This window comes from Arachis ipaensis, chromosome B2 (genome assembly GCF_059453495.1).
Source record: "Arachis ipaensis isolate K30076 ecotype BB chromosome B2, ASM5945349v1, whole genome shotgun sequence".
In the NCBI taxonomy this organism is placed as follows: Eukaryota; Viridiplantae; Streptophyta; class Magnoliopsida; order Fabales; family Fabaceae; genus Arachis; species Arachis ipaensis.
Window position 1 is genome coordinate 23325148 of NC_142437.1, and position 72089 is coordinate 23397236.

General features: G+C 35.4%; 1 protein-coding gene and 1 pseudogene across 1 annotated transcript; one reads left to right on the forward strand and one right to left on the reverse strand.

The window, feature by feature from the left end:
• Positions 1 to 1453: 1453 nt before the first annotated feature.
• Positions 1454 to 2311, reverse strand: LOC148573304 (uncharacterized). Its single transcript, XM_088505724.1, has 4 exons — positions 2243 to 2311; positions 1766 to 2069; positions 1583 to 1693; positions 1454 to 1503 (listed from the first exon to the last, which is right to left on the reverse strand). Exons 1-4 carry the CDS (start codon positions 2309 to 2311, stop codon positions 1454 to 1456), a joined length of 534 nt encoding a protein of 177 aa, XP_088361850.1.
• Positions 2312 to 30880: 28569 nt separating this feature from the next.
• LOC148573305 (protein FAR1-RELATED SEQUENCE 5-like) lies at positions 30881 to 33014 on the forward strand (annotated as a pseudogene).
• The last annotated feature ends 39075 nt before the right edge of the window (positions 33015 to 72089 follow it).

A 72089-nucleotide genomic window follows, 5' to 3' on the forward strand; every position in this document is an offset into this window, starting at 1 on the left:
CTTTTCAGCCTTGGCTTTAGAAATCTCGTTTCTCAAATCATCTCAGGCTCATAAGCCAAATTTACTCAAAGTGAGTTCCCTTTTTAAAACAAAGCCACTCTCGACATTCTCTTTCCAAAACTTCCAAAACCATGGCAAGTTAAGGATTTATTTCAAAGTATTCAAAATCACCCATACAACAATGGGATATCATAACAAAAGTTTCTCGGCAGAGTCCCAAGTCTTTAGGGGAGAATAACATAACTCATTTCGCCAAATTCATTTAAAGTCATTAAAACATTGGCTTTCTGATTTGAGTAAGCAAATAGGATCTAAGCCAAACCGAGTCATGTAATCATTTACTTCTTTCAAAGCCGTTTCCTTTACTTAGGCAAAACCAACTTCAACCCCCATGATAAATTCTAGAACGTTTCAACTGTTCAAAATTGTTTTAGTCTTGCAAGAATTCAGAATTCAAAGAGTACTTAAAACCTTTCTCAAAACATTTCAAAATAAAACTTGTCAATAGACATTCAGGTTCTTTCAAAGTCATTGAAACTTCTTTAATTGAAACCCCCAAGTCAAATTCAAAGGCATAAACCCTTTTCACATCCAAACAGCTTTAAAACACAAGTTTTATCTAAATAACCTTCTCCTGAAAGAGATATAATGCCTTTATTAAGAAGCAAGACTAAATCACAATTTCCTCTTTATTAATTCATTTCGAAAGCATGAATCATCCTTTTCTCGATAATTCAAATAAAATAGTAGAAGTCTTTAACTCATCATTTTCTAGACAACGTTTCAATAAAGACTCGGATTTTATAAAAATTTTGGCAGCACCTCCCCTAAAACTTGGACTTTTGCCACCCGGTTCGGGTCCCAACTAAACCGTTTCTCATTCCTTTTCAACAGCTCAAAACCAGAAATCAATTCAAAAGCAAGCTAAATCCAACAGTCACCTCAATGGCATACCTCAAGGAAACCATTTCAAAAATCAACTCAATATCAACCGATTTAACTCATTTATAAAGCTTTAAAGAATCGGTTCAGTAATAAATCATTTATCAAACCAGAGCAATTAAAGCAACCCAGGCTGGATTTCAAGAGCATTCTATCTTTCACATCATCAAAATAATTGACTCAATTCAAACCAATCCTCAACGGATTAGACTTATTTCAAATATTTAAAGAATCAACTTCAAACATTACATTTCACAAGCCACACAACAATTCAGCCAAGCCAACATCCATAATCATTCGAGTCAATCAAATAATACATAAGGCAGATACAATCACTAATTACATCATATCTCACATCAGTATCCATATGTAATAATTCCAATAATAAACTGTAGTTTTAGGAAAGCGCCCCTACCTCACAACATTGGAACCACAACCCAACTCGTTAACCAACTCCTTTTATCTCGACCCGAAATCACCGGCAATCAAAATCTCGGCTCTGCCCGCTCTCTCAAAAGCAGAAACAGCCCCAAACGGCACAAGCAAACCGGATTCTAGCTCCTAAAACCATTAACATTACGGTTACTTTATTACACAGAACAGAACACTAACGCAGAGCTCTCGAAACCGGAATACTTACTGAAACTAAGAAAGAACGGCTGAACCGAACAGCAACGGCCTCTGAACCGGTTGGGCGGTAGCCCCAACAGCCACCTCAAGCGGCAGCGGCAACGAATTCCGATCACGACAACTGAAACCAACATGCAGTGACCATAATATTCTCGGAATTCAAAAGGACGGAGGCTAATGACAAGACCCTTACCGGCAGTGGCTTTTTCGGTGATGGCAGCGAGGTTTTCCGATGGCATGAGCTTACCGGCACACCCCATGAACGGCGACAAGGCTCCCGACAGCTGCTGGGCGCAGCGGCAGGGACAGCTCCGCGGTAGTTCTTCTCCGGCGTGGCTCTCCTCCTCTGACTCTCTTCCTTTCTCCAGCAATGGTGGGTCTTCAGTGACGACACCAGCCACAACAGGGACGGCGACGGTGAGACCCCAACAGCGAGGAGATTCACGGCGGCAGAGCAACCCAGACTGGCGACGGCGCGACTGGAGGCCACGGCGACGCTGGCAACGCGAAAAGGGTTCCGACGCAGTGGGTCGCGCTCCTCGCGTCACTGGCCGCGTCCTCCTCCCTCAAGTCACGCGGTGTCTCTCTCCCCTCTGGGCTTCTTCCTTCGTGACGTTAATGGCGGCGACGCTCCTCCTCGCACGGTTCTGACAGTAGCTCATGGATGGACCAAACGACGGCGGCACATGGACGGTGGCGCGGCGGCGACGCGTGGGTCGATGGCAGGGCGCGGGTCCATGTCTCCCTGTTTCGCGACCTCTCCTTTTGTCGTTCAGATCTCCTTTCCTTCTCCCTCAAATTCGTTTGTTCCTTTCTTTCTTTTCCCTTTGCTTCTACGTATGGGTGTCTAGGGTAGAGGGGCAGCAGCTATTGCTGCTGAGTGTGGTTGAAGGGGACCGGGTCATTGGGTTAGGGTTTCAGGGTTAGGGTTTTTGAATAAAATTAGGGTTAGGGGCATTTTGGTAATTTCAAATAAAATTGGGAAAAATATAATAATTGAAACCCAATTTAAATCCAACATTACTTGTATATAGAAAAATACTATTTGCTCATCAATTATACAAATTATTTTCAATAAAATGCCCAAATCCAATAACTAGAAATAATATAATTAATTTCTCTATTTTTCAAAATAGCAGTAGTAATATTTAAAATATTACTTATCTAATCCAAATCATACAAAATCCTTATTATTTCATAACTATCAACTTTATAATTCAAATATAGAAAATAATCCAATAATTATAAAATTGGATAATAATCATAACTCGTCTCAAATTCAATAAATCAAAACTTGCCTTAATTATCTTTAATAAAATAATTTCTTAAATCAAGGCTATAAATAACTATATGATTTGAGACTTGCTCATGATAAAACTTTTCAAAAGTTCTAGGTCTTACAAAATGTTAATTGTAATATAATTATAATAAATATATTTTTCTAAAATAAATTTAGAAAAAAAAATAGTGATTTTATTTTAGAGAAAAAATGAATTCACGAGGAATTAACACCTCACTTTTATTAGTTGGAGAAAAAATCCGGTTTTAGTATATTTTGTCATTATTATACATTTTTCTCTAATCATATATCCACTGTTTTCTTTTCTTTGTTTCAGCATTTTGAACTTGGGTTTAACTTCTCGTGGTTCTCACTTCTCAGTCATTCTATTAGATGTAGTTGATAACTATTGAAATTCTTCGATTAATATAGGAGAAAAATATATCTTCGATTAATATAGGAGAAAAATATATTATTATATGATAGAATTAACATGAGTATATTTTATTATTAAATAAACAAAGTTAATATAAAATAAATGTATACATAAAAAAAGCAAATAAAATAAAATTAAAATAGTAAAAGTGATAAAAAATATTTTTTTTATAATTTTGTTTTGTCATTTTTATGTATAGAAGATTAGAAAATATTAAAATTTTAACTAAATTAATTTATAGTTGTTATATTCAATTTAAATAAGTAATAAATTATCTTATTTTAATTTATTCCTTAAATTTATATATCATAAAAATTAAATCAAATAATTAATATACATAATTTTAAATTGTGTGATACTTAAATATCTATTCAAATCAATTAGTTGATATAATTAATTTATCATAATAAATTATTTTTAATGAATTAAACAAAATAAAGCAGAAGCATGCTACGTTGATTCTATCATTAAAGGTAAAAATTCAATTTTTATATAATAAAATAGATAAAATAGATAATATAATAGACGGCGAGAAAGAGAAAGATAAACATTTTAGATCCTAAGTTGTTTCATTTGTAATACCCGGTCTAATCGAAATTTAGTAAATAATAAGTTAAATAGGAGCGAATATGGTTGGAAGATTTGGCAATCGGAATTTGATAATTTAAATATGATATTTGGATTCAGTGAATTTTTCCGAGTCGGAAAATATAGTTTTCTGCGTAAAAGTGCACAGTGGAATTTTGACCGGCAGTACCGGCTGAGATCTGTCTGGTACTACAATTGAGGAAATTGATTATGGGTAAATAAGATTAAGAAATGAGGAATTATAATTAGGGAAGGTAGAAATATTTAAAGTGCGATTTAGAGCGCTAATCTTAAAGGTTTTGGCCCAAAATTGGGCCAATGGGCAAAAATAAGTGAACCGGGCCTAAGTGGTCCCAAGACCCAACATATATAAACATTAGTTGTGAGCATTTCAGCTCATTTTACCCTAAAAAGAAGGGTTGGGGCGCTGATTTGAGAAGAGAGAAGAGAAGAGAGAAAACCTAACTCTCTTTGATCTTCAAACCACCATAACTTGAGCTACGGAGCTCCGATTGACGAGCCGTTTGCGGCCACGCATTGCTCTTCTCATCCTCTACAATTCTATCTAAGTTTGGTGGTGAGTATTTCATTCATCTCTGCCCAGTTTTTCGAAATTCCCCACTGTTACACATTTTTGAGTAGTTAGTGTTGAAATCTTGTGATTTTGGGTGTTTAGGGATACTCCAACATGGATTCTAAGTGGGTTCTATCCCTACTTCATATGGGCTGAGGTAAGAAGTGCTCAAACCCTTGTGATTTGTCATTTTTATGAGCCCTAGGTTGATGTATGTATGTGATATTGGTTATGTTAGTGTATTTGGTGATGTTGATGCACAATTGGGAGATTGGTATTGCTTGAGGAGCTTTGGTAAGGCTTGGAGCTAAGGTTGGTGAAGAACTCCAAAGAAGAGGCTCAATTGGTTTGGCTACAAGAGGTACGGTTTAAGTTTCATTTAAGTACCGTGTGTTGTGATGAGAATTCCTAGGCTAGATGCCCCTAGGATTAAGTTTGGATTGTGTAAATAGTTGGTGCTAATATGCATAGTTGATATGTAATGTGAATTAATGATTGGGTTGAGAATTGTGTGACCTTGTATGCTTGGTGTATTGAGAATTTGATGTACTGGGTAATTATTGATTTGTGGTTTATGCATTTAAATTGTGAAAATTGGGCCGGAGGCCGTGAATTTTGGGCCGGAGGCCCGAAAGAGGTAAGAAAGGTAAGTCGATGTGTGCATTGTATGATGGCACAAGTGATTGGATGAATTTCAGATAATGAATATATGAATGATTAGGTTGGTTATTGAATAATAAGGTTTGAGAAGTTGAAGTGTGGAATTTGGTAATTTTGGGTGAATTTATGTAGATGAGGTATGTTTGGTTCGGTTGAGATATATTATGTGATCATATATGTGATTATGATTATTGATGCCTTGATGGTATAATGATGCATTAGAGATATGTATGTTGTGATATATGCTTGGGGAATGATTAAGGTTGATTTGTGGGTGAAATCACGTGATAGTGAGTATGATATTGATTACGTATAATGATGGTTGATTGGAAATGGTATTATTGGAAATTGGGATGAGGAAGGATGTATGACATGATATTGTGTTTGTCCTTTAGCCATTTGATTGAGAAGTGTTAAAATGGTTAGATGTGGTTTTGGGAATTTTTGGTAAAGTGTCAATGTGTGAGTTGAGGATGGCTTGATGTGGATTTTGGTACATTTTGATTGATTTCAAAAAGGGTTGAAATTGGCATGTTTTGGTTGATTTTGAAAAGAGTTGAAAATGGCTTGTTTTGAAAATAGCACCTAGTGGTTTTGTATGAAAATATGGTTTTTGGGCATACTTTGACGGGACATAACTCGGACTACGGATCTCTGTTTTGTGCCAAATCTATTTAGAAATGAAATTGGATCCGGGATGTCCATGCCGTTTGAAGAACGGGTGAAAAATGACTTAAAATGAGAAAGTTATGTCCGTCGGAAGATTGGGGGTTGAATCTGTAAATTCTGCAGCTTTTAACTTAGAAAATTTTTAGCTGAATGACCCTCCACGCGTAGGCGCACTTGGCGCGTACGCGTCGTTCTTCAAGAAGGCACTATCCACGCGTGCGCGTGGTGTGCACGGTCGCGTCGATGCGCTGCACCAAATGCCCAGCTATTTTCCCGAGAGTTGTGCCAGTTTTGTGCCTGGGGCGCAAGAGCACCCACGCGTACGCGTGGCTGACGCTTGCGCGTCGTTTGGCTATTTTTCAACCCGCGCGTCCGCGCGTATGACGCTTGCGCGTTGATGAGTTTTGTGGCCATCCACGCGTGCGCGTGGAGTGCGCGTACGCGTGGCCCTGTTTTCATGCCAAAGTTGATTTTTGAGTTTTAAAAGCCAAATCTCATACTTCTAAGCCTCCGATCTCACCTCTTATGTATTAAATCATTCTGATATGCCTAGCAATGAGCTAGGGGATGTGGTAACTTGCGAGTGAGGCAAGGAGAAAAGTTATGATCAATGATGATCAAAGATGATTATATGAGATATGGAGGATGACGGTGGAAGTACCGTGTATGCCATGAGCCGGAGGGCTATATTTATTGATAAATGGCCCGTTCTTGATTGGACCATGATCCGGATGGCTGAGTTATTGTCGGGTTACGGCAAAGCCATTATTGTTTATGGTTGAGTATAAATGCATATATGATTAATGAATGAATATGTTAAATGGATAATAATGAAAAAATATTGAAATGTGATGTGCGACCCCGGGTAGTAGGCAGTGGCGTTGTCCACTTGCTCCGGGTGTGAGACGGGAAAGGAGGATTATGATAAACGAGTTTAATCGTGGGGTTTTGAATAAATGTGTATTTGTGATACCTGGGTAGTAGCAAGGGTCGTGGTTCGTCCCGCTTGCTCCGGGTCATTGTCTGAGGATTGATAATAATGAAGGGTGATTATGAATAAATGTTTATTTGTGATACTTGGGTAGTAGCAAGGGTTGTGGTTCGTCCCACTTGCTCCAAGTTAATGTTTGAGATTTGGTAACAATGAATGTTGATAATATGAATTGAGATTGAATGAATATATGTTTGAGATGCCTGGGCAGTAGCAAGGGTTGTGGTTCGTCCCACTTGCTCCGGGCCAATGCTTGAGATACCTGGGTAGTAGCAAGGGTTGTGGTTCGTCCCACTTGCTCCAGATCAGAGATTGCGACACCTGGGTAGTAGCCGCAGTAGTGATTATTTCACTGGCTCTGGGTTGAGCGGGCAGTAGCAAGGGGGTTGTAGCTCAAACCTACTTGCTCCGCAAGGGGTGTTTCTGTCCAATGGTTAGCTACCAGGACATGTCGGGTTGGCTATATAACCGACAGATGATATCATCAGCCATAGGGCATGCATTCATCATTTGCATATGTTTGAATTGTTTGGGTTTGCCATTTGTCTTGGATTTCTACATCATATATGCCATGTTACCTGACTATATGCTACTTGTTCTACTTGTATCATGTTTGTGTATTACCTGCCTGTATTGCTTGTGTTTGTACAATTGAGAGGCCCCTCATGCTGGTGTCGGTGGGTGTGAGGGCTGTTCTTGATGGGATGAATTGATGATGCGATTGCATGATGATGTATTGATATAGAACTGCTGAGGCAGAACAACTGGTGATGGTTTTGCTTATGATTCTGAGTCTGATTCGTGGAAGAGTCAGCGAGTTGGGAAACATGTGAAACATGAATTGAATTTAGCACTCCCTTATGACAGTTGCCTATTCATGGATTAGCGAGAACCTAGGATGAATAATTGGTGAAGAAGTTTAGGATGCTTAGTGAGTTTTTGTTGCAGTACATTGAATTTATTTGGCACTTTTACCGTACTGGGAACCCATGGGCCCGAGGTTCTCATTCCGTATATATCTCTTATTTTTCAGATACAGGTCCAGATGCTCAGAAGTGAGTTGTGGGTCGTCTGAGAGACGGCGAAGATCTTTATTTCCTCTACTTTGTGTTTTGATTAGAATCTCTCCACCTTTGTTTTGGAAAGTTTATATTATGTATTGAACTCTTTGAATTTGCCTATAGAGGCTCTCATGTTTCCTTCGGGAGAGATTAGGATATACTGTTGTCAACTAATTTCATAATGTACTCTAGCCGACCTAAACTTCGCGGGTCGCGACTAGTAGCTATTTACTTATGTTATATATATCTATCTGTTATCTATCTCTTAATCTCCTCTACGCCTTGTCCGTATATCGTTTTCGGCTTCACGGTTTATCTTTTGTTGTCGAAACGTGAGAGATACGTCTTCGCGATTTTATTTCTATTCTTTTCAGGCTTCTCGATTAATACTCCTTTCGAAATTACCTATATTTATTTATTAAAAATCCACCTGAGAGTCGTACCACCGTAATATCATTGACTTATGACTCGAGCATAAGGATTTGAATATTAGGGTGTTACATCATTTGGATGTTACAATGTGGGTATCACATTATTTTACTTATTCTACCCTATGGACCATTTTGTAACTTTATTTCAGTATCAATGGAATTTCACTACCTTTGAGTATTAAATTAAAATTCAAAATGAAACTGAAAAAAAAAGTAAAGAGTATAAAATTATTGATTGAAAAATACTCTAAATAATAAAAAGCCAAATTAACTTTAATATTAAATTCATTAATACGATTTTAATTTTATATAATAGTTAGATAATAGATTAGTAAAAGCAAATGGAAGAATGGCTTTAATTAATATTTGATAAAATATTTATTTAGAATAATTAAAAAATATAAAATTATGATATTATTAAAAATAATACATTTTTATATTAAAAAAAGTATATTTAAATAAAATGTTTATGAAATATAAAATTTAGAGTAACATAGCTTCATGAACATTAATCATTAATCAATTATGAACTAACATAAAATTATAATATAATTTATTTATGAAAAAATAATCAATAATTAATATTAATAAATATAAAAATCATCCAAACACTTTGATTAAAAGTATGAGTGGTTAATTATTATTCATTATTAATAATATTTTGTTCATAACAAAAACTGAAAATATAATTATTCAGATTTAGATTTTACAAAAATAAATGCATAAGTAACAAATGATATATTTTATCATGTATATTATAAATTAATGAATTAAACTAACTGATATAATGAATTATAATTAATTAATTGGTATAAATTATAATAAATTATATGATATTTAAAAAGAAAATAAAATAAATAAAAAAATAAAAAGAAACAGAAGAATTGAAGACTACAATAAAATAAATTGAATGTGAGTTTTTTTTTTACAAATTTTATATGACATCTGCTTCAATAATAATAAATAAAAATACATCAACTTAATATCTAAGAGAAAATGATGAGATAAAATCATAACACAATTCTAAAATAAAAGCTTAAATTAAACCATAATATCATTGCACAATACAAATTGAAAGTAATTTCACACTACAATATACCACACAAATAGGTAAATGACTTAAGCTTAATTACGGATTTTTTTTATTTATGCATACATGATAACACCATGGTCTATAAATGCTTAATGGATAACATATCATATATTTCTCTGAATGATGAGCACGGGAGTTGAAGAGTGTGTGCTGATTTGTGTCCATGATAGTTGCCTTCTTGTGACAACGCCTCATAGGAAGAAAAAGAATTGTTGTAAAAGCTACTCAATGAAAGAGTAATTGGTAAATGAATAATATTTTCTTCTAGCATATATAATCTTTTATAGTGGTAAAATAAAAATGGAAGGAATAAAATTTTGTATTTTTATATTAGAAATAGAATTTGATATTTATCCTAATAAAATTAAATAACTAATTAGTTATATTTAAATAAATAAAATAAATTAAATAAAAATATTTTTAAGAATTAATCAAATCAATTAGTCAATAAAAATAATTAGTATAATTAATTTTATTTGATTTATTGAATTCAAAAAATAAATTAAAAAATAATTGATTGAATTAATTAGTTGATATAATTAATTTATTATAATTGATTGGATTTAATGAATTAAAAAAAATAAATAGAAAAACATAGGAGACAATAAATTTTTTAACTAAATTAATATGTATTTATTGTATTTAATCAGTATAAGTAACAATACCTTATAAATTAATGAATTAAAATAATTGATATAATAAATTACAATTATTTTATTGATATAAATTATAATAAATCATGTGATATTTAAATACCTAATCAAATCAATTAGTTGATATAATTAATTTACTGTAATAAATTGTATTCAATGAGTTATAAAAAATAAATTAAGAAACACGCTAAGAAATATGCCACGCGAAATTCAATTTTTATATAATAAAAATATACATTCTTATATATGTTATAAAAATATGATTTGATTCCATTAACTTGCTTATTTTTTTTACTTGCCACCTATATTCAGCATGGAATTTTAATTTTTCTAAAATAAATTTAGAAGAGAGAATAGTACTTTCATTTTGGAGAGAAAATAAATTCATGAAAAATTGACACCTCCCTTTCATTAGTTTTTTTTTTTTTTTATCAAAGATAGGAGACTCGAACCCGCAACCTCTTAATTGAGTATGGAGAAACTATGCCATTTGAGCTATTACTCATTGGCTCCCTTTCATTAGTTGATAATGCATTAAATATTAATTTATATAATTATAATAAATATATTTTCTTAAATTAGTATAATCATACATTATTCATTAAATGTTAATTGTAATATAAATATAATAAAGATATTTTTCTAAAATAAATTTAGAAGAGAGAATAGTGCTTTTATTTTAGAAGAAAAATGAATTTATGAAAAATTGACACCTCACTTCAATTAGTTAGGGAAAAATACAATTTTAGTATATTAAGTAGAAGTATATATTATTATTATTATTATTATTATTATTATTATTATTATTATTATTATTATTATTATTATTATTATTATTAAAAATATTTTCGATTGATAATTGATAAGTAGTTTAATAATGTATTAAATATGAATTTTATATAATTATAATAAAGATATTTTTCTAAATTAGTATAATTATGCATTATTCATTAAATACATTCATTTTGGAGGGAAAATAAATTCATGAGAAATTCACACCTCACTCTCATTAGTTGAGAAAAAACCAAATTTTAATATATTAAGTAAATTATATAAATAGAAATACTTGCTAAGTATATATAAAAGAGGAGATATTTAATTATATATATAATATAATTACTATATATGTAACAGATATAAATTGTTATAATTATAGAGACTTATTATAATTGTATTAAATTTAATTATGAATGTAAATAAATAAAAGTGATAATAATTAATATTATTTTTTTTACATTTAATATTTACCGTAAATATAAAAAATATTGAGAAAAAAAGTAGATATTGACTTTATTTTATTTTATTTTACGTCATGGATTTCTTTACTAAAATTAATGGAGGAAAAAAATCTTTATGATCAATCTCAATCACAATAAATAAGATGAATTGGTTGAGCAACAAACAAATTTAACGGGTAAATGTTATTTTCCATTTATGGAAAAAAATGAGGTAACATGCATGTGTATATTAATATAGGAAGAATATATACTCACAGCTTTAAAATCTTTAAGAATATTTGATTGTATTATCCTTCAAGCCAAAAAATTCATCCTTTATTTTTATTAGATATTTATATTAATTTAATTAAATGACTGTTTTAATAAAAGAAAAAATCATTATTATTATTATTATTATTATTATTATTGAATAATAACGATAATTATCGTTATTAATATTAAATTGGTTATTAATATATATATTGAATTATTATTAATATTAAATTAGTTATATATATATATATATTTATTGTTACTTCTACAATCGTGCAATAATATTTTCTTTTATTTGTTAACTAATTTGTTAACTAATTAAACTTGGTTATTTATATTAAATATATTTAATGATTACTAAAAATTAATCATATAATTATCATTATTAATAACCAATTATTAATAACCAATTTATATTTCTCTAAAATATAATTTTCTATCTTTTTATTATTATTATTATTAATATATAGGTCACCATTAAGATAATAACTTGTCACTAATAAAATTTTAGGATAATGAATAAAAAATAGAATTATATTAATATAATTAAATTAATATAATTAAAATAGTTAAAAATATTTTTGATTGATAATTAGATTAATAATGTATTAATTATTGATTTTATATAATTATAATAGAGATGTTTTTTTAAATTAGTATAATTATGAATTATTCATTAAATGCTAAGTATAATATTGTTATATAAATATAATTAAAATAATTTTTTGAAATAAATTTAAAAGAGATTAGTATAATTATAATAAAGAGATTATCTTAAATTAGTATAATTATGTATCATTCATGAAATATTAATTATAATATAATTATATCAATTAAAGATAATTTTTAAAAATAAATTTAAAAGAGAGAAATAGTGTAATCATTTTGGAGGAAAAATGGATTCATGAGAAAATGACACCTCACCATCATAAGTTAGGGAAAAACCCAGTTTAGTATATTAAGTATATTTGTATAAATTATAATAAATTATATAACATTTAAAAAGAAAATAAAATGAATAATAAGAAAATAAAAATAAATAGAATAGATAGAAGACTATAATAAAATAAATTGAAGGTGAGAGTTTTTTTTTTGGTACATTTCATATCACATCTGTTTCAATAATAATAAAAAAATAAAAATACGTCAACTTGATATCTAAGAAAAAATGATGAGATAAAATCATAATACAGTTATAAAGTAAAAGCTTAAATTAGAACACAATATCATTACACAACATATATTGAAAGTAATTTCACACTACAATATACCACAAACAGCTAAATAACTTAAATTTAAATACGAAACATTTTTTATTTATGCATACATGATAACACTATGGTCTATAAATACTTCATAGATAACATATCTTATATAACTCCGAATGATGAGCACGAAAGTTGGAGAGTGTGGTAGTTTGTGTCCACGATAGTTGCCTTCTTGCAACGACGCCTCATAGGAAGAAAAAGAATTGTTGTAAAAGTTATCAAATGAAAGAGTAATTGGTAAACAAACGATATTTTCTTCGAGCATACATGGTCTTTATAGTGGTAAAATAAAAATGAAAGGAATTAAATTTTATATTTTTATATTAGGAATAGAATTTGATATTTATCCTAATAAAATTATTATTATTATCAATATAAATGGGTTAACAATTTGCCACTAATAAAATCATTGGATAATGAATAAGAATTAGAAGGATATCAATATAATTAAAATGTTTAAAAATATTTTCGATTGATAATTAGTTTAATAATGTATTAAATATTGATTTTATATCATTATAATAAAGATATTTTCTTAAATTAGTATAATTATGTTTATTCATTAAAATAATTAAAAATATTTTTGATTAATAATTGATAAGTAGTTTAATAATGCATTAAATATTAATTTTATATAATTATAATAAAGATATTTTTCTAAATTAGTATAATTATGCATTATTCATTAAATACATTCATTTTGGAGGGAAAATAAGTTCACGAAAAAGTGACACCTCTCTTTCATTAGTTGAAAAAAACCCAATTTTAGTATATTAAGTAGATAAATAGATAAAAATAAAATTGAATATAAATTTATTATCACTTATAAATAAGGGTGTTCAAATTCAAACAAATACAAACAAAGTGACTATCCATTACAAAATTGAAAATCGATCAAAATCGCATTAATTTAGATTAAATAAGATTTTATTTTTGATAAATTACATATATTTGATCAGATTTCATATTCACTTTTCAAAACTGAATTAATTCAATTCAAATGGCAAAATGTAATTTAATATTACGATTTTATTATTAAATTTAAATTTTATATTAATATGTTAATTTATTATATGTTTTTATATTATTATTATTATGTAAGCATTTTTTAATATAAAATGATATTAATTTATTTGTTTGTTTTACTAAAGTAACGTTGCTTCTATTTTTTAGTAACAAAATGTTAATTTTTTTTTAAATTGAATAAATTAAACTAATCCAATCGCAATAGTTTGGGTCGGATTAGAACGAATTTAAAATATAAAATCAAGTAGATCCAATCTGAATTGCAACAAATTATATACTTCGAATCATATTAATTTTTTTTTAAAAATCAATCCAAATCGTACCGTAAACACCACAATTTATAAACACATAGGTCAACTTTTTAATTAAAAAATATATTTTTTACCACACAGACTTGATTGAAAATGACGTAAGTCAAATTTTAAGTATGAAAATATGATCACTTAGCTATTATTTGGCTTAAAAAAATAAACTTGTAATATTTTTCCTTTTCAATAATATCATATACATAAGAAGATTCTTTGCAATGTAAATTAACTTTTACAAAGATAAAAGTGATATATGAAAAAAATAAAAATTTTTTGTCTTTAATTTATTTAATCAATTTTATTTAAGTTGATTGGACATAATTATCATTTATTTATTGACAATATTTATTATTTTATAATTTAAAAAGTAAAAAATTCTTCACGTTATTATATAAGTTAAAATGTCTATATATAATTTTTTATTTTATAAAAAAATTAAAAAGAAATATAATTAAGTATTTATATATTTATTATTTAGAATCATTTCAATAATAATAATAATAATAATAATAATAATTTGTTTGGAATTTTGAATAAATTGTAATAAATTATTTATTTATGTCTTTGAATTTAGTAAGATTAATGCATGTTTATTAAGAAAAATGAGTGAATGAATAAAATTAATTTGATTAGATAATTTACTGGTATAATAATTAGGTAGTTAGTATAAAATAATTAGTTTCATAAATTATCATAAAATAATTAAGAGAAAAGGACAAATAGGTCCATGATCTTTTGTCCCGCGGACATTTTCGTCCCTGATCATTGAAAAATACTTTTAAGTCCCTGACCTTCACAAAATTTGGACGGATCAGTCTCTGACGGAGGCATTTGGATGGATCAGTCCTTGATGGAAGTATTTGGACAGAGGGACTGATGCGTCCAAATTTTATGAAGGTCAGGGACTTAAAAGTATTTTTCAATAGTCAAGAATAAAAATGTCCGCGGAACAAAAGGTTAGGAACCTATTTATCCTTTTCTTATAAAGGGGTCAAAAACAAAATTTATTGGAGTACGTTGCATGTTCAATATATAATTATTGAATAGACATCTTACGTACTAAGTTAATTATAAAAATATAACTAGAAATGCAATTATCATTCCATAATATAAATTACAAAAATAATTATATCTCACAATTTTATTAACCCAAATATCTCTTTACATTCAAATAATAGAAATGATAACTATCAATTATACAACAATGATATTAAGATTAACTTAGCTTAGAAATAGTCAATAATATAATAACATAAACACATACTTCAAATAAAAGAATAAATTAATAAATATAAAGTGTCATAAGTGGTAGGAAGAAAAAATTAATATTTTTTATTACGTTTTTTGCTTGAATATAAAAGCAAAACAATATAATAATATTGGAGCTTATGTTTCGTTTTTTTGTCGTAGTTTCAATCTTCCACATTTAGGTTAAAGTTAAATAAAAAAATTTTTCTAGTGAAGAGTAGAACTAGGTGAAAAGTGAAGTTGTTTACTAAATTTTGATTCCATACCTATGCTATACCACATGTGTACGTCACAGATGTGATTGGTGGTAGGAAAAAAAAAAAAGAAAATCAAGAGGTTAAAAAAAAACCATTAAAAAGAATCATGAAGTTATCTAAATATTATCTAAATATATTAATTTAATTTTTTATTAAAATAAAATACGTTCCTAGCTATATAGGTAGAAAATTAAAATTTCTCAATGCAAGATTTTATGAAAGAAAACAAATCTGATAATTATTGCTTTAGCTAATTGGCATTCTATTTTCGATATTATTCTCAATATAATAATAAATAAATGACTCAATTGAACAATATAAATTATGTTACAAGTTATTATATTAATACTAAAATATTAATTTAAATTATTTGATATTTATCCTAATCAAATCAAATAATTAATATATTAGACAAATTATAATTAATTTGGTTTAATGAACTTATCTGGATATGCTTGCACACTTTTAAAAATTATTGTGATTTTTAAAGTTAATTTATATTTATCAAAATTAAAAAATCTAACATACATAATCTCATATATTAATAAAATTCAAATTTATTCTTATATTTATGTTTATTATAATTTTTAATTTAAAAAATTATTTTACCAAACAAAATTTTGATTTTTTTTGTGTTTGTTGAAAATTATTTATTTTTAGTTTAATGAGTAAATTATCGTTTTGTCTCCAACATTTGGGATATGTCTCAACGTTATCCTTAACATTTTAAAATTGTCTTAATATTATTCTACCATTAGTGATTTGTTAGCAAAATTGACGGTATAATAACATTGAGATGATTTTAAAACATTACGGATTTAAATAGAACAAAACATTAGATACAAACAAAGATATATTACTTTTAGAAGAATTATCAAATTAAGTAACATGAAAGAACATTTTAATGAAATGAATTGCATATAAATTCAAGATTTTTACTCATACTTCTAGAATGACTAATAGATAAACTTCCGAAAAAAAAGGTAACATGGTGCATATAAATAAAGTATGAATTATATCTTTTTATCTCTAATATACTGAACTTCTTTAATATTTAATTTAATTAAATTTTATTTTTAATTTTATAAAAAACTTTAATTTTATTATTCAATAATATTAATTTTTTACGTTAGATAATTATTCAATTTATTTTTTTAATTCTACTCGTAATAAAAAATAAATTTATTTAAAATGAAAGTAATGCGATTAAGAATAAAATTAAAAAAATAATTTTGTTTAGAATAAAAGCAATATGATTAAGAGTAAATTGTTTAAATGTGATTAAAAAATAATTGAATAATTATCTACCTTTAAAACTGATAGTATTAAAGGATAAAATTAAAATTACTTAAAAGTTAGAAATAAAATTTAATTAAAAATAAAATTTAATTAAAATAAAAATTAAAGAAGTTTGGTATATTAGAGATAAAATGGTATAATATATATTTTATTGTATATGTATCATAATTTTTTCTTCCTTTCCTAAAAGTTTATCTATTAATCATTCCACAAGCGTTTTATGATGAGTACAAATATTTAAGAGTAAAGTTGAAAAAATACTTAGAATTAACGTAATATGATTATGAGTATTTTACTTAGATATAATTAAAAAATAATTAAATAATAATCATAAAAAATATGATATTATTGAATGATAAAATTAAAATTTATTTTAAAATTAAAAATAAATTTATTTAAAATAAACATTAAAAGAGTTCGATACATTAGAGACAAAAATGTATAATTTATACTTTATTGTATATGTATCATGTTCTTTTTTTTTTAGAAATTTATCTACTAGTTATTCTACAAGCATTCAATGATAATAAATAAAAATCTTAAATTTGTAATACAATTTATTCTGTTAAAATATGCTTTCATTTTACTTGATTGAGTAATTCTTTTAAAAATAATGTATCGTTTTTGTTCCTAATATTTTCGTTTTATTTAAGTCCTTAACATTTTAAAATCGTCTCAATATTATCATATCGTCAACTTTGTTAATAGATTACTAACAACATGATAATATTGAGATAATTTTAAAATATGACGAACTTAAATAGGAAAATTTAAATGTTAAAGACAATTTTAAAACTTTACCAAATATAAATACTACAACTTTAAAAAGATATTTTTTGTAATACCCTAACTACCAAAGCTCGCACTTCCGGCTGCGCGACTATGATAGTTCGGACATTACGACGACACTTATATTAATTAATACTAAAATATGAGCCTGTTTAAAACTTTAAACCGCAATACCGCTCCCAAAGATACTTTCGCTCGATAACGTACATCCATAAATACCATTCAACTTACAACAACTCGAAAAGAGTACATCCATATATATACATAAATATATATAAATAATATTACAAACATTAACCAATACAATTCCTATCCCTCTTACAGAATATATATCAAGATAAAGGCGAGGGTACAATAAACCATAACTAAAACAATACAGAGCATCACAACAACAATTAAATAAGCTCTTCATAACTTCTGCGCCCATATCCTGAAAGGGGAAAAATGTAGGGGGGTGAGAACATCATCCTCGAAAGGGTTCTCAGTAAAGGGTTTTTGGGAATTACTGTAATAGGATACATGAAGATAAACCGTACCAATGATTAATAACCATCTTATGCCTCTTTTCAAAAACAACCGTTTACAATAAAAGAGAAATCTGAAATCCTTTTTCTGAAAGAAGAAACTGTTCATTTAAAACAATATTCAAAAGCATTTCAGAAGGTTTATCTATGCTGAACCAAATTAGCCTTTCACGCATTTCCAAATCATAACCACAATACCGAAACCAACCATCGGTCCATCTCAATTCAACCACGGCCCTAGGCCCAAACAATCCAACCAACAATCAATCACCACAATCCAACAGAGTCCCAGATGCAAACACAGGAAGGAAGTTCAAGCACAAACAAACAGTTATTACAAGTAGAACAGTTAGCAATTAATCACATAGGCAAACCAAGTATAATATGCACACCCAACCAATGTCACACAAATGCATATGATGCATGCCTGTCCCTAGTGGCTGATGATATCATCTGTCGGTTATAGAGCCAACCCGACAAGTCCTGGTAGCTAACCATTGGACTGTCCCTCTGTCGCGCATCCCCAACTCGAGTTATACTCATCATAAACTTGATCATAGTCATGATCCATATCCATCACCCTCACTGGTGAATATTTATCCATCACCATCACTGGTGAATATTTATGGGGGCGAGCTCATCCGGGACTTTCACAGTGCCCGGCCACACTTACGACATAGGGTCAACAGAGTATCAAGTCTCAACCTGGAGCACGTGGTGGCTAGCCACTGCTACTACCCAGGGAAACCCTCATCTCCAATAGTGGAAGTGCAAAAATCACAATTATCAATAATTCAGCATATACATGCATTCATTCTCATCCATGGATCAACACCCATCTCAGCCATCCGGCTTACGGTTCAGTCCAGAACCAGCCAATATTGATAATCACACAAAGCCATTCCGGCTCACGGTTCAATCCAGAACCAGCCAATATTCATATCATACACAGCCATTCCGGCTCACGGTTCAATCCAGAACCAACCAATATTTATAATCATACATAGCCATTCTGGCTCACAACAAAACAGCACTTCCACATTCAACATCATAAATTCATAAAATCGGCATTTAAGCCATAAATCACTTTTTCCCAAATCATTTCACTTGAAATAGAGTTTCAACTCTTTTTAGCCTTGACTTTGAAGATCTCATTTTCAAATCATCTCAGGCTCATAAGCCAAATTTACTCAAAGTGAGTTTCCTTTTTAAAGCAAAGCCACTCTCGGCATTCTCTTTCCAAAACTTCCAAAACCATGGAAAGTTAAAGATTCTTTTTGGGAACATTCAAAATCACCCATCCAACAATGGGATTTTATAACAAAAGTTTCTTGCCAGAGTCCCAAGTCTTTAGGGAAGGTCAACTTATATAAATTCCTTAAAATTCATTGAAACTTTTAAAATCATAGATTCCCGGTTCAAGTAAATAAAACTGAATTTATTATGAAACCGTTCATACAAAATCACAAGTTCCAACTCGGTCCAAAAATCAACTCATTTGAAACGGAACCGGTTCATTTGAATCAAACCACTTTCAGGTTTCTTTTTGGAACCCATTTTTCTAACTCTTCCAAAATGCCTCAAACTTGATTACTCAATCAAAAGTCTAAATTCCTTTGAAATCACTAAAAGCTCCTTTTTATATTGAAATCAATATTAGAGCATCATTCTTTCCTTCAGTGATTCAAACTGTACAAATAGTTCGTTTCTAAATAAGCTGAACTCAACGCATAAAGTTCATTAAATAGATTAAGCTTGAAAACATAAATATTCTCTTAATAAATCAATTAATACAACTTCTCAAATCCAACCCTTTTTAAATAACTTTACAAACAAGAGTAGGATTTTGTAGAAATTTCGGCAGCACCTCCCCTAAAACTTGGACTTTTGCCACCCGGTTCGGGTCCCAACTAAACCGTTTCTCATTCCTTTTCAACAGCTCAAAACCAGAAATCAATTCAAAACAAGCTAAATCCAACAGTCGCCTCAGTGGCATATCTCAAGAAAACCATTTCAAGATCAACTCAATATCAACCGATTTAACTCATTTCCAAAGCTTTAAAGAAACAGTTCAGTAACAAATCATTTGTCCAAGATCAAGTCAATTAAAGTAAACCAGGCTGAATTCAACAGTGCATTCGACTTTTCACATCATCAAATAATTGACTCAAATCAAATCAATCCTCAACGGATTAAACTCAGATTTCAAATCTTTAAAGAATCACTTCAAAACATTACATTTCACAAAGCCGCACAACCATTCAACCAAACCAACATCCATAATCACTCGAGTCAATCAAATAACACATAAGGCAGATACAATCACTAATTACACCATATCTCACATCAGTATCCATATGTAATAATTCCAATAATAAACTGTAGTTTTCGGAAAGCGCCCTACCTCAAAACGCAAATTCCATAACTCAAACGCGTCACCGAGTCCTTTCCGCCTCGACCCAAAATCAACAATCAAAATCCCGGCTACCAAAACCTCAGCTCCAAACCATTTTCTCAGCAACCACAACGACTCTAATCACAATATATAATAACCGAGATTAACTCTCATAACAACAAATGCTACAACTCCTCAACGTATAATAGAACAGTAAGTAGAGGACTTTCAAATCGAAAACGCTTATCGAAACTAAGAAAGAATGGCCAAATCAAGCAAGGGTAGTCCCGGCGGTGGTTCTGGCAACAATCGCGCTACACCCGATGACCAGAATGGCAGCAATCAGAACTCGGACCTATGTTACCAAACCTCAGAGTCTTTAACCAGGCATGACAGGATACTGACTAAAAGGGCTTTCCGAAATGAACATGCTTACCGCAACAAGGGAAGAACAACTACACCGAGTGGCGACAGCTCCGATGGTATTTCCAGCTACACCCGCGCCACAACCGGCGGTCGGAAACGCAGGGACGTAGCTTCTCCGACAGCGACAACGTAACTTATGACAGCCACTTCATTAAACACAACAGTTTCAGTGACAGCTTCAAGTAAAATTGAATTGGCAGCACTAGGAGGAACCAGAAACAGGGCAAGCTCACCAGAACGGCAGTGACCAGAAATTCTAGCGGCGGCAGAGGAATTCTGGCGGCATGAACCCCTTTTCTGACGCGGCAGCTCAATGGCGGACCGGCTTCCCCTCCACCACGTTCTGTTCTTTCCGCACTGCTCTCTCCTCACCAGCGACAGTGACGGAGGCAATGGCTTCACAGACGAGACCAGGCACGGCGGTTTCAGACTCTCAGCCCCTTCTCACTCGCGTACCCTCTCTCTCCGTGTTTCAGCCTCGACGGCGACTCCCGGTGGACCAGTAGCGACGACGATAGCGCAGACAGCCGCGGCGGCGCGAAGAGACTGGCTCCATGGTACTGCATTTCGGGGATGGTGACTCGCGAGGGTGACATCGACGACTCCTTGTGGTGGTTGTGACCCTCCTCCCCTCGGCGGCATCAAGCAGCGACGGCAAACGCCAGTGCCACCGGCGCAGATCCTTGCCTCAGTCTCGAATCTCACTCCTCTCGTCCCTGCGCAACGTGACGGCGTGGCGGCAGTGACACCCGCCGGCGCCATCCTCCCCCTCTCCTCTCCTCCCTGCTTCTCTCCTCTCACCTTCCGTTTCTCCTTTCTTTCTTTCACGGGAAAGAAACGCTGCTGCTGAGTTAGGGAAAAGGGGATGAAAGGGGTAATGGTCAGCTGCTACGGCTGTGTGTGTGTGTGTGGGTGAAGGGAACCGGGTCGGGTACGGGTCACTGGATTAGGGTTACCTCATTTTGAAAATTAGGGTTAGGGATAATTTGGTAATAATATAATAATTGAAACTCATAATTAAATCCAACACTAATTATATATAGAAAATATTATTTGCTCATCAATTTCACAAATTATTTTCCATAAAATGCCCAAATCAAAATAATTAGAAATAATATAATTAAACCCCTTTATTTTTCCAAAGTAGCAGTATTAATATTTAAAATATTACTTATCTAATCCAAATCATATAAAATCCTTATTATTTCACAACTACCAACTTTATAATTTGAATATAGAAAATATTCCAATAATTATAAAATTGAATAATAATCATAACTTATCTCAAGTTCAATAAATCAAAACTTGCCTTAATTATCCTTAATAAAATAATCTCTGAAATTAAGGCTATAAATAACTATATGATTTGAGACTTGATCATAATAAGACTTTTCAAAAGTTCTGGGTCTTACATCCTACCCACCTTATAAAAATTTTCGCCCTCGAAAATTGATACAAAACGAAAGAAATTCCATAACAGTTCACCCTTGAACACATTTAAGGAAGAAGTAAAAATATCTCAACGTATAAACATATATACGGTTTTCAAATACTTGGATTATCTTATGCATAGGGATACAAAGGTAGGAGTATGGTTGCAAAGCAAACATTACAAGACAGGCTCAATACAAAAGATGGCATGGGTCAAACATGTGATGGTAAAGCAAGGCATTGAAGGTTATAAAACAGGATGAGGTTACAATGACATGCTCAACATCCGCACACTAATCTCATATCAACCTCCAAACTTCAACTTTCCAACTCCATCAAGCACTTTACAACCTCATAGCCAATCATAAGCCTAACAACCGCAAACCCGTTCGCAAGGAACAAAACACTCGCAACTCATAACGTTGTACACCTACCGCTTCGACTTCCGTATACACATATCACGTATTAAAGAACTAACGCATCGTGCTACTACGTCTACAAGTCGCACGTGATATCAAAACAATTCTCGAGTCTACTCAGAAGGATACCAGATTTAGAACGGAGAGACAATTGTCAAGGACAATACTCATAGATTTGAAAGAATATATCCAATTCCAAGTAAACAAGGATGTTGAAGCAATGAAGTTTGCTAGAAATAAATCAATTGACAACTTCAAAGATAACCCTTGGATCCAAGAAATTCAATAGGACCAATAAGAAGAGAACCAGCGCCTTAGTTCGAAACAAATTCAAATTGAGTCGAGGAAGTACGAAGTTTATAGAGAAGAATCTCTCAAACCCAAGACAAAGCTCACAGAACTTCAAGAGCACGATTAAAAACACTTCCGAATACATTGGTCATAAAAGAATCGAAAACTTGCAAGAAAATCACCTCGCGGTCTAAAAGAAAAGTTAAGCAACAATTATCCTTCAAGAGAGTAACAAAAGCATAAACGTGGATTTACTTCAATACAAGTTCATGTTGAAGTAGATTTTGTAGAGTTTTAAAAACAAGGTGCACACAAGTTTGGCTAAAAGCTAAAATATTTCCTCAAATATTTTAGAAAGATAATTAGGTGCACAGCTTAACCAAAGGCAATCATAAAACTCAGAAAAGAAATCAAATGCTTGTTCAAAAATTCCCAAAGCTCATATTCAAACAAGCATGTATAATATTTATGGCAAGTACGAAAGAGGAAGTTAAACTCTTTTTAGAAAAGAAACTCCGAGATAAAAATTTGCTTACAATTTGGTAAAGGAAATAAGTGGTGCGTTACAAACGAACCGATTTTCACTAAACAAGGAAGCTTTCCAAAACCCTATTTAAAATAGCGCATGCCAACTTTAAATTAACTTCGTCAAGATTGAACAATGGTTTCAATCTCAATCAAGCAACAGAAAATAAATTCCGTTTAAAACTTCTTAAAAGAGAATTCAAAACTTCTTTAAAAGGTTCAAAACAAGACTCCAAGAGTGTTCTTGAAATCACTATCTCAGAAGAACATTCAAGAAGTTTAAGATGTACTAAAAAGGAGTCAAGCCTTGCAAGAAAGGATCTTAAATCAAAGTAGTTCAAACAAGAGTCACTAGACATAAAACATCAAACAAGTTTTAAATTGATCCAAAAGAATACAAAAGTCATAGAAAAAGACAACTCAATCATTTGTAATTTCTCAATGATAAATTTTTGACTAAACTCTTGTAGAGATAATGAGAGAATAAACAATGCACAAATTTTTGAAACGAATCAAACTGACTCACATAAGGATGAGATTCACAAGAGAGGACGAACCAAGATCAGTGGTAATGTTCACAAGACGTAAAAGATTAGTTAATAATAGAATCACGTATGACATTCATAGAGGTGAAAAGCTTATGAAGGAAAGAGTCCGTTCATAAGAAGAAAGTTATGAGTCCAACATTTCCAAAAGAACCACAATGGCATAAACCATGTAGTATGCTAGATCAGGCTCAAATCAAAATAAATTAAGTAAAGTTTATCAAATGAAACTCAACCGAGACAAAAGTGATAAATCCTTTCTTTTCAAAATTTTGAAAAATATCCAAATACATAATCAAATAAAGATGTGCATTGGAACCGTAGTAAAATTACTAGAAAGTCAATTTGTATTTAAAGTAAATGCCGTTCCGCAAACCAGTAAAAATACAGGCGAGATATTAAAAATAGATAGTTGCTAAGCGGTATGAGAAATCTTCAAAATTTCATGTATAGATAAGTATATATCTATTCAACAGCAATCTTCATAAAATCTCAAAATTAGCTGTGCTCACTGTCAAATAAGAGAAAAACTGAATCAACAATTTCTCAAAGAATGGACTCAAAATCAGGAGATAAAATGCACAGTGCATTAGGACCAATTCAAAGCCATGTCAAAGAATACAGGGATCAGGAAGAACTCAAACAGATGAAGACAGATGCAACAAGGATCTTAAACCAGCATATGCACTTAAGGTCAAACAAGAATGCATATGGATAGAGGAATAGAATTGAAGAATCAAACTACTTTTCAAAAGGATTAGCAAACAAGAACTTCAAATTAGGATATGAAAGAACAGGTCAACTCGAACAGAATTCAAGACACACAACTGAATAGCCTCGAGAAATAGTTTCTAACGTTCCCAAAACCCGCGATTCGCTTTACTCAAAACTCGTATTTCATCTATGATAACCCATCAGTGCTTTCATATACATAATTCACTAGTATTAAGCCGGCCAAACTTAATACCAGGAATTATGCAATGCAAGACTAATAGTGTTAATCAATAGACCGTCATGTGCATAAAGCTCTAATCCTCGTCATTCGACAAGACCTAATACATGACAAACACAGAGTATGCAATTGAAGCATAGTCAGTCCATTCCTCAGGCTCTACAGGAAGAACTGCTCTGATACCATAATGTAATACCCTAACTACCAAAGCTCGCACTTCCGGATGCGCAACTATGATAGTTCGGACATTATGACGACACTTATATTAATTAATACTAAAATATGAGCCTGTTTAAAACTTTAAACCGCAATACCGCTCCCAAAGATACTTTCGCTCGATAACGTACATCCATAAATACCATTCAACTTACAACAACTCGAAAAGAGTACATCCATATATATACATAAATATATATAAATAATATTACAAACATTAACCAATACAATTCCTATCCCTCTTACAGAATATATATCAAGATAAAGGCGAGGGTACAATAAACCATAACTAAAACAATACAGAGCATCACAACAACAATTAAATAAGCTCTTCATAACTTCTGTGCCCATATCCTGAAAGGGGAAAAATGTAGGGGGGGTGAGAACATCATCCTCGAAAGGGTTCTCAGTAGAGGGTTTTTGGGAATTACTGTAATAGGATACATGAAGATAAACCGTACCAATGATTAATAACCATCTTATGCCTCTTTTCAAAAACAACCGTTTACAATAAAAGAGAAATCTGAAATCCTTTTTCTGAAAGAAGAAACTGTTCATTTAAAACAATATTCAAAAGCATTTCAGAAGGTTTATCTATGCTGAACCAAATTAGCCTTTCACGCATTTCCAAATCATAACCACAATACCGAAACCAACCATCGGTCCATCTCAATTCAACCACGGCCCTAGGCCCAAACAATCCAACCAACAATCAATCACCACAATCCAACAGAGTCCCAGATGCAAACACAGGAAGGAAGTTCAAGCACAAACAAACAGTTATTACAAGTAGAACAGTTAGCAATTAATCACATAGGCAAACCAAGTATAATATGCACACCCAACCAATGTCACACAAATGCATATGATGCATGCCTGTCCCTAGTGGCTGATGATATCATCTGTCGGTTATAGAGCCAACCCGACAAGTCCTGGTAGCTAACCATTGGACTGTCCCTCTGTCGCGCATCCCCAACTCGAGTTATACTCATCATAAACTTGATCATAGTCATGATCCATATCCATCACCCTCACTGGTGAATATTTATCCATCACCATCACTGGTGAATATTTATGGGGGCGAGCTCATCCGGGACTTTCACAGTGCCCGGCCACACTTACGACATAGGGTCAACAGAGTATCAAGTCTCAACCTGGAGCACGTGGTGGCTAGCCACTGCTACTACCCAGGGAAACCCTCATCTCCAATAGTGGAAGTGCAAAAATCACAATTATCAATAATTCAGCATATACATGCATTCATTCTCATCCATGGATCAACACCCATCTCAGCCATCCGGCTTACGGTTCAGTCCAGAACCAGCCAATATTGATAATCACACAAAGCCATTCCGGCTCACGGTTCAATCCAGAACCAGCAAATATTCATATCATACACAGCCATTCTGGCTCACGGTTCAATCCAGAACCAACCAATATTTATAATCATACATAGCCATTCTGGCTCACAACAAAACAGCACTTCCACATTCAACATCATAAATTCATAAAATCGGCATTTAGGCCATAAATCACTTTTTCCCAAATCATTTCACTTGAAATAGAGTTTCAACTCTTTTTAGCCTTGACTTTGAAGATCTCATTTTCAAATCATCTCAGGCTCATAAGCCAAATTTACTCAAAGTGAGTTTCCTTTTTAAAGCAAAGCCACTCTCGGCATTCTCTTTCCAAAACTTCCAAAACCATGGAAAGTTAAAGATTCTTTTTGGGAACATTCAAAATCACCCATCCAACAATGGGATTTTATAACAAAAGTTTCTTGCCAGAGTCCCAAGTCTTTAGGGAAGGTCAACTTATATAAATTCCTTAAAATTCATTGAAACTTTTAAAATCATAGATTCCCGGTTCAAGTAAATAAAACTGAATTTATTATGAAACCGTTCATACAAAATCACAAGTTCCAACTCGGTCCAAAAATCAACTCATTTGAAACGGAACCGGTTCATTTGAATCAAACCACTTTCAGGTTTCTTTTTGGAACCCATTTTTCTAACTCTTCCAAAATGCCTCAAACTTGATTACTCAATCAAAAGTCTAAATTCCTTTGAAATCACTAAAAGCTCCTTTTTATATTGAAATCAATATTAGAGCATCATTCTTTCCTTCAGTGATTCAAACTGTACAAATAGTTCGTTTCTAAATAAGCTGAACTCAACGCATAAAGTTCATTAAATAGATTAAGCTTGAAAACATAAATATTCTCTTAATAAATCAATTAATACAACTTCTCAAATCCAACCCTTTTTAAATAACTTTACAAACAAGAGTAGGATTTTGTAGAAATTTCGGCAGCACCTCCCCTAAAACTTGGACTTTTGCCACCCGGTTCGGGTCCCAACTAAACCGTTTCTCATTCCTTTTCAACAGCTCAAAACCAGAAATCAATTCAAAACAAGCTAAATCCAACAGTCGCCTCAGTGGCATATCTCAAGAAAACCATTTCAAGATCAACTCAATATCAACCGATTTAACTCATTTCCAAAGCTTTAAAGAAACAGTTCAGTAACAAATCATTTGTCCAAGATCAAGTCAATTAAAGTAAACCAGGCTGAATTCAACAGTGCATTCGACTTTTCACATCATCAAATAATTGACTCAAATCAAATCAATCCTCAACGGATTAAACTCAGATTTCAAATCTTTAAAGAATCACTTCAAAACATTACATTTCACAAAGCCGCACAACCATTCAACCAAACCAACATCCATAATCACTCGAGTCAATCAAATAACACATAAGGCAGATACAATCACTAATTACACCATATCTCACATCAGTATCCATATGTAATAATTCCAATAATAAACTGTAGTTTTCGGAAAGCGCCCCTACCTCAAAACTCAAATTCCATAACTCAAACGCGTCACCGAGTCCTTTCCGCCTCGACCCAAAATCAACAATCAAAATCCCGGCTACCAAAACCTCAGCTCCAAACCATTTTCTCAGCAACCACAACGACTCTAATCACAATATATAATAACCGAGATTAACTCTCATAACAACAAATGCTACAACTCCTCAACGTATAATAGAACAGTAACTAGAGGACTTTCAAATCGAAAACGCTTACCGAAACTAAGAAAGAACGGCCAAATCAAGCAAGGGTAGTCCCGGCGGTGGTTCTGGCAACAATCGCGCTACACCCGATGACCAGAATGGCAGCAATTAGAACTCGGACCTATGTTACCAAACCTCAGAGTCTTTAACCAGGCATAACAGGATACTGACTAAAAGGGCTTTCCGAAATGAACATGCTTACCGCAACAAGGGAAGAACAACTACACCGAGTGGCGACAGCTCCGATGGTATTTCCAGCTACACCCGCGCCACAACCGGCGGTCGGAAACGCAGGGACGTAGCTTCTCCGACAGCGACAACGTAACTTATGACAGCCACTTCATTAAACACAACAGTTTCAGTGACAGCTTCAAGTAAAATTGAATTGGCAGCACTAGGAGGAACCAGAAACAGGGCAAGCTCACAAGAACGGCAGTGACCAGAAATTCTAGCGGCGGCAGAGGAATTCCGGCGGCATGAACCCCTTTTCTGACGCGGCAGCTCAATGGCGGACCGGCTTCCCCTCCACCACGTTCTGTTCTTTCCGCACTGCTCTCTCCTCACCAGCGACAGTGACGGAGGCAATGGCTTCACAGACGAGACCAGGCACGGCGGTTTCAGACTCTCAGCCCCTTCTCACTCGCGTACCCTCTCTCTCCGTGTTTCAGCCTCGACGGCGACTCCCGGTGGACCAGCAGCGACGACGATAGCGCAGACAGCCGCGGCGGCGCGAAGAGACTGGCTCCATGGTACTGCATTTCGGGGATGGTGACTCGCGAGGGTGACATCGACGGCTCCTTGTGGTGGTTGTGACCCTCCTCCCCTCGGCGGCATCAAGCAGCGACGGCAAACGCCAGTGCCACCGGCGCAGATCCTTGCCTCAGTCTCGGATCTCACTCCTCTCGTCCCTGCGCAACGTGACGGCGTGGCGGTAGTGACACCCGCCGGCGCCGTCCTCCCCCTCTCCTCTCCTCCCTGCTTCTCTCCTCTCACCTTCCGTTTCTCCTTTCTTTCTTTCACGGGAAAGAAACGCTGCTGCTGAGTTAGGGAAAAGGGGATGAAAGGGGTAATGGTTAGCTGCTGCGGCTGTGTGTGTGTGTGTGTGTGGGTGAAGGGAACCGGGTCGGGTACGGGTCACTGGGTTAGGGTTTCCTCATTTTGAAAATTAGGGTTAGGGATAATTTGGTAATTTCAAATAAAATTGGGAATAATATAATAATTGAAACTCATAATTAAATCCAACACTAATTATATATAGAAAATACTATTTACTCATCAATTTCACAAATTATTTTCCATAAAATGCCCAAATCAAAATAATTAGAAATAATATAATTAAACCCCTTTATTTTTCCAAAGTAGCAGTATTAATATTTAAAATATTACTTATCTAATCCAAATCATATAAAATCCTTATTATTTCACAACTACCAACTTTATAATTTGAATATAGAAAATATTCCAATAATTATAAAATTGAATAATAATCATAACTTATCTCAAGTTCAATAAATCAAAACTTGCCTTAATTATCCTTAATAAAATAATCTCTGAAATTAAGGCTATAAATAACTATATGATTTGAGACTTGATCATAATAAGACTTTTCAAAAGTTCTGGGTCTTACATTTTTCAAAAGTCAAATTTGATAAGTCAGTTTTGATAATTAAAAGTTTTTACAAAAATATTATTAAATTTGAAAAAATAACATAATTATTAAATTAATATATTTTATAATAGATAATTTCAATATAAAACAAAGATGGTAAAAATTAATTAATATTAGAGTCATTATTAAATATTTTAAGAGTAAAATAAAATGATCTCCTCTCTCTAATTAATTTATGCCACATACTCTAAAATAATTTTGTTATACATTCACTAATAAATTGTTATTCAATTAATATATTAATGTAAGAGTTATAATTTATACTAATATCATCTAAATATTTTTTAATACTATATCACAGCATTTTATATGAGTATAACAACAATCATATTTTATCAATTGAGTAAAAAATAAAAAATACTACATTATTAAAAGATCATATAACCCATTTTATTATCCTTTTTAATTAATTAAATAAAAAAACAAGTCTCATTTTTTTTACAAAATAGAATAAAATTAGAAAAAAATGAATCAAAATGGTACAAACATGGAGATTATAAAATTTTATTAATAATCTTCTTGTACAAAATCATTATTTATAAGATTATATTAACAATTTAAATAAATTTAATAACATAAAATTTATTTCAGTGTGTATTTTAATATATTTGTTTATAATTATTAACAACTCAAATAAAGTAATATCTAAAACTTACTTCATTATCTATTTTAAAATAATTACGAACATTTAATTTTTTTAAAACTTACTTCATTATTTTGGGGACAATTTCTATGACAACTGGGAAGAGAGAGCCGTCAACAGTATTGCAAAGCTTGGATGTATTAATTTCAAAGAAATAACCGCTGAAATTATGATGTGTCATTTTTCGGATCGATCAGTTGCATTTTTATTTTATAGTTTGTATGCGAAAATGAATGATTTTGCTGTGAGGAAGAATAAGATTCAACGGAATGTGAAGAATGAGGTTACACAACAAGAATTTGTATGTTTTCGGCAAGGCTCAAGAGATATAAGATTTGTTAACGACGGATTGCGACAGAACCGTGAGCCGAAGGCGGAGACTAGATGCGGTTGTGAGGCAGAGATGCGAGTTCACGTGCATTCAGAAAGTGGTAGATGGATAATATTGTACTTTCAGGAAGTTTACAACCACAAATTTTTAGAGGATAGACTAACCTGTATGCTATCGGGGCATAGGAAAATGGATGTAGTCATTGTGAAACAAATGAACATGATGCTGAAAGTTGGGATTATTCGTCTTTTGTGCACACTGGTGAGGGATTCCAAAATGTTCCCTTTCTAAAGAGGGATATGTATAACCAGATAGGCAAGCAACGGAGGCTCATAGGTGGGGATGCGATGTCTTGCCTTAAGTTCTTGGAATCCACAGCGCAAGAGAATCCAGGAATGTATGTGCGTATTTGGCCGACAAGGATGGTCGTCTGGTATACCTGTTTTGGTCAAATAATTGTAGTCAGCTGGATTATCGTTTGTTTGGGGATGTCGTACCATTTGATGTGACATATCGGAAGAATAAGTACGTGTGTCCACTGGTTGTGTTCTTTGGAGTCAATCACCATAACAAAACCAATGTGTTTGCTGCTATGCTAGTTGCAAATGAGAATGAGCATACTTACACCTAGTTGCTTCAACAGTTCCTGGACACAATGAAGGGTAAAGCACTTGGATGTGACATAATAAATGGACATGGAGTGATGAGAAAGGCAATCGAAATGGTGTTTCCTGGCACTTATCATTGTTTGTGTGCGTGGCACCTGCTAAGGAATGCTACTTCTAACCTAAACAACCCCACCTTTACTTCTGAATTTAAAAAATGCATGTTGTTCAATTATGAGGTTTCCGAGTTTGAAGATCATTGACATTATATGGTTAATGCGCTCGGTCTATTGAATAATGAATGGGTTTCTGACCTTTATTCCAGAAGAAATATGTGGGTAACTGCACATATACGTGGCCATTTCTTTGGGGGTTTTCGTACAACCTCTAGATGCGAAGGGTTGCACTCAATGCTTGGTAAATTTATCCACGCTCGGCATAATTTGAGAAACTTTTTTGAACAGTTTATGCGCTGCATATCCAAAGGAGGTCTGGGAAAGCACACTCTGATCTGCTATCTGTGGTTGGGGATGTAGTGCTATAGAGTCCGTTGCATGATCTGGAGATGTCAGCTTCCAACAAGCTCACAAAAGAGATTTTCTTCTTATTCAGTCCGATGCTTTTCCGGACATGTACACTGAAGGTACAGACACATGCTTTGAGCCAAACTTGTGATATATACACTTTGTCAAGGTCAATTAACACTCGTAAGGAGTGGCAAGTGGGTCGCTATTGTGACAATAATATTTTCAAGTGTTCGTGCTTGCGGATGGAGTCTCTTGGTATACCGTGTGATCATATTATAGCAGTGCTCATACATGTGCAATTGAGTGATACACCAGATAGTCTTGTTCTCGATCGTTGGTCGAAGAATGCTCGCTCCAAAGTAAGGGCATTTGTGGAGAAAGCTCCGTTTTGTTGGGATTCAACGATCACGTTGGATGCTGAATGATCTTTGCAGGGAAATGTCTGTTCTGCCATGTGGAGATGAAGCTTAATTTGTTGACATGATGGATAAAGTTCGTTGTGAGATATCACGGCTGAAAGAAAAAAAAGGTTGTGGTGATCTAGGAGATCGGAATGAAGTTCGGAAAGCATCAACATTAGAGGGGTGCGTGAGGGATCCACAAATGGCTCGGCGTCCAAAGTGGCAAAGAAAGGACGCAAACCACACATTGGTGAAGGGTGTCAAGAGGTGCAGTCTTTGTCACCATATAGGCCATAATCGAATATCTTGCCAGTTAAACACTAATAGCCGAAGTAATACATAAGAAGGTGCATCATATTTTGGTACTGAGGGTGAGGACGAGACTGGAACGATCAGTGACTCATCCGAGGAGGTAACAATATTAACAAATTCTTTTACTCGTTAGTTTCGTTGAATGTTTAGTTCATTTATGATTGTTAGTGCATGGCTAATGGAATGTATTATTTTAGATGGCGTGGAACGGTGCGACAGAGTTTGGATTGGCCGAGGACTATGACTCAGAGGGAGAAATATCATATCCATACTTCAACTGAATCCGCTTACATTTCATTTGAGTGGAAGGATAATATGGTGGGTCGTATAAAGAGTTGTCATAGTATTTATCAAACCTTATGCAGTAGGTGTTCGAGAAATTTAGTTTAAGATCATGCATTATGCTCTATATTTGAAATAAAAAATGTATGTGTAAGAGACTCTGTTATGGAGCATTAACTTTGGAAATTCATCATCATCATGCAGCATTATGACTTTCATAATTTATTCCTTATATTGAATTTGGAAATTTACCATGACCATGCATGCTGCTGTATGAGACTCTAGTATGCAATATTGAATTTGGAAACTCAAAATCATCAAGACGCAATATGAGGTAATAAAGAAAGTACTTTAAAAACATCAAAATCATGCATTATACTCTATATTTGAAATAAAATATATATGTGTAGGAGACTCTGTTATGGAGTGTTGACCATGGAAATTCATCATCATGCAGTATTATGACTTTCATAATTTATGCCTTATATTGAATTTGGAAATTCATCATGATCATGCATGCTGCTGTATGAGACTCTAGTATGCAATATGAGATAATAAATAAAGTACTTCAAAAACACCAAACAATGTCATACAGTGTGCCATTTACAAGTAACTAACTGCCATGTGCAAGTTATAAAATATTGTTCCAATGTGACAAAAAAAGATTGCGAAACAACACCATGTAATCCAAAAAACATCATCAACATCTGTATCATTCTAAGGTTAGTTACTCATAATCAACAAACTGAACCAAGAGCACCACCTTCGGGTTAGTCCTCGATATCTCAAAAACAGCCAATTGATCATCGTTGATGTTGCACAGCTTCACGAATTCCCCCCTTGCCTCTTCGCTTGCCCCCGTATCGGCTGTAGGCCGCTTGAACAGAGACATCCCCTGCATGTAGAGTGACCATGACATTGTCACCAACGTCGTGGCCAAAGTGTGGTACATTTGGCTGGCAAAATATGACAACGAGAAGTAGTTAGATAATGTGGACCAATACGGCAACGGTCATGAGTTCAATTATAATAAATTGGCCATTAGTCATATCATTATCATCAATTGTCATGCAATCCAGTTATTATCTACTAAACCATGCAATTCAACAACAAAATAAAGGCATTACAGAGATCAAATATTGCACGTTAATCATCAACATAAAACACAGACATGCACAATGCCTACTCGACATAACCTAACAATTACAACATAACCACCAACATAGAAACAACACAGATAATGTGGACTAACATTGCCAATATAACAGGTGTATATAGTCAAAAGGGAAGGAGATACAAACATTACTAGCACTAGACTTACCAGGAAGTAGACACGTAATAGCCTTCTTGTGATGTGCATTACAAAGAATGGGTGATCAGAGCGAAATGTCTGTGCCACCTCAGATGCAGCCGCGCTCCTAGGAATATTGATGCAACCCGTTCGAGGCTGATGCAGTGGAGAAGTGTTTGGAACCTGGGGGGTTCCTCTGTTGCTGGATTCACCTCTAGGCGGAACATAAGACCTCTCCACTCCGGGTAATTCAAAGATACGCACATCAAAATCATCGAGGCCCTTGTGCTTTAACAGCAGAATGTTATTGGGACGAAGCTTGTAGTCACGATAAAACCTTTCCCACCCCCCTTCGAGCATGATCTCACCCAAGACGTTCGGGCTACATCCAATCTTGTATGTTCTCTGCACCCCGTCAGAGACTGTTAGGTACACATGTTTGCTAGATTTCGGGAGGAGATCATTTGGAAAGGGTATGTGCTGCATAAATGGGTATATTAACAAAGAGCATAGCAAATAGTATTACAGGTGGCCATGTGAACTATTGGAAAATAAGGAAAATGATAAGGAAAAGAGATATCAACTATAGTCAAATAAAGATGAGATAATACCAAATGAGGATGGAAGAACGTACCAGTGGTCGTGACGGATCCCCAGCCAGTTTGATAACTCGGACGACATCGTTGTTCCTCCCAATATGCCCTAGTGCATGAAGAGGTCTTCTCCTACCTGCGTCCATGAGTTCTTTCTTCCAAAGGTACGAAGGTAAACAATGAGAGGATAGATGGAAATTGGGAAAGTGAGAAGAACAGTAACAAAAAGGGTAATGTGTAGGTCGGATTTGATTGGTGAATCCTATCTAATAAATGCAGTCAGACTTCTAAATCCTCTCTATAGGTTTATATGTTATCACTCTTCTAGTCTTCTTCTACACAACAAAATATTTTGTTCCTAATACATTAATGATTTATTTATTTTTTACCAATTTCTTTACTAAAACGTATTTTTTTCTTTATTAAAACGGTTAAACCATTTTGTAAATGAAACAAGTGGCCTGCCATATACTGTGGGCGTAAAAGGCTTTTAATTAAGTTGTAATTGTTAGGATTAATAACCCATGACCCAGAAATAATTCAGTCCCAATACAATGTAGAAAATTATTAACATTAATTCTACTCCAAGAACTAGCGTTTTACGTTATTACCCTAATTTTGTCCAAAATACTGTTGTTTTGTTTAGCTTTATGTTATATACATGAGCCGTATTACTTGTGCAAAAAGATTGATGACATTGTGAATGTTTTGTGATCAGATTCTCTACATTTAGAATCATTTGATTTAAGAGTAATTTTGCCTAAAAATATGAGATTTAAATGGCCAAAATTACTCTTATTAATAAAATGGATTTGTCATCCTTATGGATTTGTCATCCATGTGCGCTACCATGATTTCGTTTATTAAGCCAAGACATCAGCAATAAAATGCACATAATTAAAATATTTTACCTGTTGAACGAATTTCTTCTAAAATCTTTTCCATGACCTTCCAATTCAAAATACATGCAGTAGAAATGTGACATAACAAAAATTTGTATAAGACAAAAAAATTTTTTTGTTAATTCCAACTGCAGCAACCATGTTTAGAATCTCACCATGGTTAACATGTTAGAAGGTCATTGAAAGGTAAACAATTCCATTTGTTGGTGGGATTTATAGTTTGAAGCCATCACATTCATTCTCAGCTCAGATTCTATAGTTATGGAAATATACCAATGGAGGTTTATTGCTTGATTTTGACATTTAATTTACATTTATTTATTGTTCCCTAGTCCCACCATTTGTGTTTATGGAGGATAGTTGGAGACGTGTTTGTTAAACAGAAATAGAGATTTGTTATCCAAAATGTTATATATATTTTTCAACTGTGTTAAGTGTGTATTAAAATTAATAACTAAAATTAGTTATTATATATTTATGTATAAATATATGTATAATAGTTTATTTTTAATGTATATTTTATATTTTAATTTATATTTTATACTAATAACTAATTTTAATAGTTAATTTCAATGTATATATAATATTTTTAATATTTTCTTATATATTTTTAATTTATATTTTATATAAATAGTTGATTAGTGACTAATTTGTTTATACATGTAAAACAGCGGCTAATTATCCATTCACATTTTATTTATTACTCTATTATATAAATAATTTTCTAGCAAATATTTATAATGCATTAGTTAAAATTATTGCTAGTGAAAATTTTTAAATTTTTTAATAAATACATTATAAATATATTACAATTTTTAACTATTTAATATTTTAATTGTTTATAAAAGCTTTTTTAATCAAATATTTTAACCCAACAAAATCCTTGAATAAAAGATTAAGGGTTTAATTTGATTTCTCAAATTTTACATATGATTTCAAACTAACATCCTAGTTTAGTTCAACCAAATTCTTTTCTTAAAGTGACACCCAAAAAAAAAATGTTTTCTTAAATTGAATAAAGTGCATCATGTTAATTTTTTTTTAAATTTCTATTTTAACACTCATGTTAATATACATTAGCTAATTTTTTTTACTTTTTATTAATTAAACAAATTTTAACTCTTTATTTTATTTTGTAAAGAGTTTTGTACTTTCTGTTTTTTTCTAAAATACATTAGTATTTATCGTAATCTTTTTGAAGGACCAAATTAATTAATTGACTAAAAGTTTTTGGACAAAGATAGTAATTAATTAAACATTTATCATTAAATAATATATAATTCTCATATAAAATTACAAATATCCCATCTCCTCCTGGGTTGAATCCTGGAACCTTTGGGTCTTTAAGCTGAAACCATGTGATTTAGCCAAGCTTTGGACATAGTCACAATGACTTTTTTGTTACTTATGATTCTCTTTTAAGTACAATTTTTTTTGTAATTTTCTGCTAACTTTAGAGGGGTTGTATTCCTTCGATTTGTTGCCTCGTAGTTATTTCTCTCTCTTTTTCTCTCTTTTTTTTTTTTTTTTTTTTTTTTTTTTTTTTTTGCGGTAATCCTGTTGATTATATATAAAAAAAAAATATTACTAGTAATCCTTTTAAAAAATAATTATAATTTCAACTCCACCTTTTTTTTTTAATTTTAAACTATAAATATTTTCTCAAATTTTGAATTTTTTTAATCAAACGTTTTTTCCTCTTTCATCACTTCTTAATTAAATAATAAAAAGATTAAAATCTTAAATCATATGCTTTTAATAAATACTTTTTTAATTAATAGCCTTAAAAATATATATTAACTAATTTTCTTCCGTTTTTCTTCCAAAAAATAGGCAAAAATATCTAGTAGTAGCTGATGAGTCCACATTTGATGGTCTATTTCGACTCACTTTGAATGGATTTTAGCATATGAACTCACACTTAAGCATCAAAATAGCATACTTTTGTGTTTGATCCCTAATTTGATCTTAAATGTGAAAACATGCAATTTTGTGCTTTAATAGAGCAATTTAATCCCACCTTTATGCCATTCGATGCCGTGATATGGTTTGTGAGTGATTTCAGGCCTTGAAGGCAAGAATGGAAGGATAAAAGTGGAAGAAAGCATGTACAAGGGAGAAAACATGAAGAAAACAAGGAAAAGCACACACAGCGAAGTGTGCGTGTGCACAGCCTTGCGTGCGCGCGCACAGGCAAGAATTTCCATGTATGCGTACGCACGCACCTGTGCGTACGCACAGGTCGATTTTCAGCCGCGTGTGCGGACGCACGCGTCTGTGCGTCCGCACAGGTCCATGCACGTGAATTCATTAATGAAGCACGTGCTGCGCAAATTTGGAGGCCCTTGGCTCATTTTTGGAAGGCTGAAATACTGTTTTGGAGTACTATATAAAAGGGACTTCAACACTTATCAAAGGGGGGAGGTATTGGAGTAATTTTTAGATAGTTTTCATAGTTTTTGGGAGTAGGAGTAGTGTAGAGTAGATAGCTCTCCTAGGGTTTATCAATTTTCATTGTAGCATTTTATAGCAAGCTTTGATTTTGGATTTTACTTCTTCAATTGTAAGTACTCTTAATTTCCTCTTTAATTCAAGCACTTTCACTTTTATTTCCTTTTGGTTCAAGTTACTTTGTTCATATTGCAATTTTGTGTTCCTTGAAATTTTGGTTGATGAATTTTACATTTTATGCTTCCCTTATGTTTGATTGCTTGCTCATGTTTGGTTTTGTTGATAGTTGGTTATAGCTTTCCATTCTACTTTGCAATTTTTCATGTTTTATTTTTATGCACACAAGGTGTTTGTGAAAATGCCAACTCTAGGTTTTGAGTAGATTTTCCCACCTTGGCTTGTGGTTTGAGTTCCTAGGATACTAGAGTCATAATGTCCGACATTTAGTGGTAATTCTTGGGTAGTTAGTTGACTCTTTTTTCTATTGACGCTAGCCTTTTATCAACTAGTTTGGTAAGTTAGTTAGGACTTATGGATTAAGGTCAATTATGCTTGCTTGACTTACTCCTCGATGGTTGGGGTTGACTAGGCAAGATTGACTCATGATAATTACCATAGTTGTGGTTATGGTGATGTTAGGATTCCTTGGATCGTCACTCCCAAGTCAAGGCTCTTTATTTGCATTTTCACTAGTTTTGATTCTATTTACCCTTGCTTGCATCAATTTCAAATTTTGCTCATTACTTAGTTATTTTATTGCTTGATTCTTTTAACCTTTTGTTCTTTAATTACAAAACCCCCTTTTTTCCTCTTCACAACCAAAGAAAGTAACATTTCATTTGCATTCCTAGGGAGAATGACCCGAGGTTTAATCACTCTCGGTTTATATTTTGTATTAACTTTATTATTTGATCTTGAGAATTCATTGTTAGTTTGGACTATGCTACCAACGAATTGATGCTTGGCTTGATTGATTCCGAACCATACAATAATCCTCACTCATCAAATTTGGCGCCGTTGCCGGGGATGCAAACGGTGTTATATCTTTTGGTTGTTGTTAATATGTTAATAGTGTAAATAGCTCTTTTTGGTTGTTTGTTTGCTTTTGTTAGTAAATTTTTGTTTATATTTTCTTAATGACTTTTTCACACCATTACCACAATGCACCCCAATAGAACCCAAACACTTACCTTTATAGTCACCAATCTTATACACCCCTCCCTCACTACACACAAAACCAAGACCCTTACCCTCATGAGTTTTATTGTCAACCATCATCACCTCAATTTTTATCTTCATACATGGATCAAGCCACACAAGAAATAATCTTCATGCTCATTCAAGAACAACGAGAGTTCCGGAAGAAGCAAGAGCAAGTCATGTCTACCTTAGCCAAGGCTTTCGATCATTTAGCTTCATTGCGTTCATGCCACAAGCAAGAAACTCCAGTGGATGAATGTGTGGAACCAAGTGAAAAGTGTGGAGTGAAAGAAGAATTGCAAAATCAAGTAGAAGATGTCAGTCACAACATGAAGTGCAAGAGAGGATAAATGAAGAATGGGTAAGAATTGATCAAGAGGATTCCATCATTCAAGATTTTTTGTCCAACTTGGGTAATTCCTTCTATGACCTTCATGAACCTTCTTTATTGGATTTGGAAGGAGATGTTGATGTGGACTTCACACAACCTCCAATTTTTGACTTGAGTGATGATAAAGAAGGTTCAAAAGAGGTTGAGGAAGATATTAGTTGCCAAGCGATGAAGGCATTCATGCAAGAGCGAATTGAATGGGTGAAGAATTCTCCAACAAGCTTTCTAGGCCCACATCAATATGCCGTTTTAGAAACAGATGGCCAACTTCGAACCTTTCTTGGAGTAGTGGATGGAGAAAAGAAGAATGTTAATTGGCTAAAGAATGGAAAGTTCATTAACGGAGCCAATCCAACATTTGGAAATCAATTTTGGTGCAAGAGTCACTTTAGTGGATTCCAAGGAGTGCACAAGCGTATCAATGGTGATAGAGGAACTCAAGTATGGGATCCGGACATTAATTTCAGGAATCAATACTTAAGGATCCTCATTACTAGCTTGAAGTCTCTTATAAGTTTAATGCAACTTAATTGGGACCCCGGAGGTCAAATCAATGGCAAACTTGGTTGGAGATTCAAGGAGGAGTGGAAGCATAAGCTGCCCTAACAAGGATCTCCTCACCAAGTCCAACTTAGGACTATAAACCAAAGTGCTAGGTGGGAGATACCCCACCATGGTAATATCCTTCTAACCTTCTCTCTTTTAGCTTTTGTTCCATGAATAATTGGTTAGTTTGCTTGGTTGGTTATTTAATTTTGATTTTTGTTGAGTAGTTTTAGTAAAATAAGGTGTTTTTGGGAGTTTTGTGATGTTTTAGGGCTTGAAAACCTGTTTGGGATGTCAATTTTGGTGCCTTAGAGCCAAAATTTTTGTTGCATGAACAGAGACCTGTGCGTCCGCACAGCCTTGTGCGTGCGCACAGATCCCCTGTTTTTCCATCCCTGTGCGTCCGCACAGCCGTGTGCGCACGCACACCCCTAAAAGCCCCATCTGCTCGCGGCACACGCACGCCTTGTGCGTGTGCACACCCCCTTCTTTTCTCTCCTATGCGCCCGCACACGATGCGTGCGGCCGCACACGATGCGTGCGGCCGCACACGTCCTTTTTCTTTCAAAAAAAAAAAAAAACACTTATGCGATCGCACACCCTCTGTGCGCCCGCACAGCTTGAACAACACCCCCTGGTCGCAGCGTACGCACAAGCTGTGCGTATGCACCCATACCTTTTCCCTCTTCCGTGCATCCGCACACCCTTTGTGCGCCCGCACAGGTTGCGTTTCACCTCCTGCTAGTAGCGCTCGCACGACCCTGTGCGCGCGCACACTCCTTCTTTCTCCTTGTGTGCATCCGCACACGACCTTGTGCGTCCGCACAGGTCACTTTTCGAACGTTAATTCGAAAAGATCAGGGGCTCGCGCTTCATTTCCTTACCTTACCCCAACCCCTTCTTCTCCTTCTCTGAGCACACACACCCACCCAACCCCTATTCTCCCTCCACCCCTTTTCTAGCTTCCAACTGTTGTTCACTCATTGATTTGTCACTTAGGTTGCTTGATTTTGGGAAAATGGATTCTCTTTGGACCATTCTACTATTTACACATGTTTTTCCTTGATTGGCATTTGTTGATTTAATCGGCTCTTAATTGAATTGTTTGATTATATTCTTCTTCTTTCTATGATTTTATCTGTTTCCTGAGTTGTATTCTGTTTTTTGTCTTTTTCAGGATGGGCCGCAAGGGAAAAGAGAAAGCCAATCCCTTGGCTCGCCCTCCTCCCGTGCCTCCCAGTGACCGTCCAGACACTTTCATCAATTCAGAGGCCCAAGAACAATATAAGAAGCTAGAAAAGCGCGCCTTTCATTATGAGAGGAAGCTTAACTTGCCCGAGAAATATGCGGATACAATCCTTGACAGAATAAATTTTTATCATTGGGGATTCGTAAAATCTGACCCGGTGGAAGTAAATGAACACTAGGTCAAGGAATTTTACGCCAATCTTCTCAAGAGGGATGCCCACACCGTTTTTCTGAGAGGTGTCACTGGTGCACGAAATTGTGATCTCTAGCAACGGCGCCAAAAACATGGTACGCACGTTTATAATCTCAAATTCTTTTTCACAACTCCGATACAGCTAACCAGCAAGTGCACTAGGTCGTCAAAGTAATAAACCTTACGTGAGTAAGGGTCGATCCCACGGAGATTGTCGGCTTAAAGCAAGCTATGGTCACCTTGTAGATCTTAGTCAGGCAAATTCAAATGGTTATGGGATTTTGATAATTATGATATAAAATATAAAATAGGATAGAGATACTTATGCAATTCATTGGTGAGAATTTCAGATAAGCGTATGGAGATGCTTTTGTTCCTTCTGAACCTCTGCTTTCCTACTGCTTTCATCCAATCACTCATACTCCTTTCCATGGCAAGCTGTATGTTGGGAGATCACCGTTGTCAATGGCTACCGTCCGTTCTCTCAGTGAAAATGGTCCAAGTGCACTGTCACCGCACGGCTAATCATCTGTCGGTTCTCAATCATGTTGGAATAGGATCCATTGATCCTTTTGCGTCTGTCACTACGCCCAACACTCGCGAGTTTGAAGCTCGTCACAGTCATCCCTTTCCAGATCATACTCGGAATACCACAGACAAGGTTTAGACTTTCCGGATCTCAAGAATGGCCGCCAATAATTCTAGCTTATACCACGAAGACTCTGGTCTGAACCAGGAGCCCAAGAGATATGCATTCAAGCTTGTTTTCATGTAGAACGGAAGTGTTTGTCAGGCACGCGTTCATAAGTGAGAATGGTGATGAGTGTCACATAATCATCACATTCATCATATTCTTGTGTGCGAATGAATATCTTAGAATAAGAATAAGCTTGAGTTGAATAGAAAAACAATAGTACTTTGCATTAATTCATGAGGAATAGCAGAGCTCCACACCTTAATCTATGGTGTGTAGAAACTCCACCGTTAAAAATACATAAGTGAAAGGTCTAGGCATGGCCGTGAGGCCAGCCTCCATTGTCTAAGGACTAAATGTTCCAAAGATCATGTAAATACAATAGTAAAAAGTCCTATTTATACTAAACTAGTTACTAGGGTTTACAGAGATAAGTAAATGATGCAGAAATCTACTTCCGGGCCCACTTGGTGTGTGCTTGGGCTGAGCATTGAGCTTTCATGTGTAGAGACTCTTTTTAGAGTTAAACGCCAGTTTGTAGCCTGTTTCTGGCGTTTAACTCTGGTTTGCAACCTGTTTCTGGCGTTTAACTCTAGAATAGGGCAGGGAGTTGGCGTTTGAACGCCAACTTGCATCATTAAAACTCGTGCAAAGTATGGACTATTATATATTGCTGGAAAGCCCTAGATGTCTACTTTCCAACACAATTGAGAGCGCACCAATTGGATTTTTGTAGCTCCAGAAAATCCACTTCAAGTGCAGGGAGGTCAGAATCCAACAGCATCTGCAGTCCTTCTTCAGCTTCTGAATCAGATTTTTGCTCAGGTCCCTCAATTTTAGCCAGAAAATACCTGAAATCACAGAAAAACACACAAACTCATAGTAAAGTCCAGAAATGTGATTTTTATTTAAAAACTAATAAAAATATATTAAAAAATAACTAAATCATACTAAAAACTATGTAAAAATAATGCCAAAAAGCGTATAAATTATCCGCTCATCAAAATACCAAACTTAAATTGTTGCTTGTCCCCAAGCAACTGAAAATCAAATAGGATAAAAAGAAGAGAATATACTATAAATTCCAAACTATCAATGAAACTTAGCTCCAATTAAATGAGCGGGACTAGTAGCTTTTTGCCTTTGAACAGTTTTGGCATCTCACTCTATCCTTTGAAGTTCTGAATGATTGGCTTCTATAGGAACTTAGAATTTAGATAGTGTTATTGATTCTCCTAGTTCAGTATGTTGATTCTTGAACACAGCTACTTTATGAGTCTTGCCTGTGGCCCTAAGCACTTTGTTTTCCAGTATTACCACCGGATACATAAATGCCACAGACACATAACTGGGTGAACCTTTTCAGATTGTGACTCAGCTTTGCTAGATTCCCCAATTAGAGGTGTCCAGGGTTCTTAAGCACACTCTTTTTGCTTTGGATCTCGACTTTAACCGCTCAGTCTCAAGCTTTTCACTTGACACCTTCATGCCACAAGCACATGGTTAGGGACAGCTTAGTTTAGCCGCTTAGGCCAGGATTTTATTCCTTTGGGCCCTCCTATCCACTGATGCTCAAAGCCTTGGATCCCTTTCTTTTTTTCTTACTCTTGCCTTTTGGTTTTAAGAGCTTTTGGCGTTTTCTGCTTGCTTTTTTCTTTTTCTCTCTTTTTTTTCGCAAGCTTTGTCATTCACTGCTTTTTCTTGCTTCAAGAATCAATTTTATGATTTTTCAGATTATCAATAACATTTCTCCTTTTTCCTTATCCTTTCAAGAGCCAACATATTTAACATTCATAAACAACAAATTCAAAAGACATATGCACTATTCAAGCATTCATTCAGAAAACAAAAGTGTTGCCACCACATCAAAATAATTAAGCTAATTTTAAAGATGAATTCGAAATCCATGTACTTCTTGTTCTTTTGTTTTTAGAACATTTTTCATTTAAGAAAGGTGATGCATTCATAGGACATTCATAGCTTTAAGGCATAGACACTAGACACTAATGATCATGTAATAAGACACAAACATAAACATAAAGCATAGAGAATGAAAATAGAAAAATAAATAGACAAGGAGATTAAGGAATAGGTCCACCTTAGTGGGGGTGGCGCCTTCTTCCTTTTGAAGGACCAATGGTGTTCTTAAGCTCCTCTATGTCTCTTCCTTGCCTTTGTTGCTCCTCCCTCATAGCTCTTTGATCTTCTCTAATTTCATGGAGAATGATGGAGTGCTCTTGGTGCTCCATCCTTAGTTGTCCCATGTTGGAACTTAATTCTCCTAGGGAGGTGTTGATTTGCTCCCAATAGTTTTGTGGAGGAAAGTGCATCCCTTGAGGCATCTCAGGGATTTCATGGTGAGGAATTTCCTCATGCTCTTGTTGAGGTCCATGATCTTTTGTTTGCTCCATCCTTTTCTTAGTGATGGGCTTATCCTCATCAATGAAGATATCTCCCTCTATGTCAATTCCAACCGAATTACAGAGGTGGCAAATGAGGTGAGGAAAGGCTAACCTTGCCAAAGTGGAGGACTTGTCAGCCACCTTGTAGAATTCTTGAGGTATAATCTCATGAACTTCCACTTCCTCCCCAATCATGATACTATGGATCATGATGGCCCGATCCACAGTTACTTCGGATCGGTTGCTAGTAGGAATGATAGAGCGTTGGATGAACTCCAACCATCCTCTAGCTACAGGCTTAAGGTCCGGTCTTCTCAATTGAACCGGCTTGCCTCTTGAGTCAACTTTTCATTGAGCTCCTTCCACATATATGTCCATGAGGACTTGGTCCAACTTTTGATCAAAGTTGACCCTTCTAGTGTAGGGGCGTGCGTTTTCTTGCATCATTGGCAAGTTGAATGCCAACCTTACATTTTCCGGACTGAAATCTAAGTATTTTCCCCGAACCATTGTAAGCCAATTCTTTGGATTTGGGTTCATACTTTGATCATGGTTCCTAGTGATCCATGCGTTTGCATAGAATTCTTGAACTATTAAGATTCCGATTTGTTGAATAGGATTAGAGAGAACTTCCCATCCTCTTCTTCTAATCTCTTGTCGGATCTCCGGATACTCGCTCTTTTTGAGCTTAAATGGGACCTTAGGGATCACCTTTTTCTTGGCCACAACTTCATAGAAGTGGTCTTGATGGACCTTTGAGATGAATCTCTCCATCTTCCATGACTTAGAGGTGGAAGCAATTGCCTTCCCTTTTCTCTTTCTTGAGGTTTCTCTGGCCTTAGGTGCCATTAATGGTTATGAAAAAACAAAAAGCAATGCTTTTACCACACCAAACTTAAAAGGTTTGCTCGTCCTCGAGCAAAAGAAGAAAGAAAGTAGTAAAAGAAGAAGAAAATGGAGGAGATGGAGTGAGAGACTGTATTCGGCCAAGGGTTGGGTTTGGGAGGGAAAAGAATTTGAATTTGGAGGTAGGTGGGGTTTATGGGGAAGAGTGGATGGATGTGAGTGGTTAAGGGTATTTGGGGAAGAGGTATGGAGGTGATTGGTGAAGGGTATTTGGGGAAGAGTGTTATGAAAAGGTATGAAGAGGAAAGAAGAAGAGGTGGGGTAGGTGGGGATCCTGTGGGGTCTACAGATCCATAGGGGTCAAGGACTTAGCATCCCTGTTCCATTTAGGCGTGCAAAACGCCCTTAGAATGCATGTCTAGCATTAAACGCCAGCTTGCTGCTTGTTTCTGGTGTTTAACGCCAACTTTTCTCCCATTCTTGGTGTTAAACGCCAATTCCATGCTCTGTTCTGGCGTTAAACGCCAGTCTGGTGCTTGTTTCTGGCGTTTAACGCCAGCTTGATGGTTCTTTCTGGCGTTAAACGCCAGTTTGATGCTTCTTACTGGCATTTAAGCTCTTCCTCCAGGGTGAGCTGTTTTTAATGCTGTTTTTCTTTCTGTTTTTGATTTTTCAGTTGTTTTTGTGACTTCACATGATCATCAACCTAAAGAAAACATAAAATAGAAATGGAAAATAAATAGATATAATTAAATAACATTGGGTTGCCTCCCAACAAGCGCTTCTTTAATGTCAATAGCTTAACAGTGAGCTCTCATGGAGCCTCACAGATAATCAGAGCAAGGTTGGGGCCTCCCAACACCAAACTTAGAGTTTGGTTGTGGTCTCCCAACACCAAACTTAGAGTTTGAATGTGGGAGTTCTGTTTGACTCTGTATTGAGAGAAGCCTCTCATGCTTCCTCTCCATGGTTACAGAAGAAAAACCTTGAGTCTTAAATACAAGGTAGTCCTCATTTAACTGAAGGACCAACTCTCCTCTGTCAACATCAATCACAGCTTTTGCTGTGGCTAGGAAGGGTCTGCCAAGGATGATGGATTGATCCTCATCCTTGCCAGTGTCTAGGATTATGAGATTAGCAGGGATGGAAAGGCCTTCAACCTTCACTAGCACGTCCTCTACTAGTCCATAAGCCTGTTTCATGGATTTGTCTACCATCTCTACTGAGATTCTTGCAGCTTGTACCTCAAAGATTCCCAGTTTCTCTATTACAGAGAGTGGCATGAGGTTTATCACTGACCCCAGGTCACACAAAGCCTTCTCAAAGGTCATGGTGCCTATGGTACAAGGTATGAAGAATTTTCCGGGATCCGGTTTCTTCTGAGGTAACGTTTGCCTCATTAATGCATTCAGTTCATTGGTGAACAAGGGGGGGTTCATCCTCCCAAGTCTCATTACCAAATAACTTGGCATTCAGCTTCATGATTGCTCCTAAATATTTAGCAACTTGCTCTTCAGTGATGTCTTCATCCTCTTCAGAGGAATAATATTCATCAGAGCTCATGAATAGAAGAAGGAAGTTCAATGGAATCTCTATGGTCTCTGTATGAGCCTCAAATTCCTTTGATTCCTCAAAAGGGAACTCCTTTCTGTCCAAAGGACATCCCAAGAGGTCTTCCTTACTGGGATTCACGTCCTCCTCACTTTCTCCAGGTTCAGCCATGTTGGTCATGGTTATGGCCTTGCACTCTCTCTTGGGATTTTCTTCTGTATTGCTTGGGAGAGTACTGGGAGGAGTTTTAGTAATCTTCTTACTCAGCTGACCCACCTGTGCCTCCAAATTTCTATTGGAGGACCTTGTTTCATTCATGAAACTTAGTGTGGTCTTTGATAGATCAGAGACTATGGTTGCCAGGCCAGAATGGCTCTGTTCAGAATTCTTTGTCTGTTGCTGAGAAGATGATGAAAAAGGCTTGCTATTGCTAAACCTATTTCTTCCACCATTAAGCCTTGTTGAGGCTTCTGTTGGTCCTTCCATGAGAAATTTGGATGATTTCTCCATGAAGGGTTATAGGTGTTTCCATAGGGGTCTCCCATGTAATTCACCTCTGACATTGCAGGGTTCTCAGGATCATAAGCTTCTTCTTCAGAAGATGCTTCCTTAGTACTGTTGGATGTAGCTTGCAATCCATTCAAACTCTGAGAAATCATATTGACTTGCTGAGTCAATATTTTATTCTGAGCCAACATGGCATTCAGAGTATCAATTTCAAGAACTCCCTTCTTCTGGGGCGTCCCATTGTTCATAGGATTCCTCTCAGAGGTGTACATGAACTGGTTATTTGCAACCATTTCAATGAGTTCCTGAGCTTCTGCAGGGTTTTCACGTGAAGAGATCCTCCTGCAAAATGGTCCAATGACATTTTTGACAACTCAGACAGACCATCATAGAATATACTTATGATGCTCCATTCTGAAAGCATGTCAGTAGGACACCTTTTGATCAGTTGCTTGTATCTTTTCCAAGCTTCATAGAGGGATTCTCCTTTCTTCTGTCTGAAGGTTTGGATTTCCACTCTAAGCTTGCTCATCTTTTGAGGTGGAAAGAATTTGGCCAGGAAAGCACTGACCAACTTATCCCAAGAGTTCAGGCTATCCTTAGGATGTGAATCCAACCATGTTCTAGCTCTATCTCTTACAGCAAAAGGGAAAAGCATAAGCCTGTAGACCTCGGGATCAACTCCATTGGTCTTGACAGTGTCACAGATTTGCAAGAATTCAGCTAAAAACTTATGAGGATCTTCCATTGGAAGTCCATGAAACTTGCAATTCTGCTGCATTAGAGAAACTAATTGAGGCTTAAGCTCAAAGTTGTTTGCTCCAATTGCAGGAAGTGAGATGCTTCTTCCATAGAAGTTAGAAGAGGGTACAATAAAGTCACCAAGCATCTTCCTTGCATCTCTACCATTGTTATTAGATTCGGCCATGTCTCCTTCTTTTTCGAAAAATTTCTATCAGGTCCTCTCCAGAGAGTTGTGCCTTAGCTTCCTCTTCAGAGTCCTTTCAAATTCAGGGTCAGCTTCAACAAGAATGTTCTTATCCTTGTTCCTGCTCATATGAAAAAGAAGAGAATAGAAAATAATAGGAATCCTCTATGTCACAGTATAGAGATTCCTTTATGTGAGTAGAAGAAGAGAAGAATAGAAGAAGGAGAAGAGAAAAATTCGAAATTTAAATTAAAATAAAAGGAAAATATTTTTGTTTTTATTTTAATTATTAGTTAGTATTTGAAAATTATAAAAAGGAATAAAATTAAAATTAAAATTTAAAATAATTAGTTAATTAAAAGGAATTTTGAAAAAGGGTTAGTAGTTTTCGAAAATGATGAGAGAGAAAAGTAGTTAGGTGATTTTGAAAAAGATATGATTGAAATAGAAAACTTTTTAAAATCAAACAAAAAGTCAAGTAGTTAATTGAAAAAGATTTGAAAATCAATTTTGAAAATATAAGAAGTTAGAAAAGATTTTGAAATTATGTTTTGAAAAAGATATGATTGGCAATCATTTTGAAAAAGATTTGAAAAATAAATTTAAAAAGATTTTATTTTGAAATTAAAGTTGATTACTTGACTAACAAGAAACCAAAAGATATGATTCTAGAATTTAAAACTTGATCCTTTCTTAATAGACAAGTAACAACTTGAAAAATTGTTGAATTAAAACATTAAATGTTAGTGAGATTTTCGAAAATATGAAGTAAGAATAAGAAAAAGATTTTTTTGAAAATCATTTTGAAATTTTCGAAAATATGAAAGAAAAAATGAAAAAGATTTTAATTTTGAAAAAGATTTGAAAAAGATAGAATTTTTAAATTGAAAATTTGACTTGACTAATAAGAAACAATTAAATTTTAAAACTTTATAACTAAATCAATTCAAATTTTCGAAATTTATGAGTGAAATAAGGGAAATATATTTTTTTATTTTTGAATTTTTAATGAGGAAAGAGAAAAACAACAAAAAGATGCAAAACATAAAATTTTAGGATTAAAACTAATAATGCATGCAAGAACACTTTGAATGTCAAGATGAACACCAAGAACACTTTGAAGATTATGATGAACATCAAGAACTTATTTTTGAAAATTTTTAAGAAAAGAAAAACATGCAAGACACCAAACTTAGAAATTTTCAAACTTTAGACACTAACAAATTGAAAATGCATATGAAAAACAAGAAAAGAAACAAAACATGAGAATACAAAGATCAAACAAAGAAGATCATCAAGAACAACTTGAAGATCATGAAGAACATCATGCATGAGTTTTCGAAAATTTTAATGAAAATTAAAAATATGCAATGAACACCAAACTTAAAATTTGACACTAGACTCAAACAAGAAACATCAAATTATTTTTGGTTTTATGATTTTATTTTTTTTTATTTTTCAAAAATTATTTTGGAAAAGGAAAAATAAGGATTTCAAAATTTTTAATAAGAATTCCAGGAATCATGCAATGTTAGTCTAAAGCTTAAGTCTAAAAAGATTAGACATGGCTAGCCAAGCTTCAGCAGGACATTACATACAACAGCCAAATTGATGGGAATCAACCAGCTCCTGTGATGATAAAAGCATCATCTGAAACTCTAGAATTCATTCTTAAAAATTCTGAAGAACATAGAATAATTTATTTTTTTGAAAATTTTTTTTTGAAAATTTTTTTTGAAAATAAAAAGCTTAAAAATAATTTAAAATTACCGAATCTGAGCAACAAGATGAACCGTCAGTTGTCCAAACTCGAACAATCTCCGGCAATGGCGCCAAAAACTTGGTGCACGAAATTGTGATCTCTAGAAACGGCGCCAAAAACATGGTACGCATGTTTATAATCTCAAATTCTTTTTCACAACTCCAATACAACTAACCAGCAAGTGCACTGGGTCGTCCAAGTAATAAACCTTACGTGAGTAAGGGTCGATCCCACGGAGATTGTCGGCTTGAAGCAAGCTATGGTCGCCTTATAGATCTCAGTCAGGCAAATTCAAATGGTTATGGGATTTTGATAATTATGATATAAAATATAAAATAGGATAGAGATACTTATGCAATTCATTGGTGAGAATTTTAGATAAGCGTATGGAGATGCTTTTGTTCCTTCTGAACCTCTGTTTCCTACTGCTTTCATCCAATCACTCATAATCCTTTCCATGGCAAGCTGTATGTTGGGGGATCACCGTTGTCAATGGCTACCATCCGTTCTCTCAGTGAAAATGGTCCAAGTGCGCTGTCACCGCACGGCTAATCATCTGTCGGTTCTCAATCATGTTGGAATAGGATCCATTGATCCTTTTGCGTCTGTCACTACGCCCAACACTCGCGAGTTTGAAGCTCATCACTGTAACACCCTAACTACCAAAGCTCGCACTTCCGGCTGCGCGACTATGATAGTTCGGACATTACGACGACACTTATATTAATTAATACTAAAATATGAGCCTGTTTAAAACTTTAAACCGCAATACCGCTCCCAAAGATACTTTTGTTCGATAACGTACATCCATAAATACCATTCAACTTACAACAACTCAAAAAGAGTACATCCATATATATACATAAATATATATAAATAATATTACAAACATTAACCAATACAATTCCTATCCCTCTTACAGAATATATATCAAGATAAAGGCGAGGGTACAATAAACCATAACTAAAACAATACAGAGCATCACAACAACAATTAAATAAGCTCTTCATAACTTCTGCGCCAATATCCTGAAAGGGGAAAAATGTAGGGGGGTGAGAACATCATCCTCGAAAGGGTTCTCAGTAGAGGGTTTTTGGGAATTACTGTAATAGGATACATGAAGATAAATCATGCCAGTGATTTATAACCGTCTTATGCCTCTTTTCAAAAACAACGGTTTACAATAAAAGTAAAGTCGGAAATCTTTTCTGAAAGAGGAACCATTCTATTCTCAAAACATCAAAGCCTTTCAAAAAGGTTTATCTATACTGTACCAAAATAGCTTTTCATATTTTATTCCAAACCAGAAACACGAAACCAAAATCAACCATCGGTTCATATCATTCCAACCACGGCCCTAGGCCCAAACAATCCATCCATCAACCAATCACCACAATCCAACAAAGTCCCAGTAGCAAACACAAAAAGGAAGATGCAAGCACAAACAAACAGTTATTGCAAGTAGAACAATTAGCAATTAATCACATAGGCAAACCAAGTATGATATGCACACCCAAACAATGTCACATAGATGCATATGATGCATGCCTGTCCCTAATGGCTGATGATATCATCTGTCGGTTATAGAGCCAACCCGACAAGTCCTGGTAGCTAACCATTGGACTGTCCCTCTGTCGCGCATCCCCAACTCGAGTTATACTCATCATAAACTTGATCATAATCATGATCCATATCCATCACCTTCACTGGTGAATATTTACGGGGGCGAGCTCATCCGGGACTTTCACAGTGCCCGGCCACACTTACGACATAGGGTCAACAGAGTATCAAGTCTCAACCTGGAGCACGTGGTGGCTAGCCACTGCTACTACCCAGGGAAACTCGTATCTTAGATAGTGGAAGTGCAACATTCACATTTATCAATGATTCAGCATAAACATGCATTCAATCTTATCCATGGATCAACATCCATCTCAGCCATCCGGCTCACGGTTCAGTCCAGAACCAGCCAATATTCATATCATACACAGCTATTCCGGCTCACGGTTCAATCCAGAACCAACCAATATTTATAATCATACATAGCCATTCCGGCTCACAACAAAACAGCACTTCCACATTCAACATCATAAATTCATAAAATCGGCATTTAAGCCATAAATCACTTTTTCCCAAATCATTTCACTTGAAATAGAGTTTCAACTCTTTTTAGCCTTGACTTTGAAGATCTCATTTTCAAATCATCTCAGGCTCATAAGCCAAATTTACTCAAAGTGAGTTTCCTTTTTAAAGCAAAGCCACTCTCGGCATTCTCTTTCCAAAACTTCCAAAACCATGGAAAGTTAAAGATTCTTTTTGGGAACATTCAAAATCACCCATCCAACAATGGGATTTTATAACAAAAGTTTCTTGCCAGAGTCCCAAGTCTTTAGGGAAGGTCAACTTATATAAATTCCTTAAAATTCATTGAAACTTTTAAAATCATAGATTCCCGGTTCAAGTAAATAAAACTGAATTTATTATGAAACCGTTCATACAAAATCACAAGTTCCAACTCGGTCCAAAAATCAACTCATTTGAAACGGAACCGGTTCATTTGAATCAAACCACTTTCAGGTTTCTTTTTGGAACCCATTTTTCTAACTCTTCCAAAATGCCTCAAACTTGATTACTCAATCAAAAGTCTAAATTCCTTTGAAATCACTAAAAGCTCCTTTTTATATTGAAATCAATATTAGAGCATCATTCTTTCCTTCAGTGATTCAAACTGTAAAAATAGTTCGTTTCTAAATAAGCTGAACTCAACGCATAAAGTTCATTAAATAGATTAAGCTTGAAAACATAAATATTCTCTTAATAAATCAATTAATACAACTTCTCAAATCCAACCCTTTTTAAATAACTTTACAAACAAGATTAGGATTTTGTAGAAATTTCGGCAGCACCTCCCCTAAAACTTGGACTTTTGCCACCCGGTTCGGGTCCCAACTAAACCGTTTCTCATTCCTTTTCAACAGCTCAAAACCAGAAATCAATTCAAAACAAGCTAAATCCAACAGTCGCCTCAGTGGCATATCTCAAGAAAACCATTTCAAGATCAACTCAATATCAACCGATTTAACTCATTTCCAAAGCTTTAAAGAAACAGTTCAGTAACAAATCATTTGTCCAAGATCAAGTCAATTAAAGTAAACCAGGCTGAATTCAAAAGTGCATTCGACTTTTCACATCATCAAATAATTGACTCAAATCAAATCAATCCTCAACGGATTAAACTCAGATTTTAAATCTTTAAAGAATCACTTCAAAACATTACATTTCACAAAGCCGCACAACCATTCAACCAAACCAACATCCATAATCACTCGAGTCAATCAAATAACACATAAGGCAGATACAATCACTAATTACACCATATCTCACATCAGTATCCATATGTAATAATTCCAATAATAAACTGTAGTTTTCGGAAAGCGCCCCTACCTCAAAACGCAAATTCCATAACTCAAACGCGTCACCGAGTCCTTTCCGCCTCGACCCAAAATCAACAATCAAAATCCCGGCTACCAAAACCTCAGCTCCAAACCATTTTCTCAGCAACCACAACAACTCTAATCACAATATATAATAACCGAGATTAACTCTCATAATAACAGATGCTACAACTCCTCAACGTATAATAGAATAGTAACTAGAGGACTTTCAAATCGAAAATGCTTACTGAACCGAAGAAGGAACGGCTAAACCGAAACAGCGGCGGCCTCCAAACCGGTTCGGCGACAGCTTTAATCGTGACCCGCAATAACCGGAGCTTGACCCTATGTTACAAAACCTCAGAATCTCTGGCCAATCATAACAGCATATTGATTTTCAAGAGCTCCGGAAATGAAAATGCTTACCGTGAGAAAGGATTAAAGACTGAATCAAACTGCAAAAGCTCCGGTGATGGTTTCTGTGACCAAAGCAGCTTCTCCGACAGCGACAACATTACTTATGACAGCCACTTCATTAAATACAACAGTTTCAGTGACAGTTTCAAGGTAAAATTGAACTGGCAGAACTAGGAGAAACCAGAAACAGGTCAAGCTCACCAAAACGGCAGCGATTCTAACGGCGGTCTCCGACGGCAGAGGCGGCGTGCAGATCGACGGCAGACCACAGTGGCTCCTCTACTCAGCGGTTCTGCCTCCCTTCCTCCAAACCTCCATGAGAAGCACCAGCTCCAAACCAAGCTCGACGGTGGTAGTGGAGTGGCTGACCTCAACACTGGCGACGCCGGGCGGAACAGCGACGGCGACAAAGGGGCACAAATGGCGACGTTGGGACGACGGCCACAAAGCCCTCGTCGTGATGGTCGTGAAATGGGTCGCCACGGTGACGTGCCACACAGCCCCTCTCCTCGGTGGTGAACCTGGCTCGCGGTCGCTCTCTCTCCCTCTGCTGGCCCTCGACAGTGACGACTCCGAGGGGAACGACGAGCAAGGACGGCGGCTCCTCGTGCGACAAATCGGCGGCAGTTCCACGGTCGGCGGCGACACAATTAGGCCGCAGCAGAAATGCGCAGTGGCGGCGGCGAGTTCCTGGGCGGTGGATCGACGGTGACAAGGCCTCCCCTGCCTTCTTTCTTCCAGACCTCCCCCTCCCCTTCTCAAATCTCTCCTTTCTTTTAGAAAAAAATCAAAGGAAACTGCGTGTGTTGCCGCTGCTGTTAGAAGGGAGGGGCTGCTGCAATTGTAGGGAAACCGGGTCGGGTTAGGTTTTTCAGGGTAAGGGTTTCATTTTTTGAAAATTAGGGTTAGGGTTACTTTTATAATTTCAAATAAAAGTAAGGGTAATATAGTAATTAGGAACAATTTTAATCCAACAAAAATAAATGCATAAAAATGCTATTTGCTCATCAATTTTACAAATTATTTTCAATAAGGTGTCTCAACCAAATAATTAGAAATAATATACTTACTTTCTTCATTTTCCAAAATAGTAATATCAATATTCTAAAATATTAGTTATTTAGTCCAAAATCATATAAAAATCCTTTTTATTTCACAACTACCAACTATATGATTTAAATATAGAAAATAATCCAATAATTGTAAAATTGGATAATAACCATAACTTATCTCAGATTCAATAAATCAAAACTTGCCTTAATTATCTTTAATAAAATAATTTCTGAAATTAAGGCTATAAATAACTATATGATTTGAGACTTGATCATAAAAAGACTTTTCACAGATTCTGGGTCTTACATTCTACCCGCCTTATAAAAATTTTCGCCCTCGAAAATTGATACAAAACGAAAGAAATTCCATAATAGTTCACCCTAAAAAAAATTTAAGGAAGAAACAAAATATCTCAACATATAAACATATATACGGTTTTTCAAATACTTGGATGGTCGTATGCATAGAGATACAAAGGTAGGAGTGTGTTTGCAAAGCAGATGTTATCAGATAGGCTCAATGCTCAAGGTCATATGATCTCAAGACTTTACAAAAACTTGAGGTGTCACAATAGGGTGCAAATCAAGATAGGCGTTCACAAAGCAAAGTTGACATGGTTCAAACATGTGATAGTAAAGCAAGGCATCGAAGGCTATAAAACATGATGGGGTTAAAACGACGTGCTTAACATCCGCACACTAATCTCATCTCAACCTCAAAGCTTCAACTCTCCAACTCCGTCAAGCACCTTACAATCCTCATATCCGATTATAAGCCAGACAACTGCAAGCCCGTTCGCAAAGAACGAAACACCAAAAACTCATAACGTTGCACACCTACCGCTTCGACTTCCGTATACACATATCACGTATTAAAGAACTAACGCATCGCGCTACTACGTCTACAAGTCGCACGTGATATCAAAACAATTCTCGAGTCTACTCAGAAGGATACCAGATTTAGAACGGAGAAACAATTGTCAAGGACAATACTCATAGATTTGAAAGAATATATCCAATTCCAAGTAAACAAGGATGTTGAAGCAATGAAGTTTGCTAGAAATAAATCAATTGACAACTTCAAAGATAACCCTTGGATCAAAGAAATTCAATAGGTCCAATAAGAAGAATCAGCACATTAATTTGAACCAAATTCAAACTGGGTCGAAGAAGTATGAGGTTTACAGAAGAGAATATTTCAGGCCCAAGATAAAGCTCACAGAACTCAAGAGCATAATTAAAATACTTTCGAATACATGTTCTTAAAAGAATCGAAAATATGTAAAAATATCACTTCGCAGTCTGAAAGAGAAGTTAAACAACAAACATCCTTCAAGAGAGTAACAAAAGCATAAACGTGGCTTTACTTCAATACAATTTCATGTTGAAGTAGATTATGTAGAGTTCCAAAAACAAAATGCACACAACTTTGGCTAAGAGCTAAAATATTTCCTCAAATACTTTAGGAGGATAGTTAGGTGCACAATGTAACCAAAAGCAGTTCATAAAAACTCGGAAGTGATCAAATGCTTGTTCAAAAATTCCCAAAGTTCATATTCAAACAAGCGTGTATAACATTCATAGCAAGAGTGAAAGAGGAAGTTAAACTCTTTTTAGAAAAGAAACTCCGAGACAAAAATTTGGTTACAATTTGGTAAAGGAAATAAGTGGTGCATTACAAACGAACCAATTTCCACTAAACAATGGAGCTTTCCAAAACCTCATTTAAAATGGCGCATGCCAACTTTAAATTAATTTCGTCAGAATTGGACAGTGGTTTTCAATCTCAATCAAGCAACAAAAATAAATTCTGTTTAATATTTCTTTAAGGAGAATTCAAAATTCCTTTAAAAGGTTCAAAACAAGACTCCAAAAGTGTTCTTGAAATTACTATCTCAGAAGAACATTCAAGAAGTTTAAGATGTACTAAAAAGGAGTCAAGCCTTGCAAGAAAGGATCTTAAATTAAAGTAGTTCAAACAAGATCCACTAAACATGAAACATCAAACAAGTTTCAAATTGATCCAAAAGAATACAAAAGTCATAGAAAAAGACAACTCAATCATTTGTAATTTCTCAATGATAAATCTTTGACTAAAAACTCTTGTAGAGATAATGAGAGAATAAACAATGCACTAATTTGAAACAAATCAAACAGACTCATATAAGAATGAGATTCACTAGAGAAGAAAAACCAAGATCAATGGAAATCTTTACAAAATGTAAAAGATTAGTTAAAAACAAAGTCAAGTATGACATTCATAGAGATGGAAGGTTTAATAGAGAATTTAATCCGTTCATAAGAAAGAAAGCTATGAGTCCAACATTTTCAAAAGAAACAATAATGGAATAAACCATGTAGTGTGCTAAACCAAACTCAATTCAAAATACGTTAAGTAAAGCTTATCAAACGAAACTCAACCGGGATAAAAGCGAAAAATCCTTTCTTTCCAGAATTTCGGAAAATATCCAAATACACAATCAAATAAAGATGTCCATTGGAACTATAGTAAAATTACTAGAAAGTCAAATTTACTTTTAAAGTAAGTGCAATTGCGTAAACCAGTAAAAGTACAGGCAAGGTATTAGAAAGAAATAGTTGTTAAACTGTATAAAAAAATTTCAAAGTCTCATATATAGAAAAGTATATATCCAATCAATAGCAATTTATAAAACCTCAAAATTGGCTGTGACCACTGTCAAGTAAGAGAAAAATTGAATCAACAATTTCTCAAAGGATGGACTCAGAACCCGGAGTTAAAAGTCACAGCACATTAAGACAGGTTCAAGGCTATATCAAAGAATACTTGAATCAAGAAGAACTCAAATAGAGGAAGATAGATGCAACAAGGATCTTAAACCAGCATATGCACTTAAGGTCAAACAAGAATGCATATGGATAGAGGAATAGAATTGAAAAATCAAACTACTTTTCAAAAGAACTAGCAAACTAGAACTTCAAGTTAGGATATAAAAGAACAGGTCGACTCGAACAGAATTCAAGACACACAATTGAATAGCCTCGAGAAATAGTTTCTAGCGTTCCCAAAACCTGCGATTCGCTTCACTCAAAACTCGTATATCATCTATGATAACCCATTAGTGCTTTCATATACAAAATTCACTAGTATTAAGCCGGCCAAACTTAATACCAAGAATCATGCAATGCAAGACTAATAGCGTTAATCAATAGACCGTCATGTGCATAAAGCTCTAATCCTCGTCATTCGACAAGACCTAATACATGACAAACACTCAGAGTATGCAATTGAAGCATAGTCAGTCCATTCCTCAGGCTCTACAGGAAGAACTGCTCTGATACCATAATGTAACACCCTAACTACCAAAGCTCGCACTTCCGGCTGCGCGACTATGATAGTTCGGACATTACGACGATACTTATATTAATTAATACTAAAATATGAGCCTGTTTAAAACTTTAAACCGCAATACCGCTCCCAAAGATACTTTCGTTCGATAACGTACATCCATAAATACCATTCAACTTACAACAACTCAAAAAGAGTACATCCATATATATACATAAATATATATAAATAATATTACAAACATTAACCAATACAATTCCTATCCCTCTTACAGAATATATATCAAGATAAAGGCGAGGGTACAATAAACCATAACTAAAACAATACAGAGCATCACAACAACAATTAAATAAGCTCTTCATAACTTCTGCGCCCATATCCTGAAAGGGGAAATATGTAGGGGGTGAGAACATCATCCTCAAAAGGGTTCTCAGTAGAGGGTTTTTGGGAATTACTGTAATAGGATACATGAAGATAAACCGTGCCAGTGATTTATAACCGTCTTATGCCTCTTTTCAAAAACAATGGTTTACAATAAAAGTAAAGTCGGAAATCTTTTCTGAAAGAGGAACCATTCTATTCTCAAAACATCAAAGCCTTTCAAAAAGGTTTATCTATACTGTACCAAAATAGCTTTTCATATTTTATTCCAAACCAGAAACACGAAACCAAAATCAACCATCGGTTCATATCATTCCAACCACGGCCCTAGGCCCAAACAATCCAACCATCAACCAATCACCACAATCCAACAAAGTCCCAGTAGCAAACACAAAAAGGAAGATGCAAGCACAAACAAACAGTTATTGCAAGTAGAACAATTAGCAATTAATCACATAGGCAAACCAAGTATGATATGCACACCCAAACAATGTCACATAGATGCATATGATGCATGCCTGTCCCTAATGGCTGATGATATCATCTGTCGGTTATAGAGCCAACCCGACAAGTCCTGGTAGCTAACCATTGGACTGTCCCTCTGTCGCGCATCCCCAACTCGAGTTATACTCATCATAAACTTGATCATAATCATGATCCATATCCATCACCTTCACTGGTGAATATTTACGGGGGCGAGTTCATCCGGGACTTTCACAGTGCCCGGCCACACTTACGACATAGGGTCAACAGAGTATCAAGTCTCAACCTGGAGCACGTGGTGGCTAGCCACTGCTACTACCCAGGGAAACTCGTATCTCAGATAGTGGAAGTGCAACATTCACATTTATCAATGATTCAGCATAAACATGCATTCAATCTCATCCATGGATCAACATCCATCTCAGCCATCCGGCTCATGGTTCAGTCCAGAACCAGCCAATATTCATATCATACACAGCCATTCCGGCTCACGGTTCAATCCAGAACCAACCAATATTTATAATCATACATAGCCATTCCGGCTCACAACAAAACAGCACTTCCACATTCAACATCATAAATTCATAAAATCGGCATTTAAGCCATAAATCACTTTTTCCCAAATCATTTCACTTGAAATAGAGTTTCAACTCTTTTTAGCCTTGACTTTGAAGATCTCATTTTCAAATCATCTCAGACTCATAAGCCAAATTTACTCAAAGTGAGTTTCCTTTTTAAAGCAAAGCCACTCTCGGCATTCTCTTTCCAAAACTTCCAAAACCATGGAAAGTTAAAGATTCTTTTTGGGAACATTCAAAATCACCCATCCAACAATGGGATTTTATAACAAAAGTTTCTTGCCAGAGTCCCAAGTCTTTAGGGAAGGTCAACTTATATAAATTCCTTAAAATTCATTGAAACTTTTAAAATCATAGATTCCCGGTTCAAGTAAATAAAACTGAATTTATTTTGAAACCGTTCATACAAAATCACAAGTTCCAACTCGGTCCAAAAATCAACTCATTTGAAACGGAACCGGTTCATTTGAATCAAACCACTTTCAGGTTTTTTTTTGGAACCCATTTTTCTAACTCTTCCAAAATGCCTCAAACTTGATTACTCAATCAAAAGTCTAAATTCCTTTAAAATCACTAAAAGCTCCTTTTTATATTGAAATCAATATTAGAGCATCATTCTTTCCTTCAGTGATTCAAACTGTACAAATAGTTCGTTTCTAAATAAGCTGAACTCAACGCATAAAGTTCATTAAATAGATTAAGCTTGAAAACATAAATATTCTCTTAATAAATCAATTAATACAATTTCTCAAATCCAACCCTTTTTAAATAACTTTACAAACAAGAGTAGGATTTTGTAGAAATTTCGGCAGCACCTCCCCTAAAACTTGGACTTTTGCCACCCGGTTCGGGTCCCAACTAAACCATTTCTCATTCCTTTTCAACAGCTCAAAACCAGAAATCAATTCAAAACAAGCTAAATCCAACAGTCGCCTCAGTGGCATATCTCAAGAAAACCATTTCAAGATCAACTCAATATCAACCGATTTAACTCATTTCCAAAGCTTTAAAGAAACAGTTCAGTAACAAATCATTTGTCCAAGATCAAGTCAATTAAAGTAAACCAGGCTGAATTCAAAAGTGCATTCGACTTTTCACATCATCAAATAATTGACTCAAATCAAATCAATCCTCAACGGATTAAACTCAGATTTCAAATCTTTAAAGAATCACTTCAAAACATTACATTTCACAAAGCCGCACAACCATTCAACCAAACCAACATCCATAATCACTCGAGTCAATCAAATAACACATAAGGCAGATACAATCACTAATTACACCATATCTCACATCAGTATCCATATGTAATAATTCCAATAATAAACTGTAGTTTTCGGAAAGCGCCCCTACCTCAAAACGCAAATTCCATAACTCAAACGCGTCACCGAGTCCTTTCCGCCTCGACCCAAAATCAACAATCAAAATCCCGGCTACCAAAACCTCAGCTCCAAACCATTTTCTCAGCAACCACAACGACTCTAATCACAATATATAATAACCGAGATTAACTCTCATAACAACAAATGCTACAACTCCTCAACGTATAATAGAACAGTAACTAGAGGACTTTCAAATCGAAAACGCTTACTGAACCGAAGAAGGAACGGCTAAACCGAAACAGCGGCGACCTCCAAACCGGTTCGGCGACAGCTTTAATCGTGACCCGCAATAACCGGAGCTTGACCCTATGTTACAAAACCTCAGAATCTCTGGCCAATCATAACAGCATATTGATTTTCAAGAGCTCCGGAAATGAAAATGCTTACCGTGAGAAAGGATTAAAGACTGAATCAAACTGCAAAAGCTCCGGTGATGGTTTCTGTGACCAAAGCAGCTTCTCCGACAGCGACAACATTACTTATGACAGCCACTTCATTAAATACAACAGTTTCAGTGACAGTTTCAAGGTAAAATTGAACTGGCAGAACTAGGAGAAACCAGAAACAGGTCAAGCTCACCAAAACGGCAGCGATTCTAACGGCGGTCTCCGACGGCAGAGGCGGCGTGCAGATCGACGGCAGACCACAGTGGCTCCTCTACTCAGCGGTTCTGCCTCCCTTCCTCCAAACCTCCATGAGAAGCACCAGCTCCAAACCAAGCTCGACGGTGGTAGTGGAGTGGCTGACCTCAACACTGGCGACGCCGGGCGGAACAGCGACGGCGACAAAGGGGCACAAATGGCGACGTTGGGACGACGGCCACAAAGCCCTCGCCGTGATGGTCGTGAAATGGGTCGCCACGGTGACGTGCCACACAGCCCCTCTCCTCGGTGGTGAACCTGGCTCGCGGTCGCTCTCTCTCCCTCTGCTGGCCCTCGACAGTGACGACTCCGAGGGGAACGACGAGCAAGGACGGCGGCTCCTCGTGCGACAAATCGGCGGCAGTTCCACGGTCGGCGATCGACACAATTAGGCCGCAGCAGAAATGCGCAGTGGCGGCGGCGAGTTCCTGGGCGGTGGATCGACGGTGACAAGGCCTCCCCTGCCTTCTTTCTTCCAGACCTCCCCCTCCCCTTCTCAAATCTCTCCTTTCTTTCAGAAAAAAATCAAAGGAAACTGCGTGTGTTGCCGCTGCTGTTAGAAGGGAGGGGCTGCTGCAATTGTAGGGAAACCGGGTCGGGTTAGGTTTTTCAGGGTAAGGGTTTCATTTTTTGAAAATTAGGGTTAGGGTTACTTTTATAATTTCAAATAAAAGTAAGGGTAATATAGTAATTAGGAACAATTTTAATCCAACAAAAATAAATGCATAAAAATGCTATTTGCTCATCAATTTTACAAATTATTTTCAATAAAGTGTCTCAACCAAATAATTAGAAATAATATACTTACTTTCTTCATTTTCCAAAATAGTAATATCAATATTCTAAAATATTAGTTATTTAGTCCAAAATCATATAAAAATCCTTTTTATTTCACAACTACCAACTATATGATTTAAATATAGAAAATAATCCAATAATTGTAAAATTGGATAATAACCATAACTTATCTCAGATTCAATAAATCAAAACTTGCCTTAATTATCTTTAATAAAATAATTTCTGAAATTAAGGCTATAAATAACTATATGATTTGAGACTTGATCATAAAAAGACTTTTCACAGATTCTGGGTCTTACAATCACAGTCATCCCTTTCCAGATCATACTCGAAATACCACAGACAATGTTTAGATTTTTCGGATCTCAAGAATGGCCGCCAATAATTCTAGCTTATACCACGAAGACTCTGGTCTGAACCAGGAGCCCAAGAGATATGCATTCAAGCTTGTTTTCATGTAGAACGGAAGTGTTTGTCAGGCACACGTTCATAAGTGAGAATGGTGATGAGTGTCACATAATCATCACATTCATCATGTTCTTGTGTGCGAATGAATATCTTAGAATAAGAATAAGCTTGAGTTGAATAGAAAAACAATAGTACTTTGCATTAATTCATGAGGAATAGCAGAGCTCCACACCTTAATCTATGGTGTGTAGAAACTCCACCGTTGAAAATACATAAGTGAAAGGTCTAGGCATGACCGTGAGGCCAGCCTCCATTGTCTAAGGACTAAACGTTCCAAAGATCATGTAAATACAATAGTAAAAAGTCCTATTTATACTAAACTAGTTACTAGGGTTTACAGAGATAAGTAAATAATGCAGAAATATACTTCCGGGCCCACTTGGTGTGTGCTTGGACTGAGCATTGAGCTTTCATGTGTAGAGACTCTTTTTAGAGATAAACGCCAGTTTGTAGCCTGTTTCTGGTGTTTAACTCTAGAATAGGGCAGGGAGTTGGCGTTTGAACGCTAATTTGCGTCGTCAAAACTCGTGCAAAGTATGGACTATTATATATTTCTGGAAAGCCCTGGATGTCTACTTTCCAACACAATTGAGAGCGCACCAATTGGATTTCTGTAGCTCCAGAAAATCCACTTCGAGTGCAGGAAGGTCAGAATCCAACAGCATCTGCAGTCCTTCTTCAGCCTCTGAATCAGATTTTTGCTCAGGTCCCTCAATTTCAGCCAGAAAATACCTAAAATCACAGAAAAATACACAAACTCATAGTAAAGTCTAGAAATGTGTTTTTTATTTAAAAACTAATAAAAATATATTAAAAACTAAGTAAATCATACTAAAAACTATGTAAAAACAATGCCAAAAAGCGTATAAATTATCCGCTCATCAGTCACCCTGGACACCTCTAATACATCTTTAGAGGCCTTCTTGGACATTCCGCATATTCCTCCGGCCAGGGACGCTTATACTCAAATAATGACAGACGTCACCACGGGCAAAATTTCTTTGGATACGATCCTGAAAAGATTGGCCAACCTGAGGCTAAGTGGGAATATAGCAAGGGAGAGCAGCCTGTCCCCGCGAGCATTGCGTGCACGGACCTCAACTCAGAGGTAAGGATCTGGCAGCAGATCATTGCCGATTATATCCTTCCGAGCACGCATACCACGCATATCAGGATTCGTGTGGCAGTGATACTATGGGCCATTCTAGAGGGGAAGAGGATCTCTGTTCTTCCCTAATTAGAGAGTCGATGATGAAGGTGAACCTACAACAGAAATTTAACATTCCCTTCCCATCACTCATCACCAGATTAGCAGCCTTATCTGGTGTAGAGAGACGCTCAACAGACTGGACGTCTGTCTACATCAGTAAGCAGTCGTATCTGCTATACGGAGATTATGACGGGCCGCCTCAGAAGAAGAGGAAGACTATTGAGCCTCCATCAGCAGCAGCAGAGCCTTCAGCACCTCCTTCAGCACCCGCACCCCTACCCCGACCTCAGACACCATATGAGTTATGCCAGGACATCCTTTAGGCCCTCCACCAATCCGAGCGCCGCAACGTTCGCCGCTTTCAGTGGATAGTGCCGAAGTTTGAGGGTAGAGACCCTGGGCCACCTCCTCCAGATACACCAGAGTCTGAGGCCGAGGAGCCTGCATTTGAGGAGCCAGCAGCTGAAGCTGGCCAGGTAGTCCAGCCACCTGAGGAGCCCACGACTGAAGAGGTAGTAGTTGAGAGAGCTGAGAAGCATAGAGCTGCGGAGCCGTGAGTTGAGGAGCTGGCAGATGTGGCCGAGTCAAGAGCACAGACCACCATACAGCCGTCCAGCGCCATTATTGTCTACCAGCGTCAGCACCACCCACCACCGCCAGGCGGTGGAGCTTCATAGAGTTATTTCCCCCGGTCCGTTTTTGGCACGGAGGACCGTGCACCATCTAAGTGTGGGGGAGGTTCTACTATTTTGTGGGTGTAAATATTCTCTTCCGAACACTTGTCATTTTAGTTTACTTTTAGTCTTTATTATGCTTTTTGTGGATATTTATAGTACTTTGACTTATGCACTACTGTTTAGTACTTTGGTATATATATATATATATATATATATATATATATATATATATATATATATATATATATATATATTAGTTGCTTCTAGTTACATCTAGTATTGCACTTTCATTTTAGTATATACGTACATATTGCATTCTTTATATTGTTGGTATATAGTATAATTATGGACTCTGATTGGATGATGTGAATAGCGTATGCCTGGTTATCTTGATCCTAATTGTTCATGTTACTTTTTGCTTGTTGAAAATTAGGAAAGAACTAGGAAATTTTGAAAAATTTTGCATCCATCACGTCATACATACATATAGGAATAATTTTGGTGAAAAACAACAAATTTTCCAAGAATTTTGTCAAGGGCATTCTATTGAGTTAATTGAGAAAAATGTTTTTAAATTCGCTTGAATGATTTCTTTTTGGAACATAGAAGAGTAAAGAACAAATACTTTGTGAGTTTTTGAGCTATATTGAGTGGTTACATATTTTAACCACTAACTTTGTTCGTTGTGTGATATATCTCTTCTATGATTGTAATCTTGGTATTGCTTAATTCTTTATTTCCATTGATTGATGTATTGAATTGCATTGAGCATGATTGAGGCCATCTTTGATAAAAGCTTACTTTTCCCATATAGCCTTAACCTTGCATCTACCATTGTTAACCCCTTTTGAGCCTTATTTACCCCATTGTTCTTGATTTTAGCACATTACTCCCCTTAAGCGGAAAACCATGAATTACCTTGGATTGTATCCTTGATTAGCTTAGGTTGAGGAGTGTGTCTCATTTAAGTGTGGGGAAATCTTTTGAGAAACTTTGATAGTAAAAGAAAATGTTCAATCAGGTATTTCATTGAAAACTTTGGGAAATGGTACACTCATGTATGAGCTACTAGAACCGTATGCATTTCACTAGAAAAAAATCATCATCATAAAAAAGGGATGAAAGTTACCCCTAAGTGAAAGAAAATCAATAAGAAATGCATATGTGATATGAATGATAAGCCATACAAGAGTCCTTGTAAGAAATAATTGATGGGAGGTTAGAATTGCATTTGATTTTGATTCGGTTGATATAAGTTGAGTTGGATACCTAAACTAATCAAGAATTCAACCATTTTAGTCCACTTAGCCATATCTATCCGACCTTAACCCTAACCCCATTACAACCATATGAAGTCCTCATGATAATTGCATTCATGCATCACTTGTGTTGATTGTTAGATGAAAAACAATTCCTTGAAAGCATGATTAGAGAAAACTTGAGTGAATGAAACCCTAAACACCGAGTGATTAGAGTGTATACACACCTAGTGAGGGTTCAATTACTCAACTCTATGTTTCCATATTTCTTATCATGTATTCTTGCAAGTTGCTTCACTTTGATGAGTTGAATCAATTCTCTAGATTTCGGATGCATGGGATCATTGCCTTGCTTAGCCCTGTTTGTCTATACTTGCTTGGAAATTTGATTGTTTGTTTTCACCAATTTTATATAGATACTATAGATAGATAAATAGATAGATATATGGTATTTGCATACTTGCATGCATATAGGTAGTTGCATTTAATAGGTTGATTACCCCTTTTGATCATTCTCCTTATTGGTTTAGCATGAGAACATGCTATTGTTTAAGTGTGGGAGAGTTGATGAGTCCACATTTGATGGTATATTTCGACTCACTTTGAATGGATTTTAGCATATGAACTCACACTTAAGCACCAAAATAGCATACTTTTGTGTTTGATCCCTAATTTGATCTTAAATGTGAAAACATGCAATTTTGTGCTTTAATAGAGCAATTTAATCCCACCTTTGTGCCATTCGATGCCGTGATATGGTTTGTGAGTGATTTCAGGCCTTGAAGGCAAGAATGGAAGGATAAAAGTGGAAGAAAGCATGTACAAGGGAGAAAACATGAAGAAAACAAGGAAAAGCATACACAGCGAAGTGTGCATGTGCACAGCCTTGTGTGCGCACGCACAGGCAAGAATTTCCATGTATGCGTACGCACGCACCTGTGCGTACGCACAGGTCAATTTTCAGCCGCGTGTGCGGACGCACGCGTCTGTGCGTCCGCACAGGTCCATGCACGTGATATCATTAATGAAGCACGTGCTGCGCAAATTTGGAGGCCCTTGGCTCATTTTTGGAAGGTTGAAATGCTGTTTTGGAGTGCTATATAAAGGGGACTTCAACACTTATCAAAGGGGGGAGGCATTGGAACAATTTTTAGATAGTTTTCATAGTTTTTGGGAGTAGGAGTAGTGTAGAGTAGATAGCTCTCCTAGGGTTTATCAATTTTTATTGTAGCATTTTATAGCAAGCTTTAATTTTGGATTTTACTTCTTCAATTGTAAGTACTCTTAATTTTCTCTTTAATTCAAGCACTTTCACTTTTATTTCTTTTTGGTTCAAGTTACTTTGTTCATATTGCAATTTTGTGTTCCTTGAAGTTTTGGTTGATGAATTTTACATTTCATGCTTCCCTTATGTTTGATTGCTTGCTCATGTTTGGTTTTGTTGATAGTTGGTTATAGCTTTCCATTCTACTTTGTAATTTTCCATGTTTTATTTTTATGCACACAAGGTGTTTGTGAAAATACCAACTGTAGGTTTTGAGTAGATTTTCCCACCTTGGCTTGTGGTTTGAGTTCCTAGGATACTAGAGTCATAATGTTCGATATTTAGTGGTAATTCTTGGGTAGTTAGTTGACTCTTGTTTCCATTGACACTAGCCTTTTTATCAACTAGTTTGGTAAGTTGCAAGAGTAACACAAATTCAATTTACGGAACATCATAATGAGTTATAAATGTGGAACATAAGCAAACCATAAAGAATGGTTACTTCGCGGTCATATGATACATGAAAATGTGTCGGTCAGGTGGACACCACTGCGAAAATCTCTGGTATATCCAAGATATCAACAGCGGAGTGCAGCCATCTATGTCTGTCGTGCCTCAGTGTGCTACAGAGCACAGTATAATACCCGGTCTAACTGAAATTAATTAAATAATAAGTTAAATAGGAGCAAATACGGTTGGAAGATTTGGCAATTGGAATTTGATGATTTAAATATGATATTTGGATTCAGTGAATTTTTCCGAGTCGGAAGACATAGTTTTCTGCGTAAAAGCGCGCAGTAGAATTTTGACCAGCAGTACCGGCTGAGACCTGTCTGGTACTGCAGCTGAGAAAATTGATTATGAGTAAGTAGGATTAAGAAATGAGGAATTATAATTAGGGGAGGTAGAAATATTTGAAGTGCGATTTAGAGCGCTAATCTTAAAGGTTTTGGTCTAAAATTGGGCCAACGGACAAAAATAACTGAACTGGACCTAAGTGGGCCCAAGACCCAACATATATAAACATTAGTTATGAGCATTTCAGCTCATTTTGCCCTAAAGAAGGGGTGTTGGGCGCTGAAATTGGGAAGAGAGAAGAGAAGAGAGAAAACCTAACTCTCTTTGATCTTCAAACCACCTTAACTTGAGCTACGAAGCTCCGATTGACGAGCCGTTTGCAGCCACGCGTCGCTCTTCTCATCCTCTACAATTCTATCTAAGTTTGGTGGTGAGTATTTCATTCATCTCTGTCCAGTTTTCGAAATTCCCCACTGTTACACGTTTTTGGGTAGTTAGTGTTGAAATCTTGTGATTTTGGGTGTTTAGGGATACTCCAACATGGATTCTAAGTGGGTTCTATCCCTACTTCATATGGGCTGAGGTAAGAAGTGCTCAAACCCTTGTAATTTATCATTTTTATGAGCCCTAAGTTGATGTATGTATGTGATATTAGTTATGTTAGTGTATTTGGTGATGTTGGTGCACAATTGGGAGATTGGTATTGCTTGAGGAGCTTTGGTAAGGCTTGGAGCTAAGGTTGGTAAAGAATTCCAAAGAAGAGGCTCAATTGGTTTGGCTACAAGAGGTACGGTTTAAGTTTCATTTAAGTACCATGTGTTGTGATGAGAATTCCTAGGCTAGATGCCCCTAGGATTAAGTTTGGATTATGTAAATGGTTGGTGCTAATATGCATAGTTGATATGTAACGTGAATTAATGATTGGGTTGAGAATTGTGTGACCTTGTATGCTTGGTGTATTGAGAATTTGATGTACTGGGTAATGAGTATTGATTTTGTGGTTTATGCATTTAAATTGTGAAAATTGGGCCGGAGGCCGTGAATTTTGGGCCGGAAGCCTGAAAGAGGTAAGAAAGGTAAGTCGATGTGTGCATTATATGATGGCACAAGTGATTGGATGAATTTCAGATAATGAATATATGAATGATTAGGTTGGTTATTGAATAATAAGGTTTGAGAAGTTGAAGTGTGGAATTTGGTAATTTTGGGTGAATTTACGTAGATGAGGTATGTTTGGTTCGGTTGAGATATATTATGTGATCATATATGTGATTATGATTATTGATGCCTTGATGGTATGATGATGCATTAGAGATATGTATGTTGTGATATATGCTTGGGGAATGATTAAGGTTGATTTGTGGGTGAAATCACGTGATAGTGAGTATGATATTGATTATGTATAATGATGGTTGATTGGAAATGGTATTATTGAAAATTGGGATGAGGAAGGATGTATGACATGATATTGTGTTTGTCCTTTAGCCATTTGATTGAGAAGTGTTAAAATGGTTGGATGTGGTTTTGGAAATTTTTGGTAAAGTGTCAATGTGTGAGTTGAGGATGGCTTGATGTGGATTTTGGTACATTTTGATTGATTTCAAAAAGGGTTGAAATTGGCATGTTTTGGTTGATTTTGAAAAGAGTTGAAAATTGCTTGTTTTGAAAATGGCACCTTGTGATTTTGTATGAAAACATGGTTTTTGGACACACTTTGATGGGACATAACTTGGACTACAGATTTCTGTTGTATGCCAAATCTATTTAGAAATGAAATTGGATCCGGGATGTCCATGCCGTTCGAAAAACGGGTGAAAAATGATTTAAAATGAGAAAGTTATGTCCGTCGGAAGATTGGGGGTTGAATCTGTAAATTCTGCAGCTTTTAACTTAGAAAACTTTTAGCAAAATGACCCTCCACGCGTAGGCGCACTTAGCGCGTACGCGTCGTTCTTCAAGAAGGCACCATCCACGCGTGCGTGTGGTGTGCGCGTGCGCGTCGATGCGCTGCACCCAATGCCCAGCTATTTTCCAGAGAGTTGTGCCAGTTTTGTGCCTGGGCGCAAGAGCACCCACGCGTACGCGTGGCTGACGCTTGCGCGCCGTTTGGATATTTTTCAACCCGCACGTTCGCGCGTATGACGTTTGCGCGTCGATGAGTTTTTGGCCATCCGCGCGTGCGCGTGGAGTGCGCGTACGCGTGGCCCTGTTTTCATGCCAAAGATGGTTTTTGAGTTTTTAAAGCCAAATCTCATACTTCTAAGCCTCCAATCTCATCCCTTAGGTATTAAATCATTATGATATTCCTAGCAATGAGGAAGGAACTAGGGGATGTGGTAACTTGCGAGTGAAGCAAGGGAAAAGGTTATGATCAATGATGATCAGATATGATTATATGAGATATGGAGGGTGACGGTGGAAGTACCGTGTAAGCCATGAGCCGAAAGGCTATAATTATTGATAAATGGCCGGTTCTTGATTGAACCATGGGCCGGATGGCTGAGTTATTGCCGGGTTACGGCAAGGCCATTATTGTTTATGGCTGAGTATAAATGCCTATATGATTAATAAATGAATGTGTTACATGGATAACAATGAAAAAAGGTTGAAATGTGATGTGTGACCCCGGGTAGTAGGCAGTGGCGTTGTCCACTTGCTCCGGGTATGAGACGGAAAAGGATGTTTATGATAAATGATTTTAATTATGGAGTTTTGAACACATGTGTATTTGTGATACCTGGGTAGTAGTAAGGTGGTGGTTCGTCCCGCTTGCTCCAGGTTAATGCTTGAGATTTGATAACAGTGATGATTGCTTCTAAACTGAACGAATGTATGTTTTGAGATCCTGGGTAGTAGCAAGGGTTGTGGTTCGTGCCACTTGCTCCAGGACAGAGATTGAGACCCTGGGTAGTAGCAAGGGTTGTGGTTCGTCCCACTTGCTCCAGGTCAGAGATTGTGACGCCTGGGTAGTAGCGGCAGTAGTGGTGAATCCACTCGCTCCAGGTTGAGCTTGTAAACACCCGCCTGGGTAGTAGCCGCAGTAGTGGTTATTCCACTGGCTCTGCGTTGAGCGGGTAGTAGCAAGGGGGTTGTAGCTCAAACCTACTTGCTCTGCAATGGGTGTTTCTGTCCAATGGTTAGCTACCAGG

What these genes read in the sequence shown, in the direction of transcription:
- LOC148573304 (XM_088505724.1), bottom strand. Translation starts at nt 2,311, where the DNA reads ATGGACCCGCGCCCTGCCATCGACCCACGCGTCGCCGCCGCGCCACCG. An exon ending in CACCGAAAAAGCCACTGCCG is followed by an intron (nt 1,694 to 1,765) that starts GTAAGGGTCTTG and finishes TGTTGGTTTCAG; the next exon opens with TTGTCGTGATCGGAATTCGT. An exon ending in GCCGTTCTTTCTTAGTTTCA is followed by an intron (nt 1,504 to 1,582) that starts GTAAGTATTCCG and finishes TAATGGTTTTAG; the next exon opens with GAGCTAGAATCCGGTTTGCT.